We start from the raw sequence: 63,987 nt of genomic DNA on the forward strand, positions 1-63,987 counted from the left end.
CGTCCCCCGCGGCGGCGAACAAAGCCCCAGTGAGGCAGGAGCGCGCGGTGTCGCCGGGGCCGCCGGCAGCCGCGTGACGGGGCGGGTGACCCCGGGACGACGGAGCCGGGCGGCGCTGGGGGCCGCGCACAGAGTCCCCTTGTTCCCGCAGAAAGCGTCCCCTTGTGCGGCCCGCGCTCAGGGCCGCGGGACGGCGCTGGCGGGAGCGTCCACGCGCCGGGACGGTGCTGCCAGGCCCCCGTGGGCACGGCCGAGGTCAGGGCGCGGAGGGACCCCCGCAGCTCCCGCCTGCGCTGGGCCCCCCCCGGCTGGGTACGCACCGAGCCGTGCTGTGCCGAACGGAGCTGTGCCGGGCTTTGCCGAGCCGCAACGCGCAGCAGGACCCTGCTGTACCCACGCCACGCTAAGCCGGGCTGGGCTGCTTTGTGCCGTGCCAGGCCGTGCCACGCTGGACTGTGCCAGACTGGGCTGTGCCACGCTGTGCTGGACTGTACTGGGCAGCACTGGGCCGTATGGATCGAGCTGTGCTGTGCCGTGCCAACTGTGGGACAGACCTGGGCTGGACCACACCAAGCCGGGGGCTGTTGCCACTCTGTGCCCTCCTGCGCCAGCCCCTGGCCGTGCTGTGCTAGGCTGTACCGAGCCAGGCAGGCTGTGCCACTTCTGTGCCGTGCCGTGCTGTGCCAGTACCGTGTTGTGCCATGCTGTGCCGTGCCAGACCTGCCCATGCTGTACCAAGCCAGGCAGGCTGTGCCACTTCTGTGCCGTGCCGTGCTGTGCCAGTACCGTGTTGTGCCATGCTGTGCCGTGCCAGACCTGCCCATGCTGTACCAAGCCAGGCAGGCTGTGCCAGCCCCACGCTGTGCCGTGCTGCGCTGTGCCAGCACTGGGCCATGCTGAACTGTGCCATGCTGTGCCTGACCCTGCCGTGCTGGGCTGTACCGAGCCAGGTAGACTGCACCAGCCCTGGGCTGTGCTGTGCTCAGCCCCATTCCGTGCTGTCCTGTGTTGTGCCATGCCAGGCTGTGCCGTGCCGTACTGTGCCGTGCCAGATTGTGCCATGATGGGCTGTACCGAGCCAGGCAGGCTGTGCCAGCCCTGTGCTGTGCCATGCTGTGCCATGTCAGACTGTGCCATGCTGGGCTGTACCAAGCCAGCCAGACAGTGCCGTGCCGTGCTGTGCTGTGCCAGACTGTGCTGTGCCGGGCCGTACCGAGCCAGGCAGACTGTGCCGCGCCGTGCCGCGCCATCCCGTGCCGTGCCAGCCCCGGACCCCGTGCGGATGCGCTCTCGCTAACGCGGCGGAGCCGCTGGGGGGCGCCCCGGGAGGCAGCGGCGGGGCGGACCGGACCGGTGGCACCGGGCGGAGCGGGCGCAGCGGGAGGCGGCGGCGGGCACGGCGGCATGGACGAGCCCAGCATCCTGCGGCGGCGGGGCCTGCAGGTGGGCACCGGGCGCGGGGGGAGCGCAGCCCCGGCGGGGGGGTGCGGGTCTGCGGGGGGAGGCGGGGGTGCTGCGGGGGGCGGGTGCTGCGGGGGAGAGGTGGGTGCCGTGCGTGCGTGGGCGCTGCGGGTGGGAGTTGGGTGCTGTGGGCGGGGGCGTGCGAGGGGAGGTGGGCGCTGGGCGGGCGAGGGGCGAGGGCTGCGCGCGAGCGGCGTGGGACGGGCGGGACGGGAGCCGGGCACCCAGCACCGGGAGCGGGGCGGGCTGCGACCCTCAGCCGCCCCGCGGGGTCCTTGGGGGTGGGCACCCACATGTGCGGGGGCTGGGGGCTCCCGGGGGAGCGCCGTGGTCCCTCCGGGCCTGCGCCGAAGCGCTGTGCCAGCCCCGGTTTGCCCCTCCGAGCAGCCGCCCCCTCCAGCGCCCTGTGTGCTCCCAGGAGGCCGACGGGCACCCATCCCGCACCCACTCCCGGCAGGGACCCCGGCATCCGCTGCCGTGGAAGCGATGGCGACCGTGGTCCCCTCCGGCTGGTGGAGCTGAGCCCCGAGCCCGATTTTCCGGCAGGCGTCGTGCCTCCGTCCCCGCCCGCAGAAAGGAACCGCAGCAAGCGGGGCCCGGCCCGAGCCGCCTGGGCGGCTGGAGGATGGCACCGCGCTGCCTTCGTCCGAGCTGGCAGCTCCGCGGGGCAGCTGGTGCGGCACCGCACAGGCAGCCAGGGCGAGAGCCCCGCGTGGGAGCTGCGACCCCACCGAGGCGGCCGCTCGGAGCCAGGGCCACGGCGTTCGGGGTTCTTGGGCACGGTGTCGCTCCCAGCAGCCCCCGGGGACCCTCGGCGCCGTGGCTCCATGCCCATGACCCCGTGGGAAGCTCTGAGCAGCGATGCTGTCGCTGACACCGTCCCCGTGGGTATCGGCCGATGGTTGATCCTGGCTCCCGCCGGGACCTGCTGATGGGAGATGCGCTGTGCCGGATGGGTGCATCGGGCCCTCTGTGGGTGCTGGCCCCGCAGCGCTGCTCCGCGCAGGTCCCCAGGGCCCTTGGGGGACGCTCGGGCTGTCCCCGGGGATGCAGCGTGGACGGAGAGCCCCTGGCAGTGCTGGGTGCTGGACCAGTGGTGCAGGACCACTCTGCGCCCTTGCACCCACAGGTGGGTGGGGAGGCTGCGCCGCGGGGCAGGGGTGAGCGTGGGGAACAGGGGCGTCTGTCCCCTGTCCCATCTGCACGTGGCTGAGTGGTGAAATCCTTGACGTGACCCTTTTCTGCTTGGGGACGGGCGGCAAAGCCCCGGCTGCGGGTGGGGGTCCGGGCCAGGCCACAGCAGGGCTGGGTGAGGGTGCTGGGGGGCTCCTGCTCCACGCAGGGACCCTGCACCCCCATCCCCAGCCCGGGCCTGGGGTCACCCGGTGATGCTGGCTGCACTGGGGCACCCACACCCACCCCGGACACCCACCCTCTGCACCCGCACCCCCCGTGGCACCCACACCACCCCGGGGCCAGACGCACACCCGTGGGCCCCGGGGGCTGCCGAGTCCCTGTGCGCCCAGGCATGATGTCACCCGTTGCCACGGCAACGCTGCTGCATCACTGCGTTGCAGCGCGCCCCAATCCAGGGATTTCCGCAGGGGCTGCGCGGCGTGGGCAGCGGGATGGGGCGCGGGCACCCCGAGGGGGGTGTGGGGTGCTGGGGTGCTGCCGCGTGCCCCCCACGTGGGGGGCAGCAGCCCCTGTGTGCGGGGAGCTCCCTGCCCGCCTGGGGAATGCGGTTAAGCTGCTTAGGGGTACGGGGCCGACGGGCACCAGCGGTGGGCACGGGATCACGGCGATGACGGGGGCGTTAAGCCAGCGCGTGCACCCACTGCGCGTGCCAGCGTCCCGCCCTGCGCCCCTCGCAGCGTGCCCGTGGGACCTGTGCCACTCTCAGCCACGTGCCCGGTGGCACACGGGTGGGCACTGGCTCTGTGCCGGAGCCAGCCGGAGCCCGCCGCACCGGGAGGATGGCACGGGCCGGGGCTCCTGCCCGCGTAGCCGCCCTTTGCCCCGTTGCACCACCTGCGAGCAAACAGCTCTTGAGAGAAATATTGCCAGCACCCGGAAAAATCAACAGCGCGGGGGCTGCCGGCTGCTCCCCGCGCCCGGGGTCGGGGGGACGGGGTAGGGGACAGGCCACAGCCACCACCCCGTGGCCACGCTCCAGCCAGGCGGCCGTGTGCCGCTCCCGCTCCGCCGCCCTCGTGCCCTCGCTCCCGGCCCTGGCCGCGGGGCCGCCAGCCCCTGGGACTCGGGAAGGAGATGTCCCCTTGCGCTGGCCCCGGGAGGGCAATTTGTCCCCCTGGCCCAGCACAGGAGAGCTGTGGCACCCCGGGCACGGTGAGCGGGGATCCATCCCGCGGTGACAGCCCGGTGCGAGCGGCGGGGACGCTGCTGGGCGCGTGGCCGATGGGGGTCCCGCGCGTGGCACCCCTTGAGGCCTGGGGCCGCGTTCTGACCCCGCTTCCCGCTTTTTCTCGTTGCAGAAGGAGCTGAGCCTGCCGCGCCGAGGAAGAGCGTAAGTCCCCGAGCTGGGCTACCGGGGTGTCACCCGGGGAGGGGACGCGCTTGGGGACACAGCACCACCATCGCGGGTGGCAGCGGGGATGGGTGGCGGATGGCACTGGGGCTCGTTGTGCCCGAATCTGGGGCGGCATCACTGTGTTCTCTGATACTGGAGGAACCTGATGTGCGTGTGCTGGGATGTACTGGGGTGTACTGGGGCGTGCTGTGCTCTGCTGTGAGCGTATTGGGGTGTTCTGAGGTGTTGTAAGTGGTACTGGGGTGTACTGGGGTGCACTGGGTTGTGGTAGGAAGCTGTTACAAAGCTGCGCTGGGGTTGTGTGTTGGGGTCTGTTGGGCTGTGTTGGGGGTCCACTGGAGAAGCACTGGAGCTGTACTGGGGCTATGCTATGAGTCCACTGGAGGGAGCACTGGAGCTGCACTGGGGCTGTACTGGAGCTGTACTGGAGCTGTGCCAGGGGCTGTACCGGGGCTGTACCGGGGCTGTACCGGGGCTGTACTGGGCTGCGGTGTCTCAGCACCGGCAGTGCCCGCACATCCCGGGAGCGGGGCGGCTCGGGGCTCCCGCTGGGCCGGGCCGGGCAGTGCCGGGGGCGCGGGGCTGCCGATCCCAGCCCAGCCCAGCCCAGCCCGGCCAGTCCGAGCCGCGGGGGCGGGCCCGGGCCCGCGGGACCGAGCAGGGAGCCCGGTCGGGGCCGCCCAGCGCGGGGGCAGCCGGTGCGGCGGCGGCGGCGGCGGCGGCGGGATGAAGCCGCGGCGGGACGGGCTGAGGATCCCCGCGCTGACCCCGGAGTGAGTCGGGGCCGGGCCGCGCCCGTACCGGTACCGGTACCGGCCCCGGGGGCGGGCGGCGGAGCCCCGGGCCGTCCCCGTCCGGTCCATCCCCGCGCCGGTCCATCCCATCCCGGTCCGTCCCCATCCCCGTCCGTCCCCATCCCGGTCCATCCCCACCCCCGGGCCACAGAGCCCCCGTCCCCCCAGCAGCACCAAACCCCCGGTGTCCCCCCCGCAACCTTCCACCCCGCAGTGACCCCGCTGTCCCCCGTCCCCCTCCGGCTCTGCCCCACTCCCCTCTCCCCACCCTGCCCGCCCCCCCCAAGCCCTGGTCCCCCATCCGACCTTCACCCCCTCTGCCCCCGGGCCCCCTCAGCCCGGTTGGGGGGGCTGTGCCATGGGGGTCCCCGCCGGCCCCCGCTGATGCCGCGCTGGCACGTCTTGCCTTGCAGTTTGTCCCCGAGCAGCCAGAGCCCGACGCTGCTGAGCCCCTGCAGCCCCTTACTAACCCTGCACCCCTCGAGGTAAGCCCCCCCCCCCCCAAACCCTCCCCGGGCACCGCGGCTGCCACCTCTGGGGAACAGGGGGGCAGCAAGGTGGGATGCCCCACAGTGCGGGGCAGGGGGCCCAAAAGCGATGCTGTCTTCTGCAGGACACGTGGGGTGACGCCCACGGTCTGTCCCAAGCCCCCGCGCACCCCAAAAACAGCCCGGCCATGACAGTGGCTCTGTCTCTGCTACCGGTCGGTGCGTTTTGGGGTGCCCCGATGGGAACACCGTCGCGGTAGCCAGAGTTCAGGCTCCGAGCGTCCTTGGTTTCGGGGGGACATCGCCTCAAAATCGGCTCAGGGCAGGGCATCGTGATAGGAGGGGGGATGGTGCCTTCATCCCACCCAGGAAACCCCCCCCTCGCCATGGGAGAAGTGGGGAGGGGAGGCCCCGACCCAAAATGCCACCAGCCCCTCTGCGGTGCCCCGCTGGGCGCTGCCGGCGTGGAAGCTGGGTGGCCGGACCCGGCTGCGCTCTGCCCCCGGGGACAAGGTGCAATGGGTGCGCTGGCACCCAGCTGTCACGCCCCAACCCTGCGCCCCGTGACACCCGCGGGACAGAGCGGCAGCCTGCCCGGCACCCATGGGTGATGCCGGGCGCCTCCGTCCATCTGCCGGGGAGAGCCGCCGGCGCCCGGTGAGACGGAGCCGGGGGAGCCGTTGGCTGCGGGCAGCTGGGAGCCAGGGTTCCCTCTGCCGCGTTCGCTCCGCCAGCCCTTGCCGGAAACGACTGCGGCGCGTGGGAAAACACGCGTGGCCACGCGGTTCCTCAGCCGAGGCCTTGTCTCCGTGAGGATGAGGATGGGCCATCCGCAGCGCCCGCGGGTGCCTCTGTGTGCGGGTGCGGCGCCGCCAGCATCGGTGCTGCCCTTTTGCCGAGCCGAAAACCTCGCCCAACCCCGTCGGCGTCAGGATTTCTGGCCGTGGCGCTTGCCACCCGGCGAGCGCGGCGACGCCGTGCCAGGCGGCTCGGGGGGCTCTGCTCGCCGCGACGCGCCGCCATGCGGGGTCTCGTCACCGGCATGAAGGAGAACGGGTGTCGCTGGGTCGCTGGGTCTTTGCTCGGGATCTCCTGGAAAGCCGGCATGGGAGCATGGTGCTGGGGTGCTGCCGGGCAGTCGCCCCTCCGAGCACGGCGTCCCATGGGTGGCAGGGTGCCGTTGGGGAGTGCTCCCCGCCCCGAGGGAGCCCCAGGCTTTAGGGTCACCCCCGCTGATTTGGGGGGGATTTGTACCCCTCGAATGCAGCGGTGGTGGATGCTGCATCTCCATGGTAACCCTGATTCCATTTTGGGGTGCTGCCCCGACTCTACTGTAACCTCAAGCTTCCATTTTGGGGTGATGTCCCATCTCTATAGTAACCCTGACCCCATTTTAGGGTGTTCCCCTGTCTCCATGGTAACTCTGATCCCATTTTGGGGTGCTAGCCTGTCTCTACAGTAACCCCAAGCTCTCATTTTGGGGTGCTGCCCCATCTCTATGGTAACCCTGACCCCATTTTGGGGTGCTGCCCCACCTCTGTGGCAACTCTGAACCCCTTTGGGGTGCTGCTCCATCTCCATGGTAACCCTGACCCCATTTTGGGGTGCTGCCCCACCTCTATGGCAACTCTGAGCCCCTTTGGGGTGCTGCCCCATCTCCATGGTAACCCTGACCCCATTTTGGGGTGCAGCCCCATCTCCACGATAACCCCGACCCCATACTGGGGCGCTGCCTCGTTTCTATGGTAACCCACTCCCTCCCTATCCCCCTCTCCCATTTGGGGGGTGCTCCCGCCGTCTCCATGGCAACCCCGACCCCGTTTCGGGGCGCCGCCCGTCGCCATGGCAACCCCGGCGCCGCCGGGCGGGAAGGGGCGGGCGGCAGCGGGAGCGCGGCCCCGGTCCCAGCCCCCGGCGCGGCCCCGGCCCCGCGCGCCCCCGCCGCTGCCGCTCGGGCCGTACCGGTGGACGCGGCCGGGCCCCGGGGCGGGGGCGATGTCGGACCCGAGCTGCTGGGGAGCCGCCCCGTCCGGTTACCGGGGCCAGCGGGCGGCCGGCGCCCTGCTCCAGCGCTCCAAGAGGTACCGGGGCCGGGGGCGGGGGGGTGTTTGGGGGGGCCGTGCACCGGCGTGCGGGGCTGGGGGGGGGGAGCGTGCACCCGGGTGCGTGGCTTGAGGGGGGCTTTGCACCGGGGTGCGTGGGTTGGGAGGGGCCGAGCACCAGGAAGGGCACCGGGGTGCGTGGTTTGGGAGGGCGCGGGGGAAGGGCGCGTCTTGCACTGGGGAGGGCACTGGAGTGCGTGGTTTTGGGGGGGGCTCCGCATTGGGGTGCGTGGTTTGAGGGCGCGTCTTTGCACTGGGGAGGGCACCAGGGTGCCTGGTTTGGGGGTGGGAGTCCTTGCACCGGGATGCGTGGTTGGGTGGGCTTTGCACCAGGGAGGGAGCACCAGGAGGTGCGTGGTTTGGGAGGACTTTGCACCAGGAGTGCACCCTGGGGTGCATGGTTTTGGGGGGGGACTGTGCACCGAGGAGGGGTGCGCTCCGAGGCGTGTGGTTGGTGGGGGGCTGTGCACCGTGAGTGCAGCTTTTTTTTTGGGGGGGGGGGTGCATCCTCAGAGCCCCAAGGTTGCCAGGCTGGGGCGGGCTGGGCGTCGGGGGGTGCGGTGCTTGGGAGCTCGGTGTCACGGGGGGTGCAGAGTTTAGGGTCCCAGGACGTTAGGGGATACACGTTTTGGGGTGCTGTGCCCCAGTCCCGGGGGGTGTGGGTGCACCCTGAAGGCACGTGGGGGGGTGGGGGGGCGTCTTGCATGCACAAGGGGGGAAATAACCCTGTGAGCCCCCGTGCCACAGTGGGCACCGCACCCACGGGACGTGTCCTGAGCTGGGGTGAGGGTCCCCAGGGTGCCCGGGGGGGGGGGGCAAAGGGCTCGCAGCCCTTCGGCAGGGGGGCTGGGGCAGAGTCAGGGGCTGCTGCGTGAACGAGGTGCCGGGGGGGCTACCCCAGTTCTCTGGCTCCAACGCCGGCCTTGTCCCAGGTGGGTGGAGGGGACGTGTCGCCGGGGAGGGGACAACCAGCAGATTTGGGGTGCTGCAGCCAGCCCGGGTGTAAACCCCCCCCAGGGTTTTATATTAAAACGGTGTTTAAGGCAGCACGGTGGCTGAGAGGACATATTCCCGTCGTGAGCGGCTTTAATATCGCTGCGGGTGCAAAGCGACGCGGTCGCTTGGCAAATGAACCCACCCGGCGCCCATCCCGGCCCCGGGAAGGCGCCTGCTTCGCCCGAGCTGCGGGAATGACGGCCACGGGGACGGGCGAGGGGGACCCTCCGTGATGGAGAAAAGGCGTTGGACGGGGTTTTCCAACCCGGGGGGGCCCTGGGAGAGATGTGTGTTGGAGAGATGATCCGGGCAGTCGGCTGCCTCCGGCTGAGCGCGATGAGGCTGTAATTCCCGGGAAGGGCAGGGGATTTGCTCTTCTCTCGTCGGTGTTCCTAGAATCCACGGTGAGAACCGGTCTGGCCTATTTAACGGCGGGCAGAAAGCATATGGTGTTATTTAGCGGGATTAAGGGGGCTGAGAGATCCTAATTTCCCGCGAGGGGACGCCGGGATGGTCGGCACGGGGCGGGACGGCCGGCGGGTCGCTGGCTGACGGGGCTCTTCTCCTCCGCGGATGCTGCCCCTGGCCGTTCGCACCTCGCACGCCGCGGGAAAACGCGCCGGCAGACCTAACAGGTACGGCGTCCTACCCGCCGTCGGGGAACCGCGGCACGGGGACGCGTCCCAGGGAGGGAGGCGGTTTCTTTAGGCTGCTTTCTTACAGTGCAAAGAAATCGATAACTCTTGATGTGACTTAGCACCTCGCGGTTCCCCGCTAGGATTTGGGATGGTGCTCTTGGGAGGCTCCGGCGTGTGGCATCCGCAGCGCCAGGCTTTCAGCCGGGCAGGAAGAGGGGCCGGGGCAGCTCAGCAGAGCGACGCCAGCTGCCCGGTGGGGTTTTGGAGATGTGGGGGAGGTTTGTGTGGCCTGTGCCGGGCAGCATGTTGCGTTTCACCGACCAGAGCGCGGTCCCCAGCCTCCCCCATCCCGGCCTCCATCCGCGGAGGCAGCCGGCTTCAGCGCCGGCACAAGTCACGGAGAAGAAACGTCACGGAGAAACTCGGGATGCGGCTGCTCGGTTCGGTGGATTTTGGTGTTAAATACAAACTTATCCCACTGCAAATCAACTTTTCCGGGATGTGGTGATCCACGGCACTTCCCCAAATCTCTGGGCGCGTGAGCACCGCGCACCCGTTTGGAGAATATGGAGGAAAACCGTTTTCCGCAGCCATGAGAAGAGGAGAGCCGGGAGCGCCGACTCGTGCCCGTGATCACGTAGCCGGGAGCGGAGTCGCCTGTTTGCCCTTTGAGACTGCGCCTGCTCCCTTATCGGCCTGACGCGGCCTCGCCGCCGCGCTGCTCCCGGCACCCCGCGCCCGCTCTGCTCCGAGCCGCTGGCCTTCGGCCTGGTGTTCGCCGTGGAAGTTTTGGGGGTCGGATCCCGCGGCAGAGGAGCGGGATGCTGCGGCCCCTCCGTGCGTTTCCCGGTGACGGCCCTGCCTGCGGGTTGGCGTGACCCTCGGTACGGCACGGTGCTGGCTCCTCGCTGCCCAGCGCCGCTCGCCCGGATCCTGCTGGAGCCGTTTGCCGCTGTCGTGCTGCGCGGCCAGACCCTTCCCTTCCTGCGGGATCGCGCTCCGTCTCCCGCCTGTGGGCATCCCGGCCGTGCCGCGCTGAGGCCAGCTGCCGGCGTGGGTGCCGGTTCCTCCTCGCGGGCGGCCTCGGGACGGGTGACACATTATTTTGCTCCCTGCTCCGAGGTCGCGCCGGCCGTCACACACTTTCCACGTCCTTTGAAATAAGCGCAGTGGCGAGGCAGCGCGGGAGATGCTGACAGCGATTTTCCGCTCCATTTTTGGTACCAGACGTGCAAGTGGGTGATGGAGGCAGAGAGGGCAGCAGCCCCAGCTCCTGCCTTCGGGGCTTGGTCCCTACCCCAGGGCTCGTTTCTGGCCCGAGGTTTCCGCGCCACGGAGGACGGGAACCGGCTGTAGATGATGCGTCAGGCGAAGCGGGGTTAACGTGGCGCAAGATGGTTGCGGAGCCGAGGGTGGAGCGCGCGGAAACAGGAAACGCCGGCCTCCCTCTGTGTCACCCTTACTGGAACTTGCTTCGTTAGAGGTTTGTTTTCACTTCCAAAATGAAACCGAGCGAGCGGGAGCAAGCCCCTTGTCCCTAGGGGCATCCCCTCCCCGCGCGGCGCAGACGCGCCGCGTCCCGGTCCCCGCGGCGGGGCCGAGCGGCAAGGCAGCGGCCGAAGCCGGCCGCTCTCTGCAGCCCTCCCGGCTGACAAACCCCTGCTTTGCGCCGCTTCGGCGACGGAGCGCGTTCGCTCGCAGCGCCTCGGCTTCCCATCCGGCACGCGGCGCCGGCGAGAGGCTGCGGTTTGCTCTTGCTCCGGGGGTGGGTGCTGAGCTGCGCGTTTGCAGCCGTGGGTGTCCGAGCAAGAAAAGCGAACGGTGGGGCCAGGGAAGGGCGAACGGTCGGGGGAGGAAGGCTTCGGCATCATGACGAGGCCTCCGAAGGCGCCGCGGGGAGGGTGCAGCCGGAGGCAAAGGGTTTGGGGAGGGTCCCCCGCAGCGCCCCTGGCCGCCAGCTTGGCCGAGACGTTCAGCCTTGAGCAGGAGAGCTGGGGGTCCCAGTTTGAGGGTGGGAGCAGGAGCCTCGCGGGGTGGGAGATGCTGGTGGGAGGTGACGGGGTGACGGGCATCGCCCGCCGAGCTCTGGCCACGTGCCGCCGGCGTTGGCCGTGCGTCGGTGCCGCATGTGTCCGGACGGACGACGTGTTGCGAAATGCCGTCCTCTGCGCCCCGGCTACCACAGCTGCCATTCGCTTCTGGTTTGGGGATCTGGGGAGAATCCCTTTGCGCCAGGTCCATCCTCTCGGTTTTCCGGGTGTACCGGGCCATGGTGTGCCGTTAAACGACGTCCCATAATTAGTGGCATCCCTGCCGATTCCTGTTCCCAGCCCGGCGAGGAATTTCAGCGTCACCTTCGCAGGATTTGCAGCCCGAGGAAGCACGGGGAGAGGAAGGGGAAGGTTGTCCTCTCGCTCGCACGCCAGCCAGCGCGGGATTCTGCTCCGGGCTGTGGATATCCGCAGTTCCCTCTCGGCAGAGTGAAAGAGAACTTCAATGAGCCCGTGGTGTCCGCAACGGGCTTGAAATGGGCTGCGTGCGGCGGGAGCGGGGCTGCAGCCTTGGGCTTGGGGCTTGGAGAGGAGCTGGAAGGAAAGGAGAAACGAAATTCCTGCCAGGAGGATGGAAATCTTGTGCGTTGGGAGAGCGGGAATGGAGGTGGTGAGGTGGAGACCCGGCGCTTGCGGACGTGGGCTTTGGTTTGTCCGGAAGAGCTCCGCGGGATCGCACCGGCCCCGGCCACGAGCTCGGACCCACTCTGAGCGCTCCCGACGGGTGCTCGGCAGATATCCAGGGATTGATGCTTGGGATGCCGGGAGGTTATGGGTGTCGAGGTGCCGAGGCCGCCAGCACGGACCCCAGCGCTTGCCCGAGCGCGGCCGAGCTGAGCCTCTGCCGGGGCGTCGCAAACGCCCGGCGACACCGCAAAGTCTCGGGGGGCCGGGGACCGACTGTCCTCCCCGCTGCGACGTGGGGACCACCGAGCATGGGGGGTTTGTAGCAGCCAGGGCGGGGGGGGGGGCATTTTCCACGTGACGGAGCAGTTGTGGCCGCTTGGCGTTTTCATCGCTTCCTCCTCTGAGATCCCTTTTCTGTTCCTGCCCGAGGGGCCGCCTGCCTCTGCGCTCCCCAGCCGGCCAAAACCAGAAATGGGACCCGGAGGAGACAGTTCCTCGTTAAAAATAACCCCGCCGGCTCGTCTCCGGCAGCGCGGAGCCGGGGATTGATCTCCCCTGCGGCGCGAGATCCGTCATCGATGGGGTGACGGCAGCCGCGTCCCCTGGCGCGGGGCGTCGCGTGCAAACGGACCCGTACGTGCCCGAGCCCGGCCGGCCCTGCCCGGCCTTTGCTTCCCCAAATTAATTCCCTTTTTTTCCTTCCCTAGTTGCCGAAGCAGCAATAGGAAGAGCTTAGTGGTGGGCACCCCCTCGCCGACCCTCTCGCGGCCCCTCTCCCCCCTCTCTGTGCCGACAGGTAAGGGATGTCCCAGGGGATGGGCTGAGCATCTCCCAAAATTACCCAAATGTTTCCGAGGGCAGCAGCGGGGTCGGGTCCTGGCCGCCTTTTCCAGGCGGGAACGGCTTGGGAAGCGATGTACCCCCTCTTTCCCCTGGCGTCGCAGCGGGCTGGGTGGGGGGGTGACTTTTCCCCGTTTCTCCCCGCAGCCGGGAGCAGCCCCTTGGACAGCCCACGCAACTTCTCCGCCAGCACCTCCGTCAACTTCCCCTTCGCTCGCAGGTGCGCGCTCCGGCCCCCTCCCCGGCCACCGATATTCCCTGAGAATCGTAATTCACGTGATTTGGTTTTCATTTTTTTTTGGTGTTTTTTCTCCCTGATCTTTGGCCTGGCGTCGTTTGCCCTGCCGTGACCGGTGCCTCTCGTCCCCCCAGCCATGCTCCTCGGACTGACAGGCGAGTACCGGGGACGGGCTGGGGCTGCGTTCCGGTGGGAGACGGCTGCTCCGCGTCGGCACAGCCCTTCTCTGTCTGTGTCCCGGGCTGGACGCGTTGCTCTGGGACCAGGCTCCCTGCAGCTCCGGAAGCAGAAATATCCCTGTTCCCATCACGCGGTCCCCAGCCACGAGCCCGACCCCGGCTCGGACCCGCTCCGAGTGCTCCCGACGGATATTCGGCAGATATCCGGGGATTGATGCTCGGCCGGTCCCCACAGAGGCCGATCTTGCTGCATCCCCCTCCCCAGCCCACGCTGCTCCAGACACAGATGCCAAAATCCTGTTTAGCTAATTAATTAATTGCACACGTGGGGGCGGATGGCTGATTTTTAACCCATCGATCGCCAGGCGGAAAAAAGCTGGAGGCTTACGGACGGTTTTCACGCTCGTAAGCGGGCAAAAAGCCAAAGCGGGGGTGTGCGAGCCCGCCGGCGGCGAGGGCACGCGGTGGTGCCGGTGCCGGATCCGGCGCCCCGCCAGCTCCCGCCATCCCCGGCCCCGCGCAGGAAAGGGCAGCGGGGGGTGCAGGGCCTCCTCTTGACCTGGACGTTGCCCCGTCCCTTAAAAACGTCTCCAAGAGGAAGCGTTCGCCTACGTAGGAGCATTTGCCTTCCTGTTTATAACCGGGCTCCGCTCTGCGGCGCCGGGCGCCTCTGGATGAGCCTTTAGCAATCCCCGTTTCTCACAGGACAGAGTCCCAGGAGGCTGAATTTTGCTGTAATTAAAAATCAGATTCTCGCAGGGTTGGGTTTTTTTTTTCCCCCCCTTCCATCTGAAACGCATTCGCCAGCTGGCCGAGCCCCAGCACTGTCCCCTCCCGGGGACCCTGCTCGCCGCCGCTGTCCCCCGCGTGCCGGGGTGGCAGAACAGCCCCTCTCCCCTGCAAAACCCCTCTTCTTTCGCCCCGTTTCGGTCCGTTCTGATAAAAGCTTTCCGGGCTTTATTATTCCAGCCAAACCTGCGTCCCCCTCCCGCCCCCGTCGCCCCGGCGTTCGTTATTTTCATTTGGCTGTTGGTTTTTGTCCCCGTGTGTGATGGCCACGTTTGCGCTCGCAGGGCTGATGGCAGAAGGTGGTCACTGGCTTCGTTACCCTCCTCTGGCTACGGGACCAACACGCCCAGCTCCACTGTTTCGGTAACGTTGGCTTTCTCGTGGCAGCAGGCGAGGAGAACCCAAAACCCTTGATTTTTGGTGAAATGCCTCCCGAGCCCCGCGGCGTCGGTTCCTAGGCAGCCGGTTCCTCGAGGACCTTGTGCTTTAGCTGTGTCGTGCTTTCCAAATGTGCTTCTAAGAAAGCCGCGGAGCCTGGCAGGCGGCTTACAGCGTCCCTGACCGTTACGGCATCCCGTCCCCGGGGGTTACAGCATCCCGTCCCTGACCGTTACAGCGTCCCTGACTGTTAGAGTATCCCGTTCCCAGGGGTTACAGCATCCCTGACCGTTACGGCATCCCATCCCTGACCATTACAGCATCCCATTCCCGGGGATTGTGGGATCCCTGACCATTACGGCATCCCATCCCTGACCGTTACGGCATCCCATCCCCGGGGGTTGGGGGATCCCTGACCGTTACGGCATCCCATCCCCGGGGGTTACGGCATCCCATCCCCGGGGGTTACGGCATTCCCGCGCGTCCCAGGTGGAGCACACACGGGGCACATCCCAACCACGTGGGGGAACGGCCGGGCGGGAGCCACCCGGGATGCTGCGGGTACCAGGGATGGGGGGCTCAGCGGAGCCGGATGCAGTGGGAACGCAGGAGGTTTGGGGTGGGAGCGGGCAGCACAGAGCTCCCCGGGCCGCCTTGCCGTCCGTATTTCACGTTCCTGAGCACAGTGTGCTGCCCATTAGAGTTTCCAGCCTCCCAAGAGGCTCCGAGGAATATTTTCCTTGTGGGCTTCTTGGTTTCTGCCCCGTTGCCCGGAAGCACGGATCCACCTCCTGATCCCCCCGTGTCTGTCCTTCCTCCCAGTCGTCTTCGTCCTCCCAGGAGCGCCTGCACCAGCTGCCGTACCAGCCCACCCCCGACGAGCTGCATTTCCTTTCTAAGCATTTCCGCAGTACGGAGAGCGTCACGGATGAGGAGGGGCGGCACTCGCCCTGCCTGCGCCCACGATCCAGGAGCCTCAGGTACGGTGCCCGCCGTGGGGAGCGCCCGCGGCGCTGCCGGGATGACGGCAGCCGGCACGTCCAGCACATCCTCTGCCCTCCCGTGAGCTCTTTCCTGGGACATCCTCGTCCCGCTAAGCCCGTCCCAAGGTGTTGACCCCCACACGGGTTTTCCCTTGAAGGGGAGCGGAGAAGCTATGGGTTGAGGTGGTGGATGCCCCATCCCTGGAAGCGTTCCAGGCCAGGTTGGCCGGGGCTCTGAGCAACCTGATCTGGTTGGAGATGTCCCTGCTCCTGGCAGGGGGGTTGGGCTGGGTGGGCTTTGAAGGTCCCTTCCCACCCAAACCATCCTGTGATCCTAAGCTCCGTGATTTTGGGCGTTAGGGCCTGGTTCTCAGCATCTCCTCAGCTGTTGGGATGTGGCATTGCTCTCCTGGCAGTATACGACACCCGAGAATGAGGTTTCCCGAGGCTGAAGCTGGAGAAAGGGGGATTTGTGCCAGAACAGTTGGTTTGCAGCAGCTTGCTCAATTGTCTCAGAGGTTCCAGTGGAGAGGAGGGGACCACCGAGCAGGAGCTCAAGCAGGGCAGGGCTGGGAGGCCACCTGACCCTGACCGGCCGTGAAAAGGTTAAAAAAATCCCGTTTCTGGGCTGGGGTCAGGAAACATCACCCGTGTTTGCTGGGGCGAGCATGAGCCTGGCCTTTGCCTCTGCCAAAAACAAGGAGCGTGGGTGGACGGACACTTGTGGGCTGCGGGGAGGAAAATCTGGGGAGAGCATCAGGCCGGTGGCTGTAGCATCGCGCGGGCTGACCCTGCGGAACCACCCAGCTCCGGGTGGCCGCTCCAAGGCCACGTCCCGCATGAGGAGCCGGTCACATTTCTGCTTGTCCAGCACCAGGAGCTTCTGCTTTTTGCAGGGGACGTTTCTGTTAAATCCTCATTTCGCTCTGAAAAAGCTCCCGACCCTCTTCGCACCGATGGCAGAGCTGTAGCCCTGCTGAAATGTCATTAACATCACATTAATTATCTGCCAGGGCTCTGCAGGTGGCGAGGTTTTCACCGAGGAGACACCAGCAAAGGCTGGGCTGGGGCCAGCAGCAAGCAGCTCGGGTCGGGTTTTAATCGCCGCGTTTATTCCATAGCGGTTAACGATCCCAGGGACCTCCGGATCCCGGCGTGGTGGGAGGGATGCTGCTGGAAGCGCTGGCCCGAGGCCGACGGCTCCGGTCGGATGAGCTCGCACTGCCTCGGAGCGGGAGTGCGGAGAAGGGAACACGTTGCGCTCCAGTTATTTGCATGGATGTAAATGACTCGGACCTCGTAACGCAACCGGTTTCCTCCCTCCACAGCCCTGGACGGACGAGCGGAACGTTTGATAACGAGGTTGTGATGATGAACCACGTCTACAAGGAGCGGTTCCCCAAGGTAACAGCTGGGACCAGGGAGGGTTGGCGCGTTGGTGCCTCCACAGCGTTCTGAGAGCATCTTCTCCAGAACAATCTCTGCTCCGTGCTGGAATGTATGGTTGGTACTGGGGAGGGGTGTTAAGGACACTGGAAACGTGGCAAAGAACTGGGGAGCCAGGGGCCCGCGAGTCTGCCTCATCACGCATGCAGGCAATGGTCTCTGGAGACTTTGGTGGAGCTTCTCCAGCCGCCCAGGTGGGGCCGTGGTGTGCACGTGGATATTGGAGCTGCAGCAGGTGGCCTGGCTGGCCAAACCCAACGCGTGGTATGGGGTTGCGTGTTCCTGGGCATCACCCTCCGTTCTGCCTTGCAGGCCACAGCCCAAATGGAAGAGCGTCTGCAGGACACCATCACAAACTTCTCTCCAAGCAGCACTCTGCCGCTGGCAGACGGGGTGCTGGGCTTCATCCACCACCAGATCATTGAGCTGGCCCGTGACTGCCTGGCCAAGTCCCAGGGAGCTCTCATCACCTCCCGCTACTTCATGGAGCTGCAGGAGAAACTCGAGAAGATGCTCCGAGATGTGAGTACAGGCCAATTCTCTGCCCAGTGTCATCTCCTGAGGCCACCAGTACACGCTTGGTTTCTGTCTCCTCTCCGGCAGGCTCAGGAGCGTTCGGAGAGCGAGGAGGTGAAGTTCATCGACCAACTGGTGAGGAAGCTGCTGATCATCATCTCCCGTCCTGCTCGCCTTCTGGAATGCCTGGTAAGACATGGCAGCTCCTGATGTGTCTTGTCTTTCATGGTCAAAGCCTCCTCTCCGGGTGGGCACAGACCGTGAAAGACAAGGCATCTTCTCATCACCTTGCCTGGTCCACCACGGGAACTGCTGCTCCTCACCATCCTGGCCAGGCTGCTGCAAGGAGCTAAGACCGTTCCTAACAGGAAAGCCATTTCTTGGAGAGGACAAGCTGTTTTTCCCTAGCATAGCAGGGAGATGTGAACTTCTTGGCAAGCTTTCTCATCCGTTTTCAGGAGGTTTTTTTTTAGCTGTTGCACTGAATTTCTGAAGCACTTGCCTTTGTGCTGCGGTTCCTGCAGCTGGAAGGAGGAGCTCATGGGGCTTTATTTTTTTCCATCGACCCTTTACACTGGGAACGCTTGGGGAGCGATGGTAGAAACAGGAGCAGAGATTTTAGCTTTCTCCTCCAAGCATCCAGAGCCTGTCTCCAACTACAGGTGTCACCTTAGAGGAAAGGCTTAACGGCAAAGCCTTGCTCCTCAACTCTTCTCGGTTTTCCTCATCCAGGAGTTCGACCCGGAGGAGTTTTACCACCTCCTGGAAGCTGCGGAAGGACACGCCAAAGTTGGCCAGGGAATAAAGACCGATATTCCCCGATACATCATCAGCCAACTGGGGCTCGTCAAGGACCCACTGGAGGGTAAGGAACCGCTTGGGCTGGTGGCCCTGACGTCTGCCGTGGGATGCGGACTCCCAGTTTGGTCACTGGCAAGCGTGAACGAGCACTGGGAGGTCGTAGGGGCCACCGGAAGGGCTGAGCTGGTGTCATGGGGTGGGTCGCAGCAGGACCGGGACGGTGTCCGAGTCTCCCGGCCAGCCCCACATCCCTCGTTATTGCTCCCAGCACGTTCAGCAAAGCAGATTAAGCGCAAGAACGTTTAATCCATAGGAAGCCACGGCATTGGGGGGGAACCATAATCCCCAAAGAGCACGGGAATGACTACGGAAAAAAGAGAATTATATAAATGTTTAACCTTGTGTTGAACCTCTCAACGCCGTGACCTGAATTTCTCCATGCGATAGCTTGAGCAAAGCGCGTGGCTAAATCTCCGCAGGTTCTCCGAGTTTGGAGGGCGAGTGGTTGGTGGGGGGTTATTTTGGTGGGGGTTGAGTATGAAGAAGGTGAAAACCATCCCTGTCTTCTGCAGAAATGGTCCAGCTGGATCACTTCGACAGCGGGAACACCATCACGCCGGAGAACGATGATGCCTGTGAGGTGAGTGTGGTCCTACCTGCGTGTCCCACCTGCTGCCTCCAGCTTTGTCCTGCCTCACCCCACACCAAAACTCCTTGGAGCAGCTCCTCTGCTGTCTGAGGCTGGGAGACGTTAGTTCTGGCTGTCCCCAAGGGTGGCTGCTTCTTGAGTGGACAGAGCTCAGAGTGGGCTCTTGATCTGCAGAGCATCTTGCTCTTCTGGTTTGGGGTTTGTGGCTGGAGAGGGCTCCGGGAGGGATTGTCCTCTGGCAGCGAGGAGCACTCAGAGGTGATACGTGATGGTGCTCGGTGAATTCCTGCCAGCGCTCAGAGCACCAGCGTGCTGGGAAACATTAAAAACCTTCCGTGTCTTCTTCAGAGCCAGCCTTCGGCCACCGCTCCTCGGAGGAAGCCCTGCGAGGGGGACTTTGAGACCATCAAGCTGATCAGCAATGGGGCTTACGGGTGAGCTGGGAAGTTCCTAACACTTGACTCCATCTGTAAATGTCTCCAGAGCCCTCCCCATCCGAGCCCCGTGGTGCTGCGTGGGTCGATCCTGGTGGCTGGAGGACTTGTTTTGAGGTCCAGCCATTTTGCTCTCTCCTAGGGCCGTGTACCTGGTGAGGCACAGGGAGACGCGGCAGCGCTTCGCCTTGAAGAAGATCAACAAGCAGAACCTCATCCTGAGGAACCAGATCCAGCAGGTGTTCGTGGAGAGGGACATCCTCACCTTCGCGGAGAACCCCTTCGTGGTCAGCATGTTCTGCTCCTTCGAGACGAAGCGACACCTCTGCATGGTGATGGAGTACGTGGAAGGTGAGAACGGGATTTGGGTCTGGAGAAAGCGGACGATATCAATGTCTGAGCACTGAGGACACCACCCGGCCATCTCCTGCCCTGCTTTGCTCTAGGGAGCAGAGGGAAGCAGGAGGAGATGCTTTGGTGATCCTGAGTCTCACCTTGATGAAGGTGGTGGCCATGCTCACCTAGGAGAGCGTTTGTGCCCCATGCCCAGGGATCAGCACTGCTCCAAGGAGGGATGGGAGGGTCTGGCTGGGAGCCTGCTTAGGCGGTGTCGCCCTGCTCGCTGACCTCCCTGCCTTCTCTGAGCCCCCCGTGCTCAGGAGGACCCGTGTCCCCGCAGGAGGAGATTGTGCCACGTTGCTGAAGAACATGGGCCCACTACCCGTCGACATGACAAAGATGTACTTCGCAGAGACCGTTCTTGCGCTGGAGTATCTCCACAACTACGGCATCGTCCACCGGGACCTCAAACCCGACAAGTGAGGACATGGGTCAGGTCTGAGCAAGGACAGGATTGGGGTTGGGTGGGGATGGAAGAGGGACTGATCCACGCCAAGAGGGTAGGGAGAATGAGGTCATGGGTTTTGGTGCCCAAAAACCTGGTTCTGTGCTATTGAACCAGGACCAGAGGCCCTGGGGTCTGGCTGATCCTGCCCAGGTCTCCCCAGGAGCAACCAGCGTCATTGCAGGGCGTCTGTCTTCTCTTGCAGTTTGCTCATCACCTCCATGGGCCACATAAAGCTGACAGACTTCGGTCTGTCAAAGATCGGCTTGATGAACATGACCACGAACCTCTACGAAGGGCATATGGAGAAGGACACGCGGGAGTTCATGGACAAGCAGGTACGAGGCCCTGCTCCGCTTGGCCGATCTGCCACCACCGGGGACCGGAACCGCCTCGGGACTTGGTGCAAAGGTCGTTGCGGAGGCATCAGCCACTGCTTCCCGCGCAGGTGTGCGGCACTCCGGAGTACATCGCCCCGGAAGTCATCCTCATACAGGGCTACGGGAAGCCCGTCGACTGGTGGGCCATGGGCATCATCCTCTACGAGTTCCTGGTGGGCTGCGTCCCCTTCTTCGGAGACACCCCCGAGGAGCTCTTTGGGCAGGTCATCAGTGGTGAGTGTCGGTGGCAGCTTTGCTGCTCGTCTCGATCTTCCTGGCCATCGTGGCGTGTCCTTCACACGTGGAGAGCTTCGTTCCTTCGTTTCGTACTCGGTTGAACGGCGAGAAGGCTCCTCAAGCTTTGGTTTCCCGCTTTGGGAGGACGTTTTTACCTGCTGCAGCTCCTGGAGGACTTTCCTCTTGCTCAGAAGTGACTTCTGCCACCTCGCATCGTCACGTTGTTGTGTCCAAACTCTTCCAGCCACTCCAAACTCCCTTTCCCTTTTCCCTTGCAGATGAAATTATGTGGCCGGAAGGGGACGAGGCTCTTCCTGCGGACGCCCAGGACCTGATCACGCGGTTGCTGAGACAGTGTCCCCTCGAGCGCTTGGGCACCGGTATGCACGGCACAGCGCTTGAGGGGTGACCTGGCACCCCGCGTGCGTCCTGCCGCGTTGAGGACGCTGGGAGGAGGACCCTGCTCGGGGTTCACCCTGGAAAAGCAACGCAGGGCTCCGGTCCGTCCTGCCCTGAGCACGTTCGCCCTGCGCGGAGGAGAGCTCGTGCTGTTTGGGACGGGAGCGGGAGCATCCCGGCACCTGCCCCGTCCCCCTGACGCAGGTTTCTCTGCCTGGCAGGGGGTGCGCACGAGGTGAAGCACCATTCCTTCTTCCTCCACCTGGACTGGAACGGGCTGCTGCGGCAGAAGGCCGAGTTCATCCCGCAGCTGGAGTCGGAGGACGACACCAGCTACTTCGACAGTGAGGCCAAATCCAGCCCCGTTCCCCCTCTCCGCTGCCGCTCCGCTATCCCAGCTGCGGGTCGGGTGCTCCCGCAGGAGATGAAAATCTCCTGGGCGAAGTCGGTCGTTGACTTCGTTGCGAAACGGATGCAATCCTGTTTTGAGGCTGCTCAGCTTTACCAAAACCCTTACTTTCTCACCCCAAAACTCTCCTGGGATTCGGGACGCGGCTGTCAGCCACAACACAGCTGCCGCCCGGGCGGGACGCGGCGCGTGGCGGGCAGGGTGGTGACGCGGAGTGGCTCTCGCTTTCAGCTCGCTCCGAGAGGTACCACCACTTGGATTCGGAGGACGAGGAAACCAATGACGAGGAATCGTCCGTGGAGATCGGGCAGTTCTCCTCCTGCTCCCATCGCTTCAGCAAGGTGCTCCAGTCCCTCCTCCGGCATTACAGACGGGTGCTGCGGCTGGCGGGGTTGCGCCGAGCATCGGTGTCTCGGCTGACGGCCGGAGCGCCTGGGCATTCCCGAATTTCTGCTCCTTGTCTCCTCCTCAGGTGTACAGCAGCTCTGAATTCCTGGCGGTGAACTCCAACCTCAGCCCCTCGTCCTCCGAGCGGAGTCACGGCGAGGACAAAGAGGAGCGGTGGGACAGGCACTCGGGAGACGAGGAGAGGAGCCGGCTGGCGGGCGCGGAGCCCCGGTGTGTGCCGAGATGGGGGGATGCGGCGCCAGCATGGGTTTGTGCCGGCGCCGAGGGTTTGCGGAGGCGTCGCTGGGATGTGTCCGGGGGTGCCGCGGCAGCCCGGTGCCATCCCCGTTGCCCACCTTCGGTTGTCTCAAGCCCTCCTGCTGTCCCCGCGCAGGCTCCGCTCCTGGACGTCCTGCAGCTCCACGCCGTACACCTCCCGGCACGAGCGAAGCCGCAGCCCTGCCGCTCTGCCCAGCACCTACAGCCTGGACACCATGCCCAAATTTGCCTTCTCCTCGGAGGATGAAAGCCCCTGCGTGGCGTTCTCCAAGCCGGAGAGACCCAAATTTGTGCTGGGAGACCCCGACGCGGGGACTGGCAGCACGGCAAAGCCGTCGGCACTATCCGGTGCGTAGGCTGCGGGCGCCGATGTGGGATGCGCCGGGGGCAGCCGAGGTCCCACGTGGGGTGGGGTGGCTTCTCCACATCCCCAAACGCTCCCTCCGCTCCCCTCTGCGCAGCCGATCTCGTCAGCCTGAACCGCATCCGCCTGCGGAGCAACAGCACCGGCACGAAAAACTCGACTCCTCGGGGCCTGGAGCCGGGCGGGAGCCGTCGGCTGAGCAGCCAGAAGGACGCGCCGGACAGGCAGAGAGCCTCGCCGGGCGGCCGCGTCCCCAAATCCGCCTCCGTCTCAGCCCTGTCCCTCATCATCACATCAGGTGCCTGCGCCGCGCGGTTTGTCCTGCTGGGTGGCGGGTGCCGCGTGGTTTTCCCGGACTGAGCCGGCTTCTCCCGCTTGCAGACGACTTCGGCAGCAGCGCCCTGATGAGCCCCATCTCCCCCCACTCCCTCTCGTCCAACCCCTCTTCCCGCGACTCCTCCCCAAGCCGGGACTCGTCCCTCGCCATCGCCAGCCTGCGGCCCCCCATCATCATCCACAGCTCGGGCAAGAAGTACGGCTTCACCCTGCGAGCCATCCGCGTCTACATGGGCGACAGCGACGTCTACACCGTCCACCATATGGTCTGGGTACGTGGCCCGGGCCCCGCGTGGGGAGGGACCGGCAGCGCCAGACACCGGTGGGAGCGCCCCAGGAGGACGCTTAGGCTCGCATCCCCGTAAAAATCTCGGTCTTGCGATTTGCAGAGCGTGGAAGAGGGGAGCCCTGCGCAGGAAGCAGGGCTGAGAGCGGGAGATCTCATCACGCACGTGAACGGCGAGTCAGTGCTGGGTTTGGTTCACCGGGACGTCGTGGAGCTGCTGCTGAAGGTGGGTGACCGGCGCCGCGCGGCTTGCCCGGCACCGGCGCATCAATCCGGCGGCTCCCCGGCATTGCCTCCGCTGACAGCCGAGGGGCGAGCTGGTTCGGATCCGGTGCTCGGGCTCCAGCGACTCATTTTGTGCCACTCAGAGCGGGAACAAAGTGGCCCTGCGGACCACCGCCCTGGAGAACACCTCCATTAAAATCGGCCCCGCTCGGAAAAACAGCTCCAAGACCAGGATGGCGCGGAGGAGCAAGAAGAGCAGGAAAAGGGACGGCCAGGACAGGTGGGTGAGCCGGGGTGGGATAAAATGGCTTTTGTCCGGTGGGGAATGCTCTGGCTCTGCCGTACCAGGGTGTCCGGCGGGGTCCGTTCCTGCCGGCACCGGCTCGGCAGACTTGGGGCCGCCAGTTTTAAGGAGGGGCTGAGGCTCTTCCTCTCCCCACCGCCTCCACGTCCTCTCCCGCCAGGAGAAAATCCCTGTTTAAGAAGATCTCCAAGCAGGCGTCGGTCCTGCACACCAGCCGCAGCTTCTCCTCCGGCCTCCATCACTCGCTGTCCTCCAGCGAGAGCCTGCCGGAGTCCCCCACGCACAGCCTGTCCCCGGGGCCCGCCACGCCCTGCCGCAGCCCCGCTCCCGACCTGCCCCCAGGTACCCCGGCCCACGGTGTCAGCGGGGGGCTGCGGGCGGGGCGGGGATGCCGCGCGTCCCCCGCCCCCCCCGTCCCGTCCCTCACGGTGACCTGTTTCTCGGCAGATGCTGTCTCCCCGCAGAGCACCTCTCCCTCCTCCAGCACCCCAACGTCGCCCGCCGGCCACGTGCGCCCCAGCTCCCTGCACGGGCTGGCGCCCAAACTGGGTGGGCAACGCTACAAAGTGGGACGTCGCAAATCCACCAGCAGCATCCCCCCCTCGCCCCTCGCCTGCACCCCTTCATCCGCCCAACGCCCACCTTCTCCCCAGCGCTCCCCTTCCCCGCTCCCAGGGTACCCCAAAACCCCCCATTCCTTCCAGGGCAAGACACTGTCCCCCCCCACCATCGTCCGGCAGAGCTCACGACCCCGCAGCGCCGACTGCCCCCGCTCCCCCCTCCTCAAACGCGTCCAGTCGGCCGAGAAGATCGCCACCATCCTGGCGGAGAAGAAAACCGTCGGCGGCCGGAAACTGGGGCTGGAGATGCCTGCGACGGACGGAGAGGCTGTCGGGGAGGGCGAAGCATCGGCGTACACGGGGGAGCACGGTTATCACCCCGCCAGCTCCCGGCTCGGGGAGAGGTACGAGCGGGACCAGGAGGTGGTGGTCATGCGGCGCTTGAACCTCTCTGAGCGTCGGGACTCCTTCAAGAAGCAAGAAGCGGTTCAAGAAGTGAGTTTCGACGAGCCGGAGCCGGTAAGCGAAGACGGCGGCAAGAGCGAAGCCGGGCAGGGCGCAGCTCTCTGGTGCGGCGGCGCGGCTGGCGCCAAGCCGAAGCCCAGCCCGGTGCCGCAGATCGCGGTGCAGGGCTCCGAGAGCGACGAGCAGGAGCCGGCGGCGGCCGAGTGGGAATGCCAGGGCTCCTACCCCATCGGCGACGCCGAGCCGCCGGACGGCAGCACCTCCTCGCCGCGGTGGGATGGATGCCGCTATCGGGACCACGGCTCCCGGCAGCACCGGAACTGCGGGGAGAGAGCAACCGGCCACCGGCCGCCGCCGCCGGCACGGGGCCAGGAGCCGGGGGGTGCTCAGCTCCCAGCACCCCGGGGCAGCGCGTGGAGCGGGGCCAAGCACCCCTGAGCCCCACACCGGCGCCCGAGGATGGTTCAGGCACCCCGCGGCATCCCACCGCCTCCCCGAAAAACCCCATCCCGCGTGGCGTATCCATGAGCTAAACGTCCCCGGAGCCGTCTTGGACGTCGGGCGCTGCCGCTCCCCGAGAGGCTTTTTGTACTCCCCGAAAGATGCTCATATTTTTATAGAGACGCGGGAGCTTTTCCGGCGGCGGCCTTTCCCCGGCAGGGCCCCAACCTTTGTGTATAGAAAGGACTGGATGCAAATATTCGTTAATTAATTTATTACTTTTATAAGCTAAGGGGCAGCACAGGACCCCCACAGGGTCCGGCCCCGGCTTTCCCGCGCGTCCCCCGGCCCCACGACACGCTGTTTCTAACCTTGCAAAGCCTCGCTCGCTTTTCCCCACTTTTTAACTTCGGTTTTAGCTGGAAACACCTCAGAATTCTTAAGAACCCCCCCCCCACTGGGGGCGATAATTGGAATATTTAAAATTAAAAAAAAAAACCCAAACCCAGAGCACAATCCCCCAAATGCTGGCAGCCCCCAGTGGGATGCGAAGGGGTGGGTTTATCCACGTGGGTCATCGTTTGATGAGGCGTGTGGTTCATTTTATAAACGCAGAGTGGATGCAAAGGTTTTAATTCTCTTATTTGGAGCCGCCCGGCTCCGTCGGCCCTTCCAGGCAGGAAAAGCAGAGGCCTACCCACAGGCTCCGCAACCGGAAGCGAATATCAACGGGATTTTTAGGGTCGGTTTTTGCGCTTTGCGTTTCTTCTGCCGCCGCGTCCCACGGTGTTCGTTGGACGGACATCCATAAAAAGCCAATTTTTTTATTTGTTATTTTTTTTAAAAACCCAAGCCCGCGTGGGCCTGTGCTGCTGCTTCACTTGTAATTTGGAAATTTCAAGCCCCTCTTTCCCCTCGTTGCTTTTTACCCAACAAACTCTGGCTCAACCCTGCCTTTCCCCCCTCTTTCTACCGTTTTCTAGGATATAACCGTTTCCGTTTGACAACGCATGTACCAACGTTTCCTCCCCCCCCTTCAGGCACCGCGCCGGCGATGGGGTGACCGTCCCCCGTTTGCCGACCCCGCTGCCGTCGGCCGTCCCCGTGCCACCGCGTGTGTTCCCTACCCCGAAGCAGCCGGCGGATTTTTTTGGCTGCGTGTTGGGATTCTTTTGTGCGCGTGTGGTTTGTGCCAGGCTCCGTATCCTCCTCCTCCCTCCGTTAAACCGGCGCCATTTAACCCCCAAAAACGAGCGGCCAGAGCTGCTCGGTGTTCCCTTTGCTTCTTCCTCCGCCGTCTGTGTGAGGGTCTCGGGAAGGCAGCGGGGTTTGGGGGAGACACCGGCCGCCCCCTGCTTGCCGGCACCGTGGGAAGCGGGGCTCAGCGGCCTGCCGCTGGCGTGGATATGGCGGGAAATGGATTTTTTTTTTTTTAATGGAAAATGTCTTAAAAGCCAAGGGGACCCTACCTTCCTGCCCAGCTCTGTTCTTACCTTTGGGAAGTTTTCTGTTGTATTAAAATTGTTCCTCGCTACGAGCCGCGGCGTGGTGCCTGCAGCTGGGGGGGTGGGTTTGGCACGGCCAGCAGCGGAGCGTGGCTGGGCGGGGAGCGCCCGCTGCGTGGGGCGATGGCGAGGGGCAAACGGGGGCTGGCGGGTGCTGGGGCCGCCCCGGGGAGGGCTGGGGGACGTGGCCCTGCCAGCGGCACACCTGGCGCCAAGCCTGGCTCTGGCCCCTGTCCCGGGCTGGGGCTGGGGGTGCCCAGTGCCGTACTTGGTGCCCGGTGCAGTGCCCCATGCCTGGTGCGGTACCCAGTGCAGTGCCCAGTGCAGTCCCGGTGCCCCATGCCCCGTGCAGTCCCGGTGCAGTCCCGGTGCCCCATGCCCGGTGCAGTGCCAGTGCCCGGTGCCCGGTGCAGTCCCGGTGCCCCATGCCCCGTGCAGTCCCGGTGCAGTCCCGGTGCCCCATGCCCAGTGCAGTCCCGGTGCCCGGTGCCCCATGCCCGGTGCAGTCCCGGTGCCCGGTGCCCCATGCCCGGTGCCCGGTGCCCCATGCCCAGTGCAGTCCCGGTGCAGTCCCGGTGCCCCATGCCCGGTGCAGTCCCGGTGCCCGGTGCCCCATGCCCGGTGCCCCATGCCCGGTGCAGTCCCGGTGCCCCATGCCCAGTGCAGTCCCGGTGCCCGATGCTCCATGCCCGGTGCAGCCCCGGTGCCCCATGCCCGGTGCAGTCCCGGTGCCCGGTGCCCCATGCCCGGTGCAGTCCCGGTGCCCCATGCCCGGTGTAGTTAGTCCCGGTGTCCAGTGCCCCATGCCTGGTGCAGTCCCGGTGCCCGGTGCCCTATGCCCGGTGCAGTGCCGGTGCCCGGTGCCCCATGCCCGGTGCAGTCCCGGTGTCCAGTGCCCCATGCCCAGTGCAGTCCCGGTGCAGTCCCGGTGCCCCATGCCCAGTGCAGTCCCGGTGCCCGATGCTCCATGCCCGGTGCAGCCCCGGTGCCCCATGCCCGGTGCAGTCCCGGTGCAGTCCCGGTGCCCGGTGCCCCATGCCCGGTGCAGTGCCGGTGCAGTGCCGGTGCAGTCCCAGTGCCCCATGCCCGGTGCAGTCCCGGTGCCCGCTGCCCCATGCCCGGTGCCCCATGCCCGGTGCAGCCCCGGTCCCCTTTCTGCCGTCCCGCCGCAAGGGGGCGCCGCCGCGCTCTCCGCAGCGCCGACTAGCGGTTCCGCCCCGGCGACCCCTCCTCGGCTCCTTCCGGAGCGGCTCGCGCGAGGGGCGTGGCCCCGATCGCGACCGAGGAGGAGGGAAGGGGCGTGGCCGCCGCAGCTTCGGGCAGGTTCGTTCCTCTCCGGCGTCTGTTCGGCTCTTTCCGGGCCGGGTTCGGGCCGTTCCGGCGGCGCTCGGGCCCTTTCCCAGGCTGCCGCCGGGCTGGGAGGCAGGAGCGGGCTGGAGCCGAGCGGCGGCGGATGGGCACGGCGGAGAGGTGGGACGGGGCCGGGGAGAGGGGACCGGGACCGGGGGAGAGGGGACCGGGACCGGGGGAGAGGGGGGGGCCGGGATCGGAATCAGAGCCGGGGCCTGGCGGGCGGGCCGGCGCCGGGACCCGCAGCGAGCGCGGCCCCGCAGCGTGAGGGGCCCCGGGAGGGGGGAGCGCCCCGCCGGGCCCAGCCTCGGCCCCTTCCCGCGGGGACAGCAGCGGGGCCGGCCCCGTCCCCCTCCCCGTCCCCCTCCCGCTGGTCCCCCGCTGCCAGGGCAGTGTCAGCCCCCGGGCTGGCCCTGTTCCCCCCCGCCCCGAGGTGGCAGGGCCTGTCCCCTGTGCCAGAGCTCCGTGTCGTCCTGTGTCCCCCCCGCCCCGAGGTGCCAGGGCTGGCCCCGTCCCCTCCCTGTGCAAGGGCCGTGCCCCCCCATCTCCTTAGTGCCGTTCCCCCTGCAGCGGGCCCAGTGCGGGGACCCCCGCAGGCCTTGGCAGGCTGCAGCCCCCCCCTTGCTGGGGGTCCTGGGCACCATCTTGGGGCGGCAGAGCCGGATAAAATGAAGGCTGTCAGGGCTGCGGGCTGGGCTGAGGGCTCGGCCCCGCTGCCGTCGTGCCCCGGCAGACCCCAGGCCGGGGCTGGATGGCCCGGGGGTGCGCCCGTCCCTCTGGGTGTGCTGGAGTCCCAGCTTTGCTGTCTGTAGGCACAACGGCCCCCAAACCCTGGCTCTGGGCCGGCGGCCGGCCCGCCTCTCTCTCCGGGGAGGTTTGTGCCCTGCGTCCCTTCCCATCCCGGGGACGTTTCTCAACCTCTGGAAGAGGAAGCTTGCCACGGTCACATACCTCCCGTGCTGAGGGTCCATCTTCAGTAGGGAATAAAACCTGAGGGGAAAACGGTCTCAAATGAGCTCTGCAAGAGCCGCAAAGAGCTGGAGCGGCACCAGCGTTGTGCCTGTCGGCACCCATGCCTAGCGTGGCGGAGGAATGGCCGCCTCTCCTCCCCATTAATGCAAGGCTTTTCTTTCCCGAGCAGCTCTCCGAGCCACTGGGGAACTGGCCCTGTGACTTTCTCTGTGAGAGCGGAGAATGGAGGCAGCTGAGTAAATATAGCCTAAATCACTGCTTTCCTGGCCGTTCCCCCACCCTTCCCTACCACGCGAAGGGCTGGTGTGTCCCCAAGGCTGGGTTGGCCTCTGCTCTAGTCATCGGCTCTTCCATGATGTGGGAAAGTCCAAGCGATGGTTTGGTTTCTTTGGTGACTCTCTTCTCTGACGTGGGCAGATCGTGCTTAGATCTGCCCGCGCGGTTTGCACCGAGGCTTCGGTCCTCTTAAAGGTGATCGCTGCCCCAAACCCTCGGTTTTTAACTCGCTAGAACGAGGGGTTTTTTTAAGCACTCAGGAAGATCCTTTCTGCCTGCAGTTGGGTCTCGCTGGACAAAAGCTCTGGGCTGGAAGAGAAACCGCGGCTCAGCTGGAACGCGGCGAGGAGCAGAGTGGTTTGCGGAGCCAGTTTGGAGCCGAGTCAGAGCACCGGCGCTTCGCTCTGAGTGCTGGGGTGTGTTTACAATGCAAAAAAAAAAAAAAGAGTATTTATAATATCGAGGGCTCTTTTAATTCCTCTGGGAATATCTGGAGCTGCAGCTCGGAGCTAAAGTAACCCAGTAACGGAAGATAAAAAGCAACCAGAGGAAGGGACAGCGGATTTCTCAAGCTGGAAGGTCTCGCCTCTCCCAACAATACCCGAATAACGCTGGCCTGCTAACGTGGTTGCTTCTCACCTTGTAGGTTACTGCATGTGATCGCTGTGCCGCGCAGAGCTGCTAATAAATTATCCTATAAATTCCAGATACCCCAGGGAATGTGATTTTAAGCAGATGAGTTAGCAAGAGCAGCTGGAATTTTTTCACGTACTCAGTTTTTTTAGAAGGGTAATTTTTGAGGGAAGTAGCCAAAACACAGCTCCTGAGTTTACTTCTGAAAAAAAAGTCCCTAGAGCCAGCCCTGCGAACGCTCCTAAAGTTGAAGTCATGTGTTCTGGCTGCTTGGGGGCTGGGGAAAAGGGAGCCTGCAGCGAAGGGAGGGTGCTGGCGTAGCGCCCTTGGTGCTGCCGTGTCAAAATCTCCCACCCAGTAAAATGCCCTCGAGGGGAGAAGGGGAAAGTCCCTTGAGGTGGGGGAGACGCGACGGGCTTTGGCCGAAGCAAGAAAGTCCGATGTCGGGGGAAGCCTGCGGACAGCGAGAGAAGTCTTGGAGTAGGTCAGCAGTCTTTGAGGAGGAGGCTGCTGAGGCCTCCAGATGTCTCTCAGAAATTGGGCAGGCAGCGGTCATCCCAAGGCGGGGGTTATGAGGCCGCTCAGGTCCCCGCTAACCCCAACATTCACATTTTCAGGGAAACGTTTCAGATATTCCTTCAGTTCCCTGGGCTTTGGTGAGTAAAGCGCGATGGGAATACCAGCTGGCTGGGCAGCTGCGCAGTTTGTCCCGAATTAGAAACCAGGGGTTCCCAAGCTCTTCGCCCCGGTGCTGTTTGCGGGCACAGCGTGACCCGCGGCGTGCTCGGCACCGCCAGCTTCGCCGCTGCGACGTTCCGTAGGTCGGAACGATTCGACGCGGCAGCGGTTGTCGCGACAGGGCACGATGCGGCAGGCAGTTCCGTGCCCATGTTTGTGTCCATCTCTAGTTGCGTTATCCTGTTTTCTCTCTCTCTCTCTCTCTTTTTTTTTTTTTTTTTTTTTTTTTTTTTTTTGGTTAAAGGAAAGGTTTGTCCTCACTGTAACCCATTAATATGTAGCATTTTGCAGTCCAAAATTTGATTTTGTGGTTTTTTTGCTGCTAAGGATCTGATTGAACTTGGAAAGAGTTGAGCTGTGTGGATTGTTGTAAGCGTATTCTTTTAAATATTTTTATGCATTCTTTCGCCTCGCCGGAGGGAAAGTAACGCTCGGTCTCACTTCAAGTCAAGCTGCACTTTGAACTGCGTTTGGAGCTGGGTTAAAAAGCACAGGAACCACATTTGAAATGTTAAGATGCTTTTATTTGCGTGCTGGGCGCTCACAAAAAGACTCGTAATGTGTTTTTTTGTTTCAAACCGATGTATGAAACAAAGAAAGTATTGACAGCAGTTAATGAATCGAGGGATTGTTCCTGGGCGCTGAGATAGATTTACCGAAGGTATTTAGACGTCTGATGCCTGGGATTTGCAGAGCAGCCTAAGCAAGTGCTCGCCAGCGCGGACACACGAGGTTCCTCTCCGAGAGCCGAGAGAGGCTGGAGCCGAGCCCAGATGAAATCTTTTGGCAAGCTGCTCCCTCTCTCCTGCGCACACAGAGCCGCGGCTCGGAGGTGTGCTTCCAGCCGACAGGCTCGTGCCTGTCCCGGCCTCTCCACGCTGCCTTCCCCGCCTCCCCTTCCCTCCGCCGAGCTCTTGCGGGGCTTTGGGAGCCGCGCGTGTTCCCTCTCCCCAGAGTCACACCGACTCGGTCAGCTGCTCCCTGCGGGCTTGCAGAGCTCTCCTGACCAGCGGCGCTGCCGTCCCACACGCGCAGCTCAGCCTGGGAAGCTGCTGGCTGGGTCCGGGACAGGACAGAGGACGACTGTTCCCCCTGGAGAGGGCGGTGCCGGCTTTAGCCGTGCGGATTTGGGGTTCCCGGGGGGTTCTCGCCCGTGTTCACAGGCACTTGTGCGCAGGGAAGGCAGGCGAGGCTGCTCCAGGCCCAGGCTGACTCTGTTACCTGTGTTTTTTCACGTTCCCAGTGACGCGTTGGGAGCAGGGTGGCACAGACCTGCGTCCCTGTGTTCCTGCCGCAGGGAAGGAGGCTGGAAGGAGCTGACGGAGCAGGAGCTGCAGGACTTGCTCTTTGCAGAGACCCTGCGCTCTGGAGCGACTCTCTTCTCTTCCCACCCCTCCACGCAGGTCTGCTTTTAAAAAGCTACTGAACGAGTTTGCCAGGGCTGAGCGTTCTGTCCCTCCGGCCGCTTCGGCTGCACCGGCTTGTCTGAGGCGCCTGGAGCCGGGGCTGGGAGCTGCGGGTAGGAGCCGGCGAGGTGCCTGCGAGGGAGCACCGACCCCGCTGGCTTTGGGCTCTGCTCCCTCTGGGTGCGTGACGGGATCTGTTCGCTGCCGGTGCCTTTCCCGGCAGGCACGCGGTGCATCCGGCGCTGCCGATTCAGCTCCGTTGTACCCTGACAGGCAGCGTTCAGAGAGGCGAGGGGCAGGCGGCGAGCCTGATCATAAATCTCTCTTTATGCTCTGGATTATGAAGTAATATTTTCCTGGCCGGGGCTGGTTGCACTGGGGAAATGCGGGCTCGGCTGCGAGTTCCCTGCGGTTGCCGTTCCGGCACAGCGGGGAGCTTGCACGGCATCTGTGCTGGGATGTGCTGCTTCTCCCACCGACACCCCCTGTCCCCAGGGTCTCTCCGTGAGTCCGGTGTTGCTCCTGGAGCTCCGGACAAGCCCTCCAGTGAGCCGGATAAGGCTCAATCCTGTTCCCCAGCCACCGGAGCCTGGCTGCGAGTTTCCTACCTCCCCCGAGGGCAAGCGCCTGCTCGTTCACGGCAAAGACAGCCCAGCTGGGACGCTGGGCTCTGGCTGCTGCGCGGGTTTAACGTGCCACAGCCTCTTTGTGCCTTTCTTCTGCGTCAAGGGAAGGAGCCCCACGGCGTGGCGCTGGGCTGGAGAGCCTGGCTGCGGAGAAGTGAAGCCGGCTTCTCCCCAGGGGCTCACAGCGATCTTGGACTTGCTGGTAGCCTGCGGGAGAAAAGAGGGGTTTGTAGCTGCTGTGAACTCTTAACGCGGTGCCGGCCCAAAAGGGTTATTTTGAAACGCTGCGGGATCCAAGCGGCGGTCGGAGCAGCCTTGGCTTCGTGCCGGGCTTGGTTGTGCGTTGACCTTGCTGGGAAGGGTGCCCTGGCTCCCTTTGACTCCTCGCCTCCCTCTGCAGAGGCTCCGGCAGCCCTGAGAAGCGCCTTCCTGCTCGCTAATAGTTTTCAGATGAGACTCAAGAGTTTGGGCTGGGTTTGGTGGATGTTTCTGGGCCAAAAGAGCTCGAGCCGTTAACAGGACCTGCAGCGTTTCGGCGGGCCTAGGGTGGCCCTGGGAAGACTGGTTGCTGGCTGCCCTGTGCCTTGTAGGTCCGGTCCTCGGTCGCACGCCGTGCCTGCGGGAACGGGAGTGCTGGGATTTGCCCGGGGGAGGTGGAAAGCTGGGAGGGGATGGGAAAAGAGGACGTGCTCGGCTGGTGGGAATGCCCCGGCTCACACATCCCCTCGACAACGTGTTATAACCCAGGCTTGTTCTTTTTTTGGTGGATTTCTGGGCAGGGCAGGCAGCATATTCTTCATTTTCTCTCCGAATAGCTGAAAGGCAGTTAGCAGTTCTAAGCAGACTTGGAGGCTTCTGAGGATTATTTTAACTCCCCTCGCCTCCATCTCTGCAAAAAGAGCCTGTGCCCGCACTTGATGCTGTTGGTGCTTTGGAAAAGTTCAAAAATTTACTTTGCTCAGAGCGAAGCTTTGAAGTGCTGCTCTGTGGGAACGGGAAAAGCGCCTCGAAAGCCCGGTTAACCTACATTTGTGGGCAGCTGCCTTCAGAAAACGGCTTTGTGGGGGATTGCACGGGGAGATGTGAAGGTGAAACGTGAGATTTAATGGATTTAACGAGAAAAGGTTAAATCTGTTTGTTTTGCTCCTATTCAGAGCCTCCAGCTGGTGCTTGCAGGGTCACCCTTTTCTGTATGCCGCAAAAAAAAAGTTCCTGCATGAAGGCCGTTTTGTCCCGCGTGTTGTCTTCTTGTTTGCATGAGTGCCGCGAGGAGGGTAGGCTGAAGGAGCAGGAGTGAACCTCTTCAGGATGCAGAGCCCGTGCCTGGTCCTAGCAGAGAGGCTTGGCGTTCCCGCTTGCAGCCGCTGGCTCCTCTCGCTTTTGGGAGCGTAAACTGGGATCGGTGTGTCCCGGTTGGACCCGGGGCTCGGCATCGACTGGCGGGTAGGGGAGGAACAACTCCTGCCTGTCTCAGCTGCTGAGATGAACCCCGAGATCCAACGCTGGCGTCTCGGGAGGGTGCAGGGTGCCTGGCTGCACGGTGACCAGTCGTCTTCTCTTTGCAGGCCCTGGGAAGGGAGACGTAGCATGCCACGCCGTTCCGGGCTGGAAGCGCGCCGAGCTTTTGCCCCCCAGACTCCGAGACGCCTACTTCTTTTTTGGTGAAGCCAACCCCGATCTCCTGTTTCTTTGCTGCATGCGCGCTCACGAGTGCTGGATTATGTTTGTCTCCTTCTCCCTTTGCTCCATAATTTGGTTGAATCGTGGTTTCAAGCTAAGGAAAAGGGGCTGCACCTAAGCGCGCCGGGGCGCCTGGACCAGGCTCCTGGGCTGCTGGTTCACGCAGAGACGTTCGGAGTGCTGATGGGGGAGAGCTGCCTCTGAGATCCCTCCCCTCTCACCCGAAACGCGCTGCCTCACCGTTCCGAGCCCGTCTCCCCACGGCAGAGAGAATGGGCAGCACCGATGGGTTCCAGTACCGCGCGCTCTACCCCTACCGCAAGGAACGCGAGGAGGACATTGATCTCCTGCCTGGGGACATCCTGGTGGTGAGCAAGGGGGCCCTGCAGTCCTTGGGCTTCAAAGACGGGGACGAGCAGACCCCCAATCAGATCGGCTGGATCCTGGGCGTCAATGAGCGGACGAAGCAGAAGGGTGACTTTCCCGGCACGTACGTGGAGTACGTGGGGCCTGTGAAGATCTCCGTCCCCTCTCACCGGCCCCGAGTGCAGAGACCCCTGCCCGCCACGCCAGGGGCCAGCGGCAGCCGGCTGCAGGAAGCTCTGGAGCAAGGTAAGCCGTCCCGCGTTGCTCTGAGACACCTCCGCTCCCGACGTGCGGCGGACAGGCGGGCGGTGAAGCCCTCGGCTCGGCAGCGCTGGCTTGCCTGGCCAGCAGCACTGCGGTGGAGTTTCCTGGGGCTTTTGAGTTCGCTCTCAGTCCTGGCCGAGAGAAAAGCACGTTGTTCCTCCAGCTTATCAATCTCCTTGGCAGAGCTGCTTGGAGCAAGCCTTGTCCCGCTCTTGCCTCTCCAAAACCCTTCTCCCTCTCTGGCTTGCGACCAAGCCAGGATCCCCCTGCTCCTCGATCCCTTTTCCTGCTCCGCTGAGGGTTTTGCTCCGCTCCCTCCCTTTAGGAATAAGTCCTGACATCTCCCCACCACCTCCCCGCTTCTGCCTCTGCAGCGCCCCGGGCATCGCTCCCTGCCAAGAGCCGCTCAGCCCCGCTGAGACACACAATTACTTGTCTCTGGGCAAGAGGAGAAAAGTCAGGGTCTAAAAGAGTAATTCCGAGAACTGGAGCTAATTGCTTGTCTGCCTGGCACCGGTCCCTCCCCGCGGATCGCGGAACGGATCGCAGAGCTCTCGCTGGGGCCGGGCAGCCACCCTGGGGCAGGGCACGGGCCGTCCCGCACCTGCGGCTGCCTCCCAGCCGGCACCGGGCTTGGCGAGGACCCGGTCCGGGAGCTGGGAGCCGCCGTGCCTCAGCGCTGCCCGCGGAGCTCTGGCAGCTACCTTCTCTTTGCCTATTTTTTGCCCAGCAGCAGGAGCTGGTGGGCATCAGAGCGTGCTCCCAGTCCTCCCCGCCTCTCTGCCTGGGAGCCACGGCTGTCCCTTCAGCTTTGAGCCGTGTGAAACATCTCTGGGGTCTTACAGAACGGAAAGGAGCCCCTGTCTTAAAATTCAGGGTGGTGGGACTGGGTGCGTGGCTCCCCACAGCTGCCTCTCACCCTCCTGCTCCCGGAGCCGGAGGGGCGGCCCCGGGAAACGTGTCCGCAGGGTGGGAATGTGGCCGGGCCCTGCGTTTAGGTTGGCAGCGAGAGCCGCTGACCTGAGTCATCCCGTTCGCAACCTGCCTTTCCAAGAAAGCGGCTCCTCCGGGGAGCCCGGGGCGTGCTCTGCGGTGGCTGCGCCGGCCCTGCCTGCATCCAGCCCTGCCTGCATCCAGCCCTGCGCTCCGGCGGGGTCTGTGTTTCTGTCTCCCCGGGGCTCTCTTCTCCACCGGGGCTTGGTGGAGATGTGCCTGGGTGGCCAAAGGGGTGGAGATCCCTGGGAAGTGGAGGAAAGATGTGTGCCAAAGCTCCGGACACGCAGAAAAGACGCGGTTGGGAGAGAAACCGAAAGCCAGCCTGCCTGCGTCCTGCCCGAGGTTGGAGCGCGGAGCATCGGGTGCCAGGGCATGCGAGGTGGGGTGCCAGCCCTGTCCCCATCCCCTCTGGTGCATCCCCCCTGCCAACGTCCCTCTTGGGCACGGTTCAAACCCCCCGAGCCGTTTTACACACAGCCTGCTGGGGTGCTGGTTGGGGAGACGCGTTTTTGCAAGAGAAAAACTGAAATTTCAGCCAAACCCCTGTTATTTCTTCGTGGTCTGCGGTTCGGGAGGCGCAGAGGTGTGTCCTGGCTGCCCCGGGAAGCTCACGGCTGGCGGCGTTTCTGTTCCGTTTCCCAGGTTTTGCCCTGGCTGGCGGGAATCCCCTCGCTCCCGGTGTCGCACGGGGAGCAGGGCCAGCGCCACGGCTGACGCGCAGCCCGGGAGCAAGGCCGGCCCCGCGGAGCGGCGAGACCCAGCGCTTTCTGCCGGCGAATTTATGAGCTGCCGGTGTTTGCCTTCCGCAGAGGACGCGAGCGGAAAATGCGGCTTGGAAGTATTTCCGCAGCTGCCCCGGCCGTGCTGTGAGCGGCCTTGTTCGCGGCGGCCAGGCCCGGAGGCCCGGCAGGCGCTGGAGCCGCTGCTGGCTCCGGCGCAGGCTGCCTGATAGAAAAAGGCAAGCTGCTGCCTGCTGAAGCAGCACATTCCCGGCCGGGACACGTGGGCAGCACCACTATTTACTCTCCTTCAGCCCTTCCCAAGGGTCAGGCTCGGAGCTGCCAGCCTGGCAGCTTGCCTGCAGCTTCCCCACCCCGACCAGCGCCGCGCTGGGCCCCTTCCCATGCCCAGGGGCTCTCTCTGAGGGGGATTGCCCTCCCGCTCTGCGGGTGCGCTGATGCGAGCCGCTTCGTCTCCCCGCGAGGCCGTGGGTGCGGGAGGCTCGGGCGGGTGCGCAGTTTCAGCTTGCTGTGCCTCGTGGCGAGACCACACCGGGCGAGTTCGGGTCAGATCCGTGACAAGAGAGCCGTCTTTCGCAACGGGGAGCAGCCTTTTGGCTCTGCCTCCCCGCGGTGGAGGTTGCTGGGTGTGCTGACCGGCCGTGGGCTCCCCGGGGTCTGTGCGGTGCCCGGAGGAGCCTCCTGCACCGGCTGGTGCTCGGTTGGAAGCAGGACGGGACCTGGCACCCGCTCGTCGCTCGGCAAACCTCCCGCTGGCAGCAGCGCAGCCAGGCCTGCGCGCTCCTGCCCCGGCATGCGTCACCCCTCCAGCGCAGGGGAAGGGGGGTGCCCGGAGCCAAGGCCCCCGCATCTGGAGGTGGCGGTGAAATGCCACCCGCTGCCAAGCCACGGGTCCCTGGGAAGTGGGGGAGCCCCGGTCCCGTGCGGCGGGCTGCCTGCGCCCCGTAACAGCTTGCGCAGAGGCCGCGGGGAGCGGGAGGCAGAGGGCTGGTTTCCATGTTAAACGAGCAATCAGGGGCAGGAATTTGCTGACACGGCGTTCTGTCTGAATGGCTGGATTAATCGCAGCTCAGAGCTGCGAGCGAGCTCCCTGGCCGCGCTCCTCCGCGCAGCCCCCGTGCCGGGCAGGGACCGAACCTGGCCTGAGCTCCAGGAGCCCTGGTAGCCCCCGCGTCGTCTGCCCGGGGCGCCGGGGTCCCCGGGGAGACGGGCTCTGCCTCCTGGCCTCCGCAGGGAGCAGCAGGGACCCTCCCTGCACACATCCCGCAGCAAGACCGGGCTGAACAAGCGCTGTGCCGATTTTGGGGCCAGCTTGCGGGTTCCCCGCTGTCTCTGTGCAGTGTTCGCGTGGGCTGTGGCCTCGTGGCAGCAGCCGCAGCTTTCCCTGCTCCTGAACGCTGCTGGCAGGAGCAGCATGGGTGCTGGGGGCTGAGCCCTTCTCTCCCTCCCTCTCCCCCCCAGGGTCTCCTCTCCCGGACTTGCAGGAGCAGTTCAGCCCTCCAGAGATCGCGCCGCCGCTGCTGGTAAAGCTCGTGGAAGCCATTGAGAAGAAAGGTAAGGGGGGAACGCTGAGCACCGAGGGGGCGATACCCCCCAAAATCCCCAGCGAGGGCAGAGGGGCAGGCAGCTGTCTGTAAAAGCCCGTTGGTGTTGGACCGAGCTCTGCGGGACACGCGGGGCGCAGCTGCCTGCAGAAGAGGGGGGGCCCGCGGCTCCTCCCTGGCGTGAGCCGCTGTTCCCCAGAGCCGAGCTTGACCCCGCGGCACCGTCCTGCGCAGAGGCCTGGGGCAAGGGTGCTGGGTCTGCACGCAGGAGGCCTGCACCCCCCAGATGGGTGCCGGGGTTTGGAAAGCGCTTCCAGCCCCGATCTGTGCCAGGGGGCTGCTGAACCGTGGTCCTGGGGGCCAAGGGGACCGCGGCAGCATCTGCGGGTGGTTGGCTCTGGCACTGACCAGGCCTGGTTGGCCGTTGCTCGGCCGGCACATGGCTGCCAGGCTGGCACCGAAACGGTGCCTGCGCTGGGAGCCGCACGGCGTACAGCAGCGTCCCCGCTTCCGCAGGGTTAGACAGCGAGATGTTGTACAGGACATCTGGCTCCGAACTGAGGCAAGCGCTGAGAACCGGTAAGAACCAGCTCCGCGTGGCGAGGAGGCGAATCGGCTCAGATGGAGGAGATTAGTGGATGTGACAGCAGCAGCAGTAATGCAATCCAGGCCAGGCCCGCCTGTCCCCGGCGGCTCCTGACTCCCGGCACGCTGCCTGCGGGGCTGGGCCGTCCCTGTCCCAGCACGTCCCGCTCCGGGACGGGCGAGGAGGGGATTCCTGCCGCCCTCCGGGGGCTGGGGCAGCGGGACCTGGCACCAGCTCGGAGACGCGCAAGGCCAACAGATGAAGCCCTGCGCTTGTCTCGCGCTGTCTCTTTGGGGTGCCCCGCTCTCGGGGTGCTTTGCCGACGGGCTGGCGGAGGCTTCTCTGGCTCTGTCGCACCGCTGATGAGCAGGGGAGGATCTTTCAGCTCGGCTTGGTGGCTGGAGCCCTGGCTCCGCTGTGCTGGCGGCTGATGTCTCTGCGGGGGAACCTTCAGAGCTGTCTGCCGCTCAGCTTGTCCCCTTCCACAGACGTTCGTGGAGACCCCGGCCGCGCGGTGCCGTCAGCTCCGGCCGCGCTGCTTTCGGGACAGGCTTGCTGTGCTGGCCCAACAGCCCACGCCTTGCGCTCCTGGAACAGCGCAGCGCGAGGGAGACGTTTTCCCCGTCGGGTTCAGCATGTAGCTGGCCAGCCTGCACTTGTCACTACCAGCAGCAGGGAACAAAATTGTCACATGAGTCGTGCGCGCCCAGAATTCCTGTGGCAGGGCTCAGGGCAAAGGATGTGGGCACCCAAAACAGCCTCTAACCCCCTCTCTGGGCGGGGGATGTGCCTGCATTCTCAGAGCCAGCTTATTTCTGGGGTGCAGAGGGCTCTTCCAGGCATCCTCCTTTGTGTGGGCCGCTCGAGCTCCCTCGTGGTGCCAGGCAGCGCGCGATGATCTGTGGGACGGGTGCCGGCAGCACCAGAGCCAGCGGCTGGGTGCCCGCTGCCGTGCCCAGCGCCCATGGAAATCTGTGTCCCGGCAGATTGGACCCTGGGCGACCTGGAGCCCTTTGACGTGCACTCCCTGGGCGAGGCGCTGCGGGGCTACCTGCAGGACCTGCCCTCCCCCGTGGTGCCGGTGGCCGTGCACGGAGACGTCCTTCGTGTCCTGCAGGGTAAGGGCTTCCCGCAGCCGCGCCCGGGAACGGGTGACTGGGTGGGACGGACACATTTTGGGGATTCAAATGAGTCCTGTTCCTCTGGGGTCTGGCACGCGGCCCCTGCCGCCGACCGCTCCCGCGCCGTGCCGGAGCCGAAGCGCGGAGAGCAGTGCTGGCTGTCCTAGCCCTTCCACCGTGTCTTGTTCTCTCCCCAGAGACCCCCCAGCCGGAGAATTGCCGGAAGCAGCTGCTGCTGGCCCTGGAGTCGCCTGCGGTCCCGCTCCAGAACACGCTCACCCTGCAGTTCCTGCTCCGGCATCTGGGGAAGGTATCGCAGCAGGCCGAGAGCAACAACCTGCACCCTCGGGCCCTGGGAGAGATCTTCGGCCCCCTTCTCCTCCGGCTGCCTGGCGCCAGGTACGTGAGGTTGTCGAGTTCCAGCCGCGTGCCGAGCGTTGGCTGCTGTGCCTGCCGGGATGAGGAGCCCGGCCTGTAACAGCAGGTCTGCCCGCAGCCCCTGCCTCGCCGCACGTGGGATGCAGCTGCTGGCAGCGCGCAGAGGTGGGACTCAAAGCCAGGGCAGGGCCACTGCTTCTGCGTCAGCCTGGGATGTGGCGGCTGGGATGAACCAGCTGACCCGGCTGCCCCTGTGCCCGGGGGGCACCCGGGAGCGGTGCCAAGTTCTCCTCCGCAACCACTCACCTTGGCTCCCCTCTCCCTGCAGCCCGGAGCTGAGCCCTGACTTCTCCGTGCTGTTTCTGGAGATCCTTCTGCAGACGAAGGAGTTGGAGCCGGAACAGTTGCCTCCAGGTACTCAGATGCCCCTTCCTTGGGGCCTGAGGCGCTGGTGTTTGCGCTGCGTGGATGTGGAGGCTCTGCCCTCCTGAGCAGGTTGCCGAGGGCGTTTTTGTAGCCCCGCTGTGCCCAAAGGCCCGCTCGAGGCACGCCGCTGCTGCTGCGGATGTGTCTGGAGCAGCTCCTGGCAGCGTGGTGGCTGAGCAGGGCTTCCCAGGACGGTCACTGCAGGGAGGGGGACTCCGTGCTCTGAGGAATTGCCCTTGGCAAGGGTGGGAAGCTGGGACTTGGACTCACCTTGCTTCAATCCTGCTTCTCGTACAGCCTTGCCTCCGAAACCCCCTAAGCCGAAGCCCAGTGCGGCCAGCCTGGCCAACGGGAACAGCGTGCCCTTGCAGGACGCCGAGTGGTACTGGGGTGACATTTCCCGGTAAGGGGGTGGCTGGCAGCTCCTGTCCCAGCTGCCCTGCCCATCAGGTTATCTAGGGCAGCTCTGGTTGCACCTCACGGGCTGTGACAATCGTGTTCCTCGCAGGGAGGAGGTGAACGAGAAGCTGCGGGACACACCGGATGGTACCTTCTTGGTGCGCGATGCCTCCAGCAAGATCCAGGGGGAGTACACGCTCACGCTCAGGTAGGGTGCCGGGGTCCCTGCAGAGCCTCTGCCGCTCTGGGCTGGAGCCTGGGTGCCCAGACGTCAGGGTGGCGTGAGGGGCATGTCCAGATTGATATGGGTGCTGGCCTGGTGGTGAGTGCCCTCTCCTCTTCCCACCTGGCTACAGGAAGGGAGGCAATAACAAGCTGATCAAGATCTTTCACCGGGAAGGGAAGTACGGCTTCTCAGAGCCCCTGACTTTCGGCTCGGTGGTGGAGCTCATCACCCATTACCGGCACGAGTCGCTTGCCCAGTACAATGCCAAGCTGGACACCAGGCTGCTCTACCCCATCTCCAAGTACCAGCAGGTGAGGCCTGTGCCGCAGGGACGCGCCTGGCCAGCGCAGCCTGACCCGGGGGCGTTTGCTCCCCGATCCCTGGCCGTTTGGTAGATGACGATGTCCCACCCTTTCCCCCGCGCTGGGACGCTGCTCTGTGGGGTGACAGGCTGGTGGGGTTTCGTGGGACCAGCTGCCTGGCAGAGGGGCCGCTGTAGGGCGGGAGCGTGTCCTGACTGAGGCTGCGTGTGTGGCAGGACCAGGTGGTGAAGGAGGACAGCGTGGAAGCCGTCGGGGAGCAGCTGAAGGTCTATCACCAGCAGTACCAGGACAAGAGCTGGGAGTACGACCTGCTGTACGAGGAGTACACGCGCACGTCCCAGGTACGGGGGCGCTGCCTTCCCCGCGGGCTGCCCTGACGTCCCCTGGTCGCTGCCAGCCACTCTGCTGCGCGCGGAGGAGAGCAGAGACTGGGGACCTGCTGCCCCGTTTGCCTGCTCCTGGGCTTGGCGCTCCCCAGAGAACAGGCTTCTGGCTGCAGCGAGGACAGCGCTGCTTTGGGGAGGGGAGAAGGGACGCAAATGGGCAGAAACCTGCCCAAATCCTCCTCCTTCCTCAGCTCTCCCCTCCCTTTTCAGGAGCTGCAGATGAAGAGGACGGCAATCGAGGCTTTCAACGAAACCATCAAGATCTTTGAGGAGCAGTGTCAGACCCAAGAGAAGTGCAGCAAGGAGTACATCGAGCGCTTCCGGCGGGAGGGCAACGAGAAGGAAGTGCAGCGGTGAGGACGGGGGTGGGGTGGGGACCAGGCCTGCCCGGGAAAGGGCTCTGAGAGCTGGAAGGATCATCCCGGCCCAGCACGGAGCCCAGGCGTGTGCAGCCCTTGCCTCTCCGGCAGCGTGCCGTGGGCTGGAGCTGGCAGGCAGCCTCCTCTGCCTCCCCCACGCTGGCTCACCGCCCAAACCCCCCTCCTTCTCCCAGGATCCTCATGAACTCGGAGAAGCTCAAGTCTCGCATCACGGAGATCCACGACAGCAAGATGAAGCTGGAGCAGGACCTGAAGAAACAAGCCTCAGAGAACCGGGAGATCGACAAGCGCATGAACAGCCTCAAGCCAGACCTCATGCAGCTCCGCAAACTGCGGGACCAGTATTTGGTGTACGTAGGGCCCCGCTCCCCTCGCCAGCCCAGCCCGGGAGCCATCCAGCTGGCTCCTTGAGGGCTCTGGGGCTCGTCAGACCGGGCTTGCGGGCTGCTGGGTGCAGGAGCCAGCCCTGGGGCTCGGCGGTCCCTCGGAGGGGACGGCTGCTGCCCTCTGGTGATGGCTGCACGAGCGGTGTGTGGCTCGGACGCCCGTGCTGAGCTCTGCCTCTCTTTCCCCAGGTGGCTGACGCAGAAGGGGGCCCGGCAGAAGAAAATCAACGAGTGGCTGGGCATCAAGAACGAGACGGAAGAGTGAGTGACCCTGCTCGCCACGCTGTGGGACGCGAGGGGCTGGAGGGAGCGCGGGCGGTTCTGGCTGCTCTGGGGCTGCGGGCGAGGCCCGTCTCCCTGCTCAGGAGCCGAGAACGCTTTCCCTGCCGGAAGGGGTGATGGCAGCTAGTGGTGGGAGGGGAGATGTGGGAGCCACATCCCCAAACCGAGGAGGTCTGACCCTGCCTGTGCTCGATTGCAGCCAGTACTCCATGATGGACGACGAGGAGGAGCTGCCCCACCACGAGGAGCGAACGTGGTACGTGGGGAAGATCAACCGCTTGCAGGCAGAAGAGATGCTGTGCGGCAAGCGCGACGGCACCTTCCTGATCCGCGAGAGCAGCCAGAAGGGATGCTACGCCTGCTCCGTGGTGTGAGTACCCCCAGGCAGACGTGGCGGGGTGGGGCTGGCGCGGGCCGCGCTCCCGCGTCGCTCTGCCCTTCTCTCGCCGGATGCCGGCGGCTGGCGGAGGCGGCAGCTGGCGGGCTGGGCTTCCCGGAGCTCTCCCGTCTGCGGCGGCTCCTCCTGCCGAGGCCAGGTCTCTGCGGTGCTGCCCGCTTGCGCTCTGCTGTCCCCAGCGTGCCGCTGACCCTGCTCCCTTGTCTCCCTGGCAGGGTGGACGGTGACACCAAGCACTGCGTGATCTACAAAACGGCCACCGGCTACGGGTTCGCCGAACCCTACAACCTCTACGCCTCCCTCAAGGACCTGGTCTTGCACTACAAGCACACGTCCCTGGTGCAGCACAACGACTCCCTGAATGTCACGCTGGCTCACCCGGTCCTGTCCCAGCCGCCAGCCAGATGAGCAGCCCGTGCACAACACAACAGCTGCCTTCAGCTTTTCCCCAGGGCGCTGCTTTTCTGGCTCTGGACTCTTGCACCCTGTATAGTTGAGTCTCTGTGCTCCTGCCCCTCCAGAGCCTCTGAGATGTCCGTGACCATTCCTGGTGTCCCTTTTGGTCAGTAGCTGAAACACGTGTTGGCTGACGGGACAAAAAGCCTGGGCTGTGGATTCCCAGTGGGCTCCAGCCTCTCGGAGGTGGGATCCAGTTGTGATTGAATTGCCGTGGGCGAGCGCAGCCCCCTCCCTTTCCCCGATAAGCAGGTCAGATCCCCTTCTTGCTGGCAGGTCGCCCCGCTACGCATCACTGTAGAGCTAGGTTCCCCGTTCCTCAGGCCGCTACGGCGTTGGTCACCACCCCGGCCGAGCGGCCGCGAGCGCCGCTCTGAGCGAGGGGCTCCCTGCCCGCGTGCCGGAGGAGGCTCCGCTGAGCACGTGCGTCCTCTGCTCTCACTTCCCTCGGCGACCTCGCGGGCTGCGGTGGTGTCTGGTACGAGGGGTGCCGCTCTTCTGCGTAGTGGCTCATTTCGGAAGGAGAAACCCCATCCTCCGTGGGGCTTCTCGGCTGAGGTCTCTGTGCTGCGCCGTGCCCCGCCTCGCCGTCTCGTTCCCTCACGCCGTAACCGCCTCTCAAGTGTTGCTGTCTGCGGGGGGAGGATCCGCTTAGCGATGAATCTCTCACCGTAGCTGTGCCAACTAAGCTGTGAAATCCGTGTTGGTACCCGTGTTTTTTTCCTGGCAGTATCCGTGGGACGCGCAGCTCCTCGTTTCCGGCCGTCTTTGGTGACTCTCCGCAGACGTAACCCGTTGAAGCTGACTAGCTCTGTAAATACCGGTTCCGTTCGTGATCAGCCGCTTCCCTAGCGCTGCTGTTCGCTGAGCTCCCGCTGCGACGCACGAGCGTGTGGGGCAGCAGCTCCCCAGGCTGTCGCAGATCTGGGTCCCGCCGGCTGCAGCGGGGGGGGAGCCGGAGTCTGACGCGCGCGACGAGCCCTACGCAAGATGAAGGACCTCTCTGCTGCGGGAGCTTGGTGTCTCTGCCGGCCCAGGGCCTTAGCGCCTCGAGATGTATGTGCGTGACGTCGAACTACGTATGCAAAGCACTTAGAATCACGAGTACTGTACGGCCAGGCGGGGCGAAGGAGCTGGGGGTTGCTGCGGTGCTGCCCGTTGCAGCCGGCTGGCGCGGGCAGGGCTGGTGGCGGCTTTTCGGATGATGCTGAGTTCAGAGGGCGCGAGGGCAACGGAGGTGGCCCCGGAAGAGCTTTGGAGGTTGAGGCCGCGGTGGGGTTTGCTTTCCTGGTTATCCCGGCTGCGTGCCTTGAAGAAAGCATTAATTGTTCTCTTGGTTTGCCGGAGAGGCTCCTTTCCCTTCCGGAGGCCGCGTCCTCGGGATGGGCTGGTGGGTGCTGCGGGCTTTGCCGCTTCCGCTGCGTGTCGGGGCTGTGCGGGATCTGGAGTGAGTGCTGTGGGGTGCCGCGCGCTCCTGCTCTGCCTGCAGCCCACCCTCGACGCGCCGTCTGCCTCGGGGGGGCCATGCTGGCCCTCCTCCACCCTGCTCGCCGTGCTCCAGCCCGGTCCCCAGATCCTTTTGGCTCTGGGATTGCTGGAGCAAACGCCCCGCGCGCGTTGCTTGTGGCAGCTCTCCTACGCTCAGCCCTACCGACGCCGTTCCCTGCTCGCGTGCCCTCTCTGAGCTCTGGGCCCTCTTTGTTGGTTCCTGCGGTTTGTCGGCGTTTTGGCGCTGCGAGGACGCGGGGCAGCGGTGCCGTCCCTGATCCGCGGCGGCGGCCTGGGCACGCGCTCGGGTGCCGAAGTGCCACGGCAGCAGCGGGCGATGGGTCGGGGGAGCCGCGAGGCGCACCGCCCAGGAGAGGCTGCGTTCGGCTTTGGGGATCCCTTGGGAAAAGCTGCCAGGGATAATTAAGGGAATGGTTCGGGCTGGGAGACGTGAGAACGAAGGAGTGAGGCAGCGAGGCCCGCTGCTCGTAGCCCTCTCTGCAGATCCGGGAGCAGCTGGGGGGCTGCGCCAACGCCCCAGAGCTTTCCCCCAGGCTCCCGCGCTAGCGGCAGCGGCGCATTTTCATCCCGGGGACTCTGTGCTGGTCCTGCGCTCAGCCCTGCGCTTCCAGCACGTCCCTGCGCCGCAGGGTGGGCTGCAGGCGCATGGGATCCTCCGGCTGCTCGCCCCACCGGGGCCGCGTCTCCCCCCACCAGCGTGAGCGCGGGGACGGTCCTGCCGGCGAGGATTTGCTCCTGGCTCGTGCCAGGGCCTGCCACGCCGCAGCGTCCAGCAGAGTCTCAGCCTCCAGCCGTCGCCCGTCTCAGCACTTTGCTTGGTGTTCGCCCCGGCTCTGCTGTCCAGGGAAATTCCAGCTCCTCCTGACCGTGGTTTTTGGTTTTTTTTGGTTTTTTTTACCTTTTTGCCTGAATTTCTGCTCTTCTCCCCATGCTGTCTCTTCCTGCCGCCCGGCCCAAGCCTCTTCCTCCCCCGGAGCGCGGGCAGCTCAGCGTGAGCACGCGGGGGTCACGGTCCCCCCTCTGCATCTTCCAGCACTGCCGTTCCTGCCCACCAGCGCCCGTCCCCGACGGGGCTCTGCCCGCCAGTCCCGTGTACAACCAGGAGGAGAATGCCCTTCCCTGACGGTGCTCGACTCGGCTCCCCGAACCGTGTCTGCCCCTGGGGTGGGAGCCTGAGCCCTGACCCCCCCCCGCCTGCGGCGCAGCCCCCCCTCCCCGGAACAAGCTAGTTGTGATTTGTCCTTTGCTGCTTTCGCTCGTGCTGTTTGCGCTGCCGGAGGAACGCGGTAGCCGCGCGTTTCGAGGCCCCGCGGGCTGTGCTTTGCTGCTTGTGACCCCCGTCGTCCCCCAACCCGGCCACGCGCCCGCGTCCCGTGGCTGCGACGTGGCCCTTCCCGCTCCTCCCCCCACCCCTCCCGGGGCGCAGCTCGGGTCCCGTCCCTCCGTGGCCCCGGTGGCGTTGTGCTCGGAGGGGCCGTGGCGGCTGCGTGCGCGCTCCCGGGGCTGTAGTCCCCCCCGGTATATGCAATAATCGATAACTCGCCACTTCAGCTGTCGTTACCAGCAGTAGTTCTCCATGCTCTTTCTGTCGATGTTTACTAATGTAAACCCAGTATTTGTTACTGTAAGAGGATTTTTGTACGGTACTTCAAAAAAAACCCCACAAAAACAACACAAAAAAAAAAAAAAAAAAGAAATAAACAAAGAGAATTCACGCAGCGGCTGTGGGGGTTTCTGGGGGAGGGTGTTTTGCCAGGGGAGCGGAGGCGGAGGGCGGTGGGGCTGTGCCCCGGCGTGGGTGCAGGATGTGACCCATCGCCCAGGCGGCGCTGAGCTGTGCCAGGGCTCTGCGGGGCGGGGGCACGGGGGGGGCCGGCAGCTGGGCGAGCGCGGCGGCAGCCGAGCGTGGAGGGGCGAGAAATGCAAAGGGCAGCTGTAAACGGTGGGGGAAGGACCCGGTTCCTCTGCGCTCGGCCCCCAAAATGAGCGCGGGGGGTATTTTGGGCAGCACCCACTGCCCGCACCCGGAGCTGCCAGCCTGGGGGGGCTTCGGCACCCGCACCCAGCCCCGGGCGAGGGTCCCGCAGCGAGCCGCCCCCCTGCCCCCTGGGGAAACGCCAAGCTCGGGCTGCCCGGGGCCGGGTTTCTGTCGCTGACCTGTCGCAACCGGCAGGGAAGGGCGAGGGGCCGCGACCCCACAAGCCCCCAAACCCCGGCGGGACAGCGGGGACGGGGTGGCCGGGGCCAGGCGGCCCCGCGTGAGTCAGCAGCGTCGGCGTCACATGAGGAGGCCGGTTGAGCCAGGCAGGAAGGGTGCGCGGAGGCGGGCGCAGCCCAGGCTTTAAAAGTCCTCGCGGGGACGAGTTCGCCACCGTGCCACCCCGGTGTCCCCATGGCCCCCGAGGTGCCGCTGGCTCTCCTGGCGCTGGTGGCCCTGCTGGCCCCGGGGCTCGGGGTGGCCTTGCCCGCCTGTGACTTCCCGGCCCACCTCTGGTGCAGCTCGCCGGAGATCGCCGCCGCCTGCCAGGTCAGAGCCCCCGGCGCCAGGGCTGCGCTGGCGGGCACGCGGGGACACGTCCCACCCAAACGGCACGCGCGGGGCTGGGGGCCTGCCCGGCGAGCGGGGCTGGGGCGCGGCGGGCGTCGGGGGCAGCGCCCAGGCGCGGTACCCGGTGCAAGCGCCGGCTCTTGCGCATCCCTGCGGCATGGGCTGGCACGCCGCAGGGATGCTCGGAGCCCCCGTGCCGCGCTGGCACCACGGCACTCTCCGGGGAAGCGCCGTGCTGCTGCCGGACCCTTCCCCAGGTGCCGCTGCCGCTTCTGCTTTTTCAGCACAAACCAGCTTCTCAGCTCATTCCGCCCCGAACGGCGATGCCGCGGCGACAGTGGGGCCAGCAGCGCCCTGCGCGCCCCAGGGGGCTGCAGCCACCGCCTGGCGGTGGGCGCTGGGCTGTACCCCCACCCAGCGCCCGCATCCCGGCCCCACCAGATGTACTTTCCTCAAAAATAGTTTGGGGAAGTTCCCGTGGAAAGCCCCGGCGCCGCGTGCCGGCAGCACGCAGGACCCTGCGGCTGCGGGAGGTCCCTGGCCGTTCTCACTTCCCCTCCTGGCCCTGCAAACCCTCATCCCCCGGCCGCCCCACATCCCAGGAGCTTTGCCCCATCCCCTGCAAATTTTGCGGAGGGGGGGGGGCTGGCTGCCGTACCCCTTCCACGTACCCTGAAACCCTCCCGCGCGCAGGCGGAGAGCCGCTGCGCCAACCTCTCGCGCCCGGCAACCGCCCCCGTGGAGGTGAGCCTGTTCTACGAGAGCCTGTGCCCGGCGTGCCGCTGGTTCCTGGTGCAGCAGCTCTTCACCGCCTGGCTGCTGCTGCCCGAGGAGGCCCTGAGCGTCACCCTGGTGCCCTACGGCAACGCCCAGGTGGGAGCCGGGCCGGGTGCCGCGGGCGCTCGCCCCGGTGCCGCGGGCGCCGCTCTGACCGCTCGGTCCCGCAGGAGAGGAACGTCAGCGGGAAGTGGCAATTCCAGTGCCAGCACGGCTCCGAGGAGTGTCTGGGCAACATGATCGAGGTGACGGTGACGGTCCCCGTCCCCATGGTGCCGGCACTGCGGGGCGGGGGGTCCGGCATCCCCTCACCGCCCACCCCATCCCATAGACCTGCCTGATGTACGAGGCCAAAAACTTCAGCACCTACTTCCCCCTCATCTTCTGCCTGGAGTCGGGCAGCTCCGTCACCAAGAACCTGGAAGCCGTAGGTCCCCTTCCCCGTCCCCCTGCCGCAGGGCCGTCCCCGTCCCCCCTGACCTGCGTCCCCCCCGCTCTCTCCCCGGCAGTGCCTGCAGATCTACGCCCCGCAGCTGGACGCGGGCCGCGTCGCCGCCTGCGTGCAGGGGGACACGGGGGCCGCCCTGATGCACCGCAACGCCCAGCTGACCCAGGCGCTCGACCCCCCGCACCACTACGTGCCCTGGATCCTCATCAACGGGGTACGGCGAGGGGGGGACCGGGGTGCCGGGCAGGGCCGGGGCACCGCGGGGACCCCCTCGCCACCCCCATTTTCCCTCCTCCCCCCCCCAACAGAAGCACACGGAGGAGCTGCAGGAGCAGGCCCAGACCTCGCTGCTGGGGCTGATCTGCCGCCTCTACCAGGTGGGACGGGGGGCTGGGGGCAGCTGGCGCGGCTTGGGGACACGTCCCCGTCCCGGTCCCCGTCCCCGCTGGGGCTCTACCGGCCGCTCTTCGGCAGGGAGAGAAGCCCAAGTCCTGCGGGGGCTCGGGGGCTGCGAAGGCCCTGTCCAACTGCAGGCACTGAGGGACAGCGTGGGAGCACCGAGCGAGTGGCGAATAGAAATAATAAAAAACGTTTTTATGGAAAAATAAGAGGCTCTGGAGTGGTGCGCTGGGGAGGGGGCGGCCTGTGCCCCGCCGTGGTGCGGGGTGAGAGCGGGAGCGGGGCGCCGGGCCCGGCCTGCGGAAACGCTGCTGCCTCGGTAGGTGTCATGGCGGCCTCCTGCGCCTCGGTAGGTGTCATGGCGGCCTCCTGCGCCTCGGTAGGTGTCATGGCGGCCTCCTGCGCCTCGGTAGGTGTCATGGCGGCCGCCTGCGCCCCGGTAGGTGTCATGGCGGCCTCCAGAGCCTCGGTAGGTGTCATGGCTGCCGCCGGAAGCGGAAGTCGCTCCGTTCCGGGACGAGCCCGCTGTTCCGCGTGCCGGTGGCGGAAGGGCGCGGGGGTGAGGGGAGGGGGCGCGGCGCGGGGTCGGGGGGGCACTGGGGGGGTCCGGGATGGGTCAGTGGGGGCACTGGGAGCACTGGGGGGGTCCGGGATGGGTCAGTGGGGGCACTGGGAGCACTGGGGGGGTCCGGGATGGGTCAGTGGGGGCACTGGGAGCACTGGGGGGGTCCGGGATGGGTCAGTGGGGGCACTGGGAGCACTGGGGTGTCCGAGAGGGCGAACTGGGGGGGAGGACGGGGGGTAAATGGGGGGGTACAGGGATAACGGGGGCGGGGGGGCGGCCGGCGGGGGTAACGGGGGGGGACTGGGGGTGCAGCGAGGGTAACGAGGGTGTAACGGTGACTGGGGGAACTGGGGTGACTGGGGGGGGTCCAGCGGGGGGCACAGAAGGAGTAATGGGGACACTGGGGGGACTGGGAGGGCACAGCATGGGGAACTGGGGGGTACAGCAGTGCTAACTGGGGGAACTGGGGGGGAACAGGGGGAACTGGGGGATACAGCAGTGCTGACTGGGGGAACTGGGAGGGACAGGGGGAACTGGGGGGTACAGCAGTGCTGACTGGGGGAACTGGGGGGGAACAGGGGGAACTGGGGGATACAGCAGTGCTGACTGGGGGAACTGGGAGGGACAGGGGGAACTGGGGGGTACAGCAGTGCTGACTGGGGGAACTGGGAGGGACAGGGGGAACTGAGGGATACAGCAGTGCTAACTGGGGGGGACAGGGGGAACTGGGGGATACAGCAGTGCTAACTGGGGGAACTGGGGGGGGACAGGGGGAACTGGGGGGGATACAGCAGTGCTAACTGGGGGAACTGGGGGGGATACAGCAGTGCTAACTGGGGGAACTGGTGGGTACAGCATGAATAACTGGGGGAACTGGGCAGCACAGGGAGAACTAGGAGGGTACAGCAGCTCTAACTGGGGGACACAGCAGTGCTAACTGGGGGGAACTGGGGAGCACAGCATGGATCACTGGGGGAGCTGGGAGGGGGTACAACAGCACTAACTGGGAGAACTGGGGAGCACAGCATGCATAACGGGGGGGGACAGCGGGGTAACTGGGGCGCACAGGGTGATGGGGGGGTATCACGGGGAACTGGGGGGCTGCGTGTGGTGGCTCCCCGCCCCCCGCTGACCCCCGCCCAGGGGGGCCGGGGAGGGGTGGGGGGGGGACGGTGTTTGCCCGCAGGATGCTGACGCGGGGCCGGCGCCTGCTGCGCTGCTGGAAGCCGCTCTTCACCGGCCGCCTGCTGCTGCTGACCAACACGGCGAGCTGCGGCGCGCTGCTGGCCGCCGGCGACGCGCTGCAGCAGGCCTGGCAGCGCCGCCGCCGCCACCACCCCGACGCCCAGCTGCAGGTGGCCCGCACAGGTGACGCACCGGGGTGGGGTGGGGGGGACGGACGCGCAGGCGGCGGGAGGGAGCGGTGACGCAAATAACGCGGCACGCGCCGGGGCGCTGTTCGCGTCGCAGGCCGCATGTTCGCCGTCGGCTGCAGCATGGGCCCGCTGCTGCACTACTGGTACCTCTGGCTGGACGCCGCCTTCCCGGCGCGGGGCGTGCGGGGGCTGAAAACCGTCCTGAAGAAAGTCTTCATCGACCAGCTGGTGGCATCGCCCGCCATGGGCGCCTGGTATTTCTTCGGTACGTGACGGCGCCCACCTCACCTCGCGGCGGCGCTGGACGTCGAGCGCGGCCCACGCCGCCGCTGACGGGTTTGGGTGCCGCCGTGGCGCCCGTCGCGCTCCCTTGGTGGGGCGCACGGGGGTTTCCCCTCTCCGGTTGGTGCCAGAGCTGCCTTTCCGTCCCGTGGAGGGGATTTGATTTTTTTGGGGGGTGGTTTTTTTTTTGGCGTTTGGCACAGCTGAGGGGGTAACGCCGATCCCTGGCTGCTCCCGTCCCCGCTGACGTCCGTCTGTCCCCGCAGGCATAGGCACGCTGGAAGGCCAGTCCCTGGAGGAGAGCTGGGAGGAGCTGAAGGAGAAATTTTGGGAGTTTTACAAGGTAACCGCCACCCCCGGAGCTCTGCGCCCCCCGGCCCGCTGCGGAGCGGGCAGCGGCGGGAGCGCCTGGCGGCTCTTTCGCTCTCGGCAGGCCGACTGGAGCGTCTGGCCGGCGGCTCAGCTGCTGAATTTCCTCTTCGTCCCACCCCAGTACCGGGTGGCGTACGTCAACGCGGTCACGCTGGGCTGGGACGCCTACCTCTCCTACCTCAAATACAGGGTGAGCGCCGCCCCGCGCCGCCGCCGCGGCCGGCCCGGCCCCCGCGCCAAGCGCCCCACCGCCTCCCCTCTTTTCCAGCCCAGCAGCCCCCCGAGCGCCGAGCAGGACGCCCCGCGCCAGAGCCGGCGCGACACCGGGATGTGAAGCGCCGGCGGCTCTCGGAGGCGGCGATGCTTTTGGAAGCCAGCGGATTTTTCCGGCCGGAGCCCACCGCAGCCGCCGGCGCGGCTCTGGGCGCTGGCGCCGATGAACGATGGGTTTGGGGGGGGCCCTGGAAAGCTGCTTTTCCTGCTTTTTTTTTTTTTTTTTTTTTGGTCTTCGAGCTGAAATCGCTCAGCTCCCCCCAGTCCCGCCGCCCGCGCTCCTTTCTCTCCACCTTGCAGCCGGCGCCGCGCGTGGGCTGGGCCGCAGCCGCCCCGTTTTGATCAAAAATAGCGGTGCCATCGCCGCCACCCGCTCGGTGGGGGGGGGGAGATGGGGGCGGGGGGGCGGGGGCGGGGGCGGGGGCGGCTGGGGACGTTTTCAGGCAAAGGTTTTGCAGAATTTGGACCCTACCCCCCCCCACCCCTCATCCCAGCCCTGGACGCTCCCTCACCTAACCTGGCAGCTTATTTAATTCCAGCATTGATGAAAATACCCGCAGGTGATTTTTATTTTAATTTGGGGGACGCTAATTAAGAAGCCAGACGGGTTTTTGGCTCCTCTCCGGCAACGAGCTCGACGGCGCAGGGCCGGGGAGAGCCGGCAGCACACAGAGGGACCCCCCCCGGCAACGACCCCGAGGACCCGGTCGTCAGCATCCATTTATTTCTTCACAACATGTCTTTAATACAGTGATTTTTAGGAAATCGTACTCTTTTTTTTGACACTTTTGACATTTGTACAGTACAGTGTAACTCTTCCATCAGTAAACTTCACAAAAAATAGGAAAAGGGGAGGGAGGAGGATGGTATCGCGGTCTCGGGGGGGGGGAATCTGGAAAATAAAGACAACAGCGCTCCGAGAAAAAATAAATAGAGGGCGGCAGGCGCCGGGGCGCGTCACGGCGACGGGAACATCCACTGATCACGGTCTGCACAGAAGCACGGCACGAGGGGAACGCGCGGGGAGCGCAGCGCGCCGCAGCAGCCCAGCAGTGCTCCTCCGAGCCCCCCCCAAACCCGGGGCGGGGGGGGGGGGGCTCTGCAACGATCCCCGAACCAGGGCTGGGGTGCTGCAGCGTGCTCGGCTGGCCTCGCTCTGTATTATTTTATTTTTAACCCTTTAAATAATCTTAATTAATTTTTTTTTTTTTTTCTAAAAGTGATGTTCACAAGCAAGGTTACCACACAGAGGAAATGGGGGGGGAAAAAAAAAAAAACCAAAACCAAAAAAAAATTATCGAAACGCAGCACCACGGCCACAGCACAGCGGGTCACGCACAGCGTCACGGCTACGCCTATTTACAGGGAGGTCGTTCTGTACACGGAGGAAGACGGCGGGAGCGTAAATCGGCGCCTATTTGTACAAATTAACAGGATTTGGGAAATATCCATCCATGGGGCGGGCGGGGAGCCAGGCGCAGAGCCCCCCCCCGCCCCCGGCAGCTCTCCGGGCAGGGGGAACCTCCGCCGGGCTGGGGCGGGGGGGACGGGGGACACAAGCGGAGGCCCAGCCGGGACAGGGGGTTTTGGGGTCCCATTGCAGCCCCCCCCTCTCACCGCGGGAAGGGGGTCCGTCCGTGCTCCCCAGGGAGGGCCGGGAGCGGGGGCGATGGAGCCGGAGGTGGCGAGCAGAGAAAAGATTTCTCAGCGAGGGGGGTCGTGGAGCGACGAGAAGCAGAATGGGGGCGCGGGGGGGGTTCTACCAGCCCAGGCTTAAAAATAAATTAAGGGGGGGGGGGCACAGCCTAACTGGACGGGGGGGGAGGCTCCTCGAGGGGCTGCAGCCCTTCGGGAGGTAGCAGCAGCAAAAGACCCCCAAGAAGAGGAGGGGCAGCGGAGTCGGGGGGGGGGGTGCACTGACCGATTTTTGGGGTGCGTGGGGGTGGGGGGTGGGGGTGGGGCTGGCCCTAGCAGGCACAGTCCTGGTGCGGGGGGGCCTGCTGGTCCGTGAGCTGGGGGCCCTGCTTGGCGCCGGTGACCGCCGGGTCGGCCGTGTCCAGCGACTCCGACATCTTCTCGCAGATGATGTCCACCAGCCGCTCGAAGGTCTGCTTGACGTTGATGTTGTCCTTGGCGCTGGCCTCGAAAAACTCAAATCCTGGAGTGGGGGGGGACGGGGGGACACACAACGGCGCTGACGACGCCATCAGGGCTGCAACCCGCCCCCCCGCGCCCCCCCCAACCCCGCTGCAGCCCCGCGTCCAGCCGCCCAGCGCCGGAAACCTCTTCCAGCTCCTCCTCCCCTCGTTAAATATTGAAGGGCTGCGCGCGCCGCGGGCCCGGACCACCCGCCTGCAACCTGCCCCCCCCCCGCGCCCACCCCGTGTCCCCCCCCCAAAGCACCTCTCGGGTTTACGGGGCTGTAACAGAAACCGCCGTCGCACCCTGCAGCTCGCGGCTTAATTACAGCTTTTTTTTTTTTCGTGAGGTAACGAGTCACCGTTGCTATCGAAGCAGAATTACAGCGAGCTAATTAAGCCCCCCCACCCCCAATTAAATTATTTGCGGCCCCCTCCCCGCTCACCCAGGTGCTCGGCGAGCTGGCGGCCCTTCTCCGAGGAGACCACGCGCTCGTCCTCCATGTCGCACTTGTTCCCCACCAGCAGGACCTGGGCGTTGTCCCAGGAGTAGGTCTTGATCTGGGTGGACCTTCGGGGGGAGGAGAGGGGGAAATCACGCCGAGGGGCGGGGGGGGGGACACACGCGGTTTGGGGGGGGTCCCCGAAGCCCAAGGGGCGCTCACCAGTCCTGCACGGCGTTGAAGGACTCCTCGTTGGTGATGTCGTACATCAGGATGAAGCCCATGGCGCCGCGGTAGTAGGCGGTGGTGATGGTGCGGTACCGCTCCTGGCCGGCCGTGTCCTGCGCGGGACGCACGGAACCGCGCGTCACACCCCCCCCCCCCGGGGACGCCTCGCAGCGACCAGGGCGCTCCGGGCTGGGGGGGACAGCAGCGGCGGAGCAGCCCCCCCCGTGTCGGGTGGGGCGGCGGGGGACGGGGCGGGGGGTCTCACCCAGATCTGCAGCTTGATGCGTTTGTCGTTGCGGTAGATGGTCTTGACCTTGAAGTCGATGCCGACGGTGCTGACGAAGGCGGGCGTGAAGGAGTCGTCGGCGTACCGGAAGAGGAAGGAGGTTTTCCCCACGCTGCTGTTGCCGATGATCAGGATCTTGAACATGTAGTCGAAGTTCTGGTCCGAGGATTCCTTCTGCCCATAGCGGGAGTCGGTAGCGGACGCCATCTGCGAAGGCGAAGGAGAACCCGTGACGGGGACGGGCCCGGGGACAGCGACGGCAAACTCACGCGACGCCAGGCCCCGGCTGGCAGCGCCGCCGCGATCCGGTGCCGTTTCGCACCGCTGCGGGCGCGGCTACGGCGTAATTCGATTTGGGGCGGGCGAGCAGCGCAGGGCGAGGCCCTGATGGGCTCTGCCAGGCCGGCTCCCGTCACCCCCCCGCCCCCGCCAGTAAATCCGGGGCGTGCGGACCCCGGTGTTTGCCGGCACCGGTGGGGGGGGGGGGGGGGCATGATCCCAGGGTGCTGCAGCCTCTCGTCTGCAAAATGGCCCCCGCAGTGGCCAGCACAGTGGGGCGCGCAGGGTGGGCGCTGCGGGGTGGGGGGGTGATGCCGGGCGGGGGGGGGGGGGCCACAGGGGTGGGTGCTCGCCCAGGGATGCAGGTGCAGGGCAGAAGGCGGGGATGCTGGGCAGCGGGCGCTGTGGGGTGCGGGGTGCTGCAGGGGGGGCGCAGGGTGTGTGGTGTGCTGCGGGGGGGGATTCAAGGTGCTGGGGGGGTTGCAGGGTGTGCAGGGTGCTGCGGGGGGGGGATGCAGGGTGTGCAGGGTGCTGCGTGGGGGTGCAGGGTGCTGCTGCGGGGGGGGGATGCAGGGGGGTACAGGGTGTGGGGGGGATGCAGGGTGTGCAGGGTGCTGTGGGGGGGGCAGGGTGTGTGGGGTGCTGCAGGGGGGTGATTCAGGGTGCTGTGGGGGGGCTGCAGGGTGTGCGAGGTGCTGCGGGGGGGTGCAGGGTGCTTCTGCGGGGGGGGATGCAGGGGGGTACAGGGTGTGGGGGGATGCAGGGTGTGCAGGGTGCTGTGGGGGGGGTGCGGGGTGTGCAGGGTGCTGGGGGGAGCAGGGTGTGTGGGGTGCTGCAGGGGGGTGATTCAGGGTGCTGGGGGGGATGCAGGGTGTTGCAGGGGGGGTGCAGGGTGCTGCTGCGGGGGGGGATTGAGGGTGCTGGGGGGGATGCAGGGTGTGCAGGGTGCTGCGGGGGGGGTGCGGGGTGTGCGGGGTGCTGTGGGGGGGGATTCAGGGTGCTGGTGGGGGGGTGCAGAGTGTGCAGGGTGCTGCGGGGGGGGGATGCAGGGTGTACGGGGTGCTGCAGGGAGGTACGGGGTGCGGGGGGGGCATGCAGGGTGCTGCGGGGGGGGGAATTCAGGGTGTGCCGGGGGGGGCGATACAGGGTGCGGGGGGGGGATGCAGGGCGGGTGCTCGGCCCCTGCCCCTGCCCGCAGCCCCGAGCCCGCCGCACCGAGAGCCCCCCCATCCGCCCCCGCCCTGCAGCGGGGACCGCGGCCCCCCCCCGCTCCATCTCCCCCCCCCCCACCGCATCCCCGCCGCAGCCGCCATCCCCGGGCAGCGCCCGCCCCTCCCGGCTCCCGGCCGCCGCCGCCACCGGTGCCCGGGGGGTTCCCGGTGAGGGGGGCTCGGGGGGGTGGGGGGGGCGCGGAGGGTGTGGGGGGGGTGGTGCGGGGGCGCGCGCTCACCTCCAGCCCGCGCTCGCGCCGCCGCCTCCTCCTGCAGCAACTGCAGCAGCGGCGCGCGCCGGTTGCAGAGCCCGGATGACGTCGCCGCCCCGGGAGTGAGGGGGGGTGCGGGGGGGGGGGGAAGGTGTGCGGGGGGAAGGGCGGAGCGTGGTATGTAAATGAAGCGTGACGTCAGCGAACGGACCCCCGGAGGGGAGCGCTGATTGGCAGGCAGTGCGCTGTGATGGACAGCCGGTGGGTGCCACGCCGGGCGGGGCGGGAAGGGGGGGCAGGCCCCCCCCGCCCGGTGCGGTGGTGGGAGCTGTCCCCCCCTCTCGCAGCGCGCAGTGGTGCGGCCCGGCAGCGCCTCGGGGGCTGCGGACTGAACCATCCCCTGCCGGGGCGGGGGAAGCGGGGCGAACCATTCCCCTCCAGGTGGGGGACAAGCCATCTCCGCTCAAGGTGTGTGGGGGGGGGAGCCCTCACAGCTTCCCCTGTCGCGACATGACCCCGTATCGCGACGGGCCGCGGCCCCTCTCAGTCCTGCAGCCGTGGGCAGCCTGACCCCATTCGCCAACTGGGGCACCTGGCCTTGAAGTGGGGCCTGGTGGCCTCAGTGCTCCCAGTACTCCCAGTGCACACAGTGCTCCCAGTGCCCAGCCCAGGTGGGCGGCCATGTCCCTCCCGGGCCCCGCGTCCTCCGTCGCCCCGGCCAGTCAGCAGGGATTAGGGGCAGGCAGCATATGGTGGCCCCGCGGGCGGGCGGGCGGCGGGGACACGGCCCGCAGCTCCGCGGGCGCTGGGGCAGCCACGCCGGCCTTGCCCCGGACACCGGCCGGGCTGGGCAGGGAGCGTCCGGCGCCCGCGGCCCCACGGCTGACGGGGGAGCACGGGGCGGGCGGCGGGCGAGGGCCGGCGGGGCCCCGCGTGCCGGGGCAGCGGCGCGGGTGGGGACGTGTTTGCCGATACAAATCGCCGTCGGGAGCAATGCGGAAGAGCGGGGGGAACGGGCTCTGCGCCGCGCCAAGCCGGCGATTAAATATTTACCTTAGCCGGTTGCGTTTGCCAGCGATGGATCGACCTTTCCAGGGAGGAGCTCGCTTTTGTTCGAACACAGAGCGGGGCCCTCACCGGTGTCCCGCGGGAGACGAGGCCACCAAGCACGCCAGTCTCTGGGGACGCTGGCCCGACCGGCACGGCCACGGCTGCCATGGCGGCAGCACGGGGAAGACGCACTGACAAGGCTCGCCTTGGTGGGGAACAAAGCAGGTTTAATCTCTGGAAGGTGAAGGAAGAAACGGAAAAGACCCCGGGAGCTGCCCCGGCCCCTCGGAGACGCGGGGGTCACGGCGCGCGCCGCGGCGCCAAGTGCAAAGTGCAAAGGTGGCGTTTCGAGTGGCGATCGCAGCGCAGAAACGCGTCGTTCTGCCGCGGGAAGGCGTGTGAGCGCGCCCGGGTGAGGCGCGTATTAAAAAGTGAGCTACAAAAGGCTTGAAAAAGTGAACCCGTCCCCAAATAAATAAACCACAAACTCATGCCCGTGCCGTGCCCCGGTGTGCGGCCGCGCCAGGGTCCCGGGTGCTGGGGGCTGTCGCCAGCACCCTCGCCCGCCTCGCCCAGCCCCGCCGCGGGGCTGCTGTTCCGGAGGGGCCACCCAGAGAGACACCGAAACGCTTCTGGCTGCACCTGGCCCCGAGGGGCACGATGTCCCCGAGGCTGGGATGGGGCAGCAGCGCAGCGTCCCCAAACCCTGTCTGGAGGGGACAGGGACCGTTCCCAGCGCCTGTGCACGGGGACGCTGGGTGGGAGCAGTGGCCATCGCTGGGACAGGGCGAGCAGCGGCCTCGTGCCCATCAGGACCTGCCCAGCTCCGGCACGGAGACACGTTTCGGGTCCCTCCGCGTCCCGGCGGCCACCCGGGTCCCTGCGGTGCCGCTACGTGTCCAGGGGCAGGAATGTGACGTTCCCCTCCGTGTCCAGGCAGAGCCCCCCGCTGCCCTCGGGCCCCGAGGCACCGCCGCCACCGCCGTCCTTGGGCAGCGTCCCCTCCAGCGCCCGCCGGTTGTCTACGTCCCGGGGACGGGTGACGGGCGAGTCCCGGTCCCGGGGGCCGGGTGACAGGCACTCAGTGTCGGCCAGCTCCGAGTCGTCGGTGGCTGGTGTCTTGGAGCCGCTGTTGTCCTCGTCCAAGGGGCTCTCGGCCCCCTCCGGCTCCGTGTCCGATTCACCCTCCTCCTCCTCCTCCAGCGTCATCTGGAACTGGAACTTGTCGGTGGCGGCAGGGGACAGCCCGGGTCCCTCAGGCGGTGGGGACGGGCTGCGTGGGATCATGCTCTGGTACCACTCCCGGTTGTCCTCCAGCGTGTCCAGGATCTCCTGGGCGTCGGGGTGCACCAGGTCGGCCCAGGTCTCCCACAGCGGGTGGGCGATGAAGTCGATGAAGCCCACCTGGAAGAAGGCAGAGCTGAACCCCCAGCCCGGCGCCGTGCTCCTCACCCCAGCCCCACGCCGCTGCCCCACCTGGGACTTCTCCACGGAAGCTGTGTGCTTGTCGCACATGGGGCTGATCTCCATCCCCTTCTCCCGCTCCCGGTCGCCTTGGTGGAAGAACTCCACCATGATGCGGTCCGTCCACTGCCGGTACAGCTCCAGCGGCTTCGTGGGGTTGCTGAGGTCGGCGCAGTGCACCATGTTCTGCAGGACCTACGGGCACAGCCACAGCCTCGCTCACCCAAAGTCCTTTGTCGCCCAGGGCCACCACCCCTGTCCCAGGAACTCCCTTGGCCGTGGCCAACTGGGGTTGGGAGGCGTGGTGGCACCAATCGGGACATCCCGGCAGGCCTGGCCAAGGCCTGCCCGCATCCCCACGCCCACCTGGATCCGGTCGGAGTAGTTGTCCAGCAGCAGCACTCCCAGGCTGGTCACCTTCTTGGTCTCCACCATGGTTTTCAGATCCGCCAGCAGATTCATGTGCTTGGACATGTCCGTGGCCAGCACCTGGGCAGGGCAAGCCAGGAACGGGGATCCGCCTGACCCCACCGCAAAGCCCCCCCAGCCTGGAACCACCACCTGGGGGTGGTCCGGGCCCCTCCCCCCGTACCATGTCGATGGCCATTTTGCGGAGGGACTGCCTCTGCTTCTTGCTCAGGTTTTGGAAGATGTCGCAGTTCTCCTCCTGGAGAAGTTTGAAGCCCACGGCCAGGTGGTGGTTCTCCAGCACCGAAGCGTCATTGTACATCAGCGCCAGCTCCGAGTCTGTGAGACGGCACCCGCCGGTCACCCCGGGGTGAGTCCTGGACACCGGGGACCCCCACGTCCCCCCCTCCCAGCTCCGACCCTGCACCCCAGCTCACTGGTGTTGATGAGGAACTGGTTGGAGACGCCGGGGTGGTCAACATCATGGATAGCGCTGGCAAAGATGGCAGCCATGATCTCCAGGTCCGTGAAGACAGCCTAGGAATGGTGGAAAAAGGCATTGTGGATGTGTCATGGCCCCGCCGGACAGACCTGGTGGCCTTGGTGGCCTCGGGTGAGTGGGGCTGACCTCCAGCGCGGGCGTGGAGAGGAGGACGTGGGTGGACTGAGCCACGTCGGCAGCGTGGATGTTGTTGTGGTAGGCCACGTCAGCGTGGTAGTGGTCCTCCAGCGTCATCATGTAGGTGATGAAGGTGTCCACGGGGATGCGGAAGGTCTTCATCAGGTCGCGCTCCTGCAGGGAGGCGGGAGGTGGCTCGTCCCTGCCCAGGCACGGGGACGGGGACGGGGACGTCCCGTGGGGACACTCACCTGGAAGATGCTGTACATGATGACCGTCAGCGGGCGGTTGCCTGAGTACTCGGCGACTTTGAACACGTTGAGCCCCCACTTGTTGGTGTCCTCCAGCTCCTGGGGACCAGAGGGACAAAGCTCCACGCGGGGCCAGCACCAGGGGCTCCGCGGCCGCCCGGGCCGCCCGCGCCAGGGCCCACCTTGGCCAGCAGCCCCTCCCGGTCCGTCCGCACGCCGAAGCGGGGGATGCCGGCGGCGGCGAGGCTGGAGCCGTGCGTGAGCTTCCTGACGCCGCTGATCTGGGACATGGGACGCTTCCTCCGCTCCTTCTCCTTGTCCTTGGCCGGCGCCGAGGGGATCTCCACCTCATGCTGCTTGTCTGGGCCGGCACCGGGGGCCGTGAGCGAGGGGGAACCCGCGCCCCCTCCCCGGCATCCCCCATCACGCCGGTGACGTCAGCCGGCGCGGATAACGCCACGATGCCATGGCAACGGGGGGGCTGCGCGGGGGGACGCCCGGCGCTTTCCCTCACCCCCCCGCGCGGGGCCACCCGCCTGCCACGGGGCGCGGACCCCTGCCCCGGGCACCTCCAACAGCCACCACGCACCAGTATGCACCAGTACACACCAGTGCTCCCAGCCAGGACACCCCCAAGGCAGAAAATCCCAGGAGGACACTTGGGACAGCCCCCCCCGCGCCCAAATTTTAATTTCTTTGCCAAAAGCAAGCGGGGTGCAGGCGCTGGCACCGTCCCCACCCGGTGCCACGGGATTTGTGCGGGGTCCCCGCGGCCGCGACGGCCGCGCTGCGGGCAGCGGAGGGGCGGCGGCGAGGGCAGGGGGCCTCACCCAGGAAGGTGCGGGAGATGTACTCGGAGACCTGGTTCCCCGAGCGGCTGGTCTCCGAGAGGTGCGTCAGCTCCCGGCTCAGCATCCTCTTGAACTGCGGGCGGCGCGCGGGGGGCTCAGCCGCGCCGGGACCCCCGGCCGCCCGGCGCGGGGGGCTCTGCGGCGCGAGGGGGGCTGCGTGGCCCCCCAGGGGGACGGGGCTGGGGGGGGGGACCCTCACCTTGTTGGAGGCCATCTCGCTGACCGAGTGCCTGGTCTGCAGCGTCTCCAGCTGGTCCAGGCACCAGTCCAGCTCCTCCAGTGTCTCCCGCGACAGCTTCTGCTGGGCATCCTCTGCCGGGGCAGCCGCCGGCTCGGCAAGGGACCCCCCGGCCGCACGGCGACCCGGCGCGGGGGCACGCGCCAGGCCCCGACCGCGGCACCCCCAGCCCGAGGGGCTCGGGAACTTGGCCGCTCACGTTGCCTCCCTGAGCGGGGTGGCGGGGGGCACACGGGGGAACGGGCCTGAGCCGGGGCCTGGAGTCCGGCATCCCCGGGCAGTGGGGCTCGGCCCCGGCACGCGGCGTGCCCCGCGGGGTGACGGCCGGGCTCCCGCGGGCCCCGCTCGCCGCCGGGGTTTTGTTAACGGAAGGTTTGACGTCAACGGGAGCCTTTCCACCGCCGCCGTGGCGCAAAGGGCGGCCAGGCGGGAGGGGCTGCCGAAATCCAGCCGCGGATCATGAAGGGCAAAGTCGCAGCTCTGCCTGGGCCGGGGGGGGGGCCTTGCTGCACCCCCCAGGGGACCCCCGGGGATCCAGGGCCAGCCAGCTCGCCCCAAAAGCATCCCCCCCGCCGTCCCCCCACACTCACCGGCCAGGCTGGCCTTGCTCCCGGAGGGCAGGCTGCTGCTCGACGCTCGCCTGCGAAACGCGGGGCCGGGGGGCTGAGCGGCCGGGACCCCCGGGGGGGGGGTGCGCGCATGTCCCCCGCCTGCCCTGGGTCACAGCCCCCCCGCCCAGGCCAGACCCTCGCCCCACTCACTTGATGCCGGCGCGGTCCTGGAGATGGCCGAGGTTGCTCCGGACGGTGCGGAGGCTGGCCAGGACCTGGGGGGCGGGAGGGGGCTGGGGCCAGGTGGATCCCCCCCCCCCGCCCCGGGACACCCACCCCAGAGCCGGGGGCGTCCCCTCCTCGCCGGGGCGCAGGGACGGCACCTACCTGGGCGAACGGCGTGACGATCATGTCTTCTCCGTGCCTGGGGGAGCGAAGGGAGCGTGAGCGTGGGGAGGGGGTCCCGGGTGGGGGGCGGGGGGGGGGGGGGCGGCACTCACAGGTCGCTGGCGATGGAGGAGTTGCGGGACATGGCTTTGGGGGACAGGTCGTAGTCGCTGTCGGAGCGGTAGAGGAAGGACTCGCGGCGCTGGCCGTGCGGGAAGCTGCCTTGCAGGACCAGCCCCGCGCCCGGGCTGGCCTGGGGGTCCAGCGCGCCCCGGCCCGGGGGGCCATTCTCCAGGTCAAAGCTGCGAGGGGAGAGGGGACACGGCTGGCACCGGGACCTCAGCCCGCGGGTGCGGGGGGTCACCGGCCGCCACCAAGCCCGGCCCCGCTGGCTCCTTCACGCCGGCGCTGAGAACGGGCACAACTCAGCGCACGCAGACCTCCTGGGTGTCCTACCGGCACGGCAGGGTCCGGGACTGGGGACACGGGCTAGGGATGTCCCATGTCACCCAGGTGGGACAGGACCCCCGGCCTCGAAGCCCCCAGACCCAGAGACCCCGGGAGGACCCAAGCTGCTGCCCGTCCTGTCCCCGTCCCCGTCCCCACGGTCCCCAAATCCTCGAAACCCCCGAAGCCTCCGCCAGCTTTCGCTGGGAGCGCCATGTCCCACGGCGGGGACAGCGTCCCGGCCACGGCGCGGAGCCAGGGGACGTCGAAGGACAGAAACCGCCGAGGAAGCCAAGCCCTGGCCCTTGGGGACGCGTTGGTGGCGGCCTGGGGACACCCCAACCGGAGCCACCTGGCAGCCGTGGGGGGACAGGGTCCACAGGCACAGGGACGGCGACGCCGCGGTGTCCCCGCGGCGGCCACGGCCGCCTCACCCCCTCCCGCTCCGCCGGCCCCGGGATCGTGGGAAAGGCCGCGCGCGGAGACGCGACGAGGGCTGCCCAGCGCCTGTCCCCTCCCGCGGCCGCCACCGCCACGCGGACCGGGACCAGCCGGCGCTGGGCGAACTGGGAAAGCCACCCCGTCCCGGTCGCGTCGCTGGGACCACGGCACCTACCCGATGCAGGAGTGCCTCCGGGACGGGCACCGGCTGCCCG

At 66.4% G+C, this 63,987-nt stretch overlaps 6 protein-coding genes across 16 annotated transcripts in view; 4 read left to right on the plus strand and 2 right to left on the minus strand.

The window, feature by feature from the left end:
* Positions 1–1,387: 1,387 nt before the first annotated feature.
* Positions 1,388–26,414, plus strand: MAST3 (microtubule associated serine/threonine kinase 3). Of its 7 annotated transcripts, XM_086767449.1 has the most exons (29): positions 3,649–3,810; positions 3,957–3,988; positions 5,220–5,291; positions 12,416–12,504; positions 12,696–12,768; positions 12,921–12,941; positions 14,039–14,117; positions 14,955–15,112; positions 16,444–16,519; positions 16,874–17,083; positions 17,165–17,266; positions 17,810–17,942; positions 18,451–18,518; positions 18,876–18,961; positions 19,104–19,312; positions 19,641–19,779; positions 20,011–20,143; positions 20,254–20,419; positions 20,701–20,802; positions 21,043–21,165; positions 21,462–21,571; positions 21,703–21,848; positions 22,012–22,244; positions 22,358–22,558; positions 22,642–22,868; positions 22,986–23,108; positions 23,251–23,387; positions 23,572–23,753; positions 23,859–26,414. In XM_086767449.1, the coding sequence occupies exons 1-29, from the start codon at positions 3,733–3,735 to the stop codon at positions 24,872–24,874; spliced, it is 4,524 nt and encodes a 1,507-aa protein (XP_086623575.1). In that variant the 5' UTR covers positions 3,649–3,732; the 3' UTR covers positions 24,875–26,414. The 7 variants fall into 7 exon arrangements, with proteins under 7 accessions (XP_086623580.1, XP_086623581.1, XP_086623582.1 ...); XM_086767454.1 differs by lacking the exons at positions 3,649–3,810; positions 5,220–5,291 and adding an exon at positions 1,388–1,443; XM_086767455.1 differs by lacking the exons at positions 3,649–3,810; positions 5,220–5,291 and adding an exon at positions 3,131–3,221.
* A 1,349-nt stretch (positions 26,415–27,763) lies between these two features.
* On the plus strand, positions 27,764–44,420 carry PIK3R2 (phosphoinositide-3-kinase regulatory subunit 2). Its single transcript, XM_086767457.1, has 16 exons — positions 27,764–27,852; positions 33,949–34,675; positions 37,891–37,983; positions 38,490–38,552; positions 39,546–39,677; positions 39,878–40,079; positions 40,387–40,472; positions 40,782–40,887; positions 40,993–41,091; positions 41,240–41,420; positions 41,648–41,773; positions 42,029–42,171; positions 42,372–42,548; positions 42,774–42,845; positions 43,066–43,236; positions 43,479–44,420. The coding sequence occupies exons 2-16, from the start codon at positions 34,336–34,338 to the stop codon at positions 43,669–43,671; spliced, it is 2,184 nt and encodes a 727-aa protein (XP_086623583.1). The 5' UTR covers positions 27,764–27,852; positions 33,949–34,335; the 3' UTR covers positions 43,672–44,420.
* Positions 44,421–47,557: 3,137 nt separating this feature from the next.
* IFI30 (IFI30 lysosomal thiol reductase) lies at positions 47,558–49,609 on the plus strand. Its single transcript, XM_086767363.1, has 7 exons — positions 47,558–47,755; positions 48,470–48,649; positions 48,724–48,798; positions 48,885–48,980; positions 49,063–49,215; positions 49,310–49,378; positions 49,476–49,609. Exons 1-7 carry the CDS (start codon positions 47,621–47,623, stop codon positions 49,539–49,541), a joined length of 774 nt encoding a protein of 257 aa, XP_086623489.1. The 5' UTR covers positions 47,558–47,620; the 3' UTR covers positions 49,542–49,609.
* Positions 49,610–51,104: 1,495 nt separating this feature from the next.
* MPV17L2 (MPV17 mitochondrial inner membrane protein like 2) overlaps positions 51,105–63,987 on the plus strand; it is a 49,020-nt gene continuing 36,137 nt past the window's right edge. Inside the window, exons 1-5 of one of the 2 annotated variants that reach the window (XM_086767663.1) lie at positions 51,105–51,333; positions 51,436–51,606; positions 51,890–51,966; positions 52,117–52,185; positions 52,264–52,374. In XM_086767663.1, the coding sequence (XP_086623789.1) occupies positions 51,153–51,333; positions 51,436–51,606; positions 51,890–51,966; positions 52,117–52,185; positions 52,264–52,329 (564 nt within the window). In that variant the 5' untranslated portion in view covers positions 51,105–51,152 and the 3' untranslated portion in view covers positions 52,330–52,374. Of the gene's footprint in view, positions 51,334–51,435; positions 51,607–51,889; positions 51,967–52,056; positions 52,186–52,263; positions 52,375–63,987 lie in introns of both variants that reach the window. The other variant, XM_086767662.1, reaches the window with a different exon arrangement.
* RAB3A (RAB3A, member RAS oncogene family) lies at positions 52,976–57,207 on the minus strand. Of its 2 annotated transcripts, none has more exons than XM_086767361.1 (5): positions 57,093–57,207; positions 55,343–55,570; positions 55,072–55,190; positions 54,853–54,977; positions 52,976–54,426 (listed from the first exon to the last, which is right to left on the minus strand). In XM_086767361.1, exons 2-5 carry the CDS (start codon positions 55,568–55,570, stop codon positions 54,236–54,238), a joined length of 663 nt encoding a protein of 220 aa, XP_086623487.1. In that variant the 5' UTR covers positions 57,093–57,207; the 3' UTR covers positions 52,976–54,235. The 2 variants fall into 2 exon arrangements, with proteins under 2 accessions (XP_086623487.1, XP_086623488.1); XM_086767362.1 differs by lacking the exon at positions 57,093–57,207 and adding an exon at positions 56,933–57,020.
* The window catches only part of PDE4C (phosphodiesterase 4C), an 8,219-nt gene continuing 2,553 nt past the window's right edge, over positions 58,322–63,987 (minus strand). For 2 of the 3 annotated variants that reach the window (XM_086767097.1, XM_086767095.1), the window contains exons 2-15: positions 62,998–63,186; positions 62,885–62,921; positions 62,708–62,772; positions 62,537–62,586; positions 61,908–62,020; positions 61,688–61,781; positions 61,040–61,218; positions 60,858–60,956; positions 60,616–60,780; positions 60,425–60,524; positions 60,172–60,326; positions 59,946–60,068; positions 59,592–59,774; positions 58,322–59,519 (exon numbers count right to left, since the gene is read on the minus strand). In XM_086767097.1, the coding sequence (XP_086623223.1) occupies positions 59,007–59,519; positions 59,592–59,774; positions 59,946–60,068; positions 60,172–60,326; positions 60,425–60,524; positions 60,616–60,780; positions 60,858–60,956; positions 61,040–61,218; positions 61,688–61,781; positions 61,908–62,020; positions 62,537–62,586; positions 62,708–62,772; positions 62,885–62,921; positions 62,998–63,029 (1,908 nt within the window). In that variant the 5' untranslated portion in view covers positions 63,030–63,186 and the 3' untranslated portion in view covers positions 58,322–59,006. Of the gene's footprint in view, positions 59,520–59,591; positions 59,775–59,945; positions 60,069–60,171; positions 60,327–60,424; positions 60,525–60,615; positions 60,781–60,857; positions 60,957–61,039; positions 61,219–61,687; positions 61,782–61,907; positions 62,021–62,536; positions 62,587–62,707; positions 62,773–62,884; positions 62,922–62,997; positions 63,187–63,947 lie in introns of all 3 variants that reach the window. The other variant, XM_086767096.1, reaches the window with a different exon arrangement.

The sequence above is a fragment of the Chlamydotis macqueenii genome, chromosome 26 (genome assembly GCF_036417535.1).
Source record: "Chlamydotis macqueenii isolate bChlMac1 chromosome 26, bChlMac1.mat, whole genome shotgun sequence".
Classification (NCBI taxonomy): Eukaryota; Metazoa; Chordata; class Aves; order Otidiformes; family Otididae; genus Chlamydotis; species Chlamydotis macqueenii.

Excerpts from the sequence above, each read along its gene's own strand:
- MAST3 (XM_086767449.1), top strand. The coding sequence starts at position 3,733 with ATGTCCCCTTGCGCTGGCCCCGGGAGGGCAATTTGTCCCCCTGGCCCA. Across the intron at positions 5,292-12,415 it reads CTAACCCTGCACCCCTCGAG|TTGCCGAAGCAGCAATAGGA; the intron begins GTAAGCCCCCCC and ends TTCCTTCCCTAG. Across the intron at positions 20,420-20,700 it reads CTTTGGGCAGGTCATCAGTG|ATGAAATTATGTGGCCGGAA; the intron begins GTGAGTGTCGGT and ends TTTCCCTTGCAG.
- PIK3R2 (XM_086767457.1), top strand. The coding sequence starts at position 34,336 with ATGGGCAGCACCGATGGGTTCCAGTACCGCGCGCTCTACCCCTACCGC. Across the intron at positions 37,984-38,489 it reads GGAAGCCATTGAGAAGAAAG|GGTTAGACAGCGAGATGTTG; the intron begins GTAAGGGGGGAA and ends CCGCTTCCGCAG. Across the intron at positions 42,846-43,065 it reads ATCAAGAACGAGACGGAAGA|CCAGTACTCCATGATGGACG; the intron begins GTGAGTGACCCT and ends GCTCGATTGCAG.
- IFI30 (XM_086767363.1), top strand. The coding sequence starts at position 47,621 with ATGGCCCCCGAGGTGCCGCTGGCTCTCCTGGCGCTGGTGGCCCTGCTG. Across the intron at positions 47,756-48,469 it reads AGATCGCCGCCGCCTGCCAG|GCGGAGAGCCGCTGCGCCAA; the intron begins GTCAGAGCCCCC and ends TCCCGCGCGCAG. Across the intron at positions 49,379-49,475 it reads TGATCTGCCGCCTCTACCAG|GGAGAGAAGCCCAAGTCCTG; the intron begins GTGGGACGGGGG and ends GCTCTTCGGCAG.
- RAB3A (XM_086767361.1), bottom strand. The coding sequence starts at position 55,570 with ATGGCGTCCGCTACCGACTCCCGCTATGGGCAGAAGGAATCCTCGGAC. Across the intron at positions 55,191-55,342 it reads GCATCAAGCTGCAGATCTGG|GACACGGCCGGCCAGGAGCG; the intron begins GTGAGACCCCCC and ends CGTCCCGCGCAG. Across the intron at positions 54,427-54,852 it reads CCAGCTCGCCGAGCACCTGG|GATTTGAGTTTTTCGAGGCC; the intron begins GTGAGCGGGGAG and ends CCCCCACTCCAG.